We start from the raw sequence: 71,183 nt of genomic DNA, 5'->3' as shown, positions 1-71,183 counted from the left end.
TTTAAGCCCTTCCCAGAAGCAGCGGCAAGCTGTAGCTGTATTGAAGTAAAGACCTTGGGCCAGCCGAAGGAACCTGACTGGCTGAGACTGTGGCAGGGCTAAGGTTAAGCCTTAAGTGGTCTCCACAGTGGTAAGAGAAAATCCTACAGCTCCTCAAAACCTATAGGATCTGTGCTTACTTATTGTTATGCTGTTCCTCCTGTGACCCAGCAGTGTGGAATTTCCTTCTCTGGGACTTCCTGTGCTGTTTCTGCAGAGTCCTTCTGATGTGTAACTCAGTCGCCATCTTGCTGGAAGTCTGTCTGGCTTTTGTAAGATAATGATATAAGTTCTTCTCCACATTTTACTCTCATTCTACATGGGAGAAATAGTAATGGCTGAATGCTGTGTGGTTTAGTGAAGCACTACCTAATCCCCCCTGTCTCAGGGCAGGTGAACTTGAGGCTCATGGGGACCTGTTCATCCTCTTCAATTTTGATTATCTTCTTGCCTTGCACACACCTCATAGAATCTCGTCATGGTGTCTTTAGTGACTGCTCACAAACTGTTTCACCCCAGAACTTCCTCACTTCACTGGGACACAGATAGTGATGTATGTGAGTCATGCTATACCACATGTCTGAGTTCAGGATTTCCTCTTAAGAGACTTCCCTACCGCCCATCAACCTCCAAATCATGCCACCAACCATCACACATCAAGGACAAAGCAGCTCTCTCTCTTACTCTTCTTTTATAATGTTAAAGTCCTTGACTCCTGAGTGAAGGAGAAACTAATTTCCCCATTAGGAGACCTGGTGGTGCAATGGTCAAGTCCTCAATGACTCACTGGAAGGCTGTCAATTCACAGCCACCTAGTGGCTCCATGAGCGAAATGACCTTAGCCAAGACTCCATGGGGCAGTGCTACTTTGCCACATAGTCTTCCTATGAGTCTTAAATTCCCCACATCCTCAGCATCACTTTGCCCCAGATCTTGACTGATCTAAAATAAAATGCATGAGACACTTAGTAGGCAGACATTTTCCTAAACTTGGGGTTCTGAAGAACCCTGCGTAAGAGATAATTTAGGAAGTATTTGTGAATAACTTTTTGAGGAACTCCATCCTTGGTGACTGTCTTTCAGACCCTGTTTCTGAAGCTAGGACCTGAGAGTTATAACTCCAGCATTTTTAGCCTGCACTTCATATTCACCTGTTAGCTGAAGGACACCCACCATTACAACATATATAGCCTTACTAGAATGAGAGGGAAAAGGTGCGTTAGAGTTGCGGGACATGTGTTCTGGTGAGATTGAAGCATTGAATCCTGGATCTCTTAAGTTTTCTCTTGCCAGGCAAGGACCCTGGTGTATGGAATGCCATATGAGAATATCAAGGCAGTGTTTCAGAAACTGGATGTGCTAGCCTGCCAGAGGGAATCCTATGACTGAGAAGCATCAGGATTGTAGTGAGAGTTATGAGCTGAGTCAGAAGTAAGGTTGCAAGGGACATTGGAAGTGATATGGGCTCACTTTGACTAAAGCAGAATACTTCCCCCCAACTTTAGTCCTTATTGGACACTGAACCATGGCTGGATTCTCTAGAAGTGTTTCCCATAGTGGTGGTCTTGCCCAGGGGGTGCTGGAACTATTTAGAGGGATTTCAGTAGCATATATCGACACTTTATTGAGATTATGAACTATAGCACAAAATATTTTATTTCCAGAAGGGGGCTGAATATTATTATTATTGCTAGATAATAATAAACATACTTGGGCTACTTAAATTCCTAAACTCATTTAGCCCCGGAGGCAGGGGGAATTACGGGGGGATCATCTGCTTTGGGAAACTACAAGTCTTCAGGAACTATTATAATGGGTTAACGCACAGCTATGGGAAGGTGCTGTTACTGTTCAGTAGCTTACATGTATTCCCATCCATCATCCAACAATGTAATTCCTACTTTTTCTAGTTTGTGGTATGCGATGTTCTTGAGGTGACGCTCAGGTACATGAGACTGCAGAAGAACTGATACATTTAAGTTATGGTGTTGATGAAGAACCTTGAAAGTACCGTGAACTGCCATAAAAGCAAACAAGTTTGGCTTGGAAGTAAAACACAAAGGCTTCTTAGAAGCCAGAATGGCTAGATTCTGTCTCAAGTCCTTGCACATGTTATAAGGAGTGACCAGTCCATGGAAAATGACCTCATCATTGGTAAAATGCAGGGTCAGTAAAGAAGGGGAAAATTGTCAGGAGGATGGATTGACACAGTGGCTTCAACCAAAGAATCAGACTATAACAATAGTGAGGATGGAGCAGGGCAGGACTGTGGTTTCTTCTGTTGTGTATAGAGTGGCTTTGAGTGAGAAAGATTCTAAGACACTTAACCACAACACCCACGAGATCTTTGATTTTCCTATGATCTGGAACTCTGCTATAGGATTCTAGTCCTCCTGCATCCTGGATTCTCCACATTGGTGCACCATAGTTTTGATTCTAATGGGGTCCCATTTATTTCTTCTTTATTTTTGTTGCTTGACTTTTTTGGGTAACATCTAAGAATCCATTGTCTAATCTCAATTATTTATATTCGTTCTTATATTTTCTTCTAGGACTTTTGTAGCTTTTTTTCTGAAATTTGGGTCCTTGGTCCATTCAGATTTAATTGTTAAAGAGAAGGATCCAACATTTTTTAGCTGTGCAAATTCCGTGGTTGTTTTAGTACCACTTGTCAGAGAGACTAGTCTTTTCCTTGTGAATCATCTTGGGACCTGTGTCAAAATCTAATTGACTTGTGTTTTAAGCCTTTGCTGAATCCCTTCTGACATAGATCAGAGATGTGAATACCCTAGCTAGCAAGCGCACAGCAATGGAAAGTGGATTGTTGCACTGTTATGTTTAAATAGAACACCTTATCATTTGACCTCCCTTTTCACCTATTTGTGATTTGTTCTATTTTTCAATATGTCTAGCTCTTTTTCAGTTGTGGTTTATCGCCGGTTTATTTTTTATTGTTGGGGTTTATTGTTTGAATGTTTGTTTCCTGGGGTTTTTTGGGGGGGGGGGTGGGCTTCCATATTTTCCTGTATATGAGATCCAGGAAAATTACTCTATAGAGATAGTAACTGAATTAATTGTTTCTTGGGGATATAGCAGGGAAGGTTGGGGATAATGGAGAACTAATAAGAAGGAATCCAAGCAAGAAAAAAACATTATAGATTGTTTGTGGTGATGCTTGTACAACACATTTTGATTTGATTGAACTACTGAATTGGGAAGTAAATAAATAATGTTTTTTTAAAAAATTTAAAAACCCTAATTGACCAGGGCTGTATTTCTGGATTACCAATGCTGTTCTGTTGATTTCCATACTTCTATGTGTCTTTCAGGTAGTGCTGTTTTGAAAATTGTCAACTTGACCTTAATATAGACATCATACAGTATAGTCCTCCAACCATGTTTCTTATTTTAATATTGTTTGGGATGTTTGAGACTCCTTGGATTTCCATATGAATTTGAGAATTGGCTTTTCCATTTGTGCTAAAAATGCCATTTGAATCTGATAGAAATTGCATTGAATTTATAGACTTCTTTATGTAGTCCTGCTACCTTTTAATTATTATCTTCCAATACAGGAGCCTGAACATAAACCATCCATTTATGTAGGTCTTCTTTAATTTATTTCAACAATATTTTGCATTACTCTGTGTATGTAAATAAGTCTTTGGTTAATCTAGCCCTGTTACAAGGGAACAACAAGTGATCCAAAATCAGTGGCAAGGAGGGTGTAAGAGGCCTGGTTGGGCTTGATCAAGACAATGTAACCGAGAAGAATTACTGAAACACAAATGAAGGCTGATCATGATAGTGGAACAAGAGAAAAGTAAAAGGAAATATGGGAAAGAACTAGGAGGCAAAGGGCATTTATAGAAGTCGAAATACAGGCATGTACATATGTAAATATATTTTTACATGATGATGGGGAAATAAATCTATGTGCATATGTTTATATGTTTTATATATTTATATGTTTTTAAGTAGCAGACAGACATTGTGCCTACACTCAAGTATTCCCTCAATGCAAAAACACTTTGTTCTGTTAAACTGGCATTCCATGATGTTCACCTTCCCGACACAATCACCGAAGACAAAGCGGGTGCATAAGCAAATGTGGTGAAGAAAGCTGATGGTGCCCAGCTGTCAAAAGATATAGCGTCTTGGGTCTTAAAAGCTTGAAGGTAAACAAGGGGTCATCTAGCTCAGAAGCAACAAAGCTCACATGGAACAAGCACCCCAGACTGTGTGATTATGAGGTGTCAAAGGGATCAGGTATCAAGCATCAAAGAACAAAAAAATCAAATCATTGTGAATGAGGGGGAGTGTGGAGTGAGGAAACAAAACCCATCTGTAAGCAACAGGACATGCCCTTACAGAAAGGTCGCAGGGAGGAGACAAGCCAGTCAGGGGGCAGTGTAGCAATGATGAAACGTAGAACTTTCCTCTAGTTTTTAAATGCTTCCTCACCCCCACTATCATGATCCCAAAATTACCTTTCAAATCTGGCTGGACCCGAGAATGTACGCTGGTACAGATAGGAATGGGAAACACGGGGAACCCAGGACAGATGAACCCCTCAGGACCAGTGGTGAGAGTGGCAATATCGGGAGGGTGGAGGCAAGGTGGGGTAGCAAGGGGAACCAATTACAAGAATCTACATATAACCCCCTCTCTGGGGAATGGTCAACAGAAAAGTGGGTGAGGGGTGGGAGGGAGGCAGAGAGGGTGGGAAAGGGAGAGGCAAAAATGAGGAGATGATACCAGTGGCTCAAGTAGAAAGCAAATGGTTTGAGAATGATGATGGCAACAAATGTACAAATGCGCTCAACACAATGGATGGGTGTATGGACTGTGAGCAGATTTGTACGAGCCCCCAAGAAAATGATTAAAATAATAATAATAAAAGTGCCCCCCAAATATAGCCCTGTTGGTTATTTTGTTCTCTGGGTTGTTCATGTAAATGAAGTGGTTTTCTGAATTTCCTTTTCCTATTTCTCATTGCTACTCCACAGAAATACAACGCAATTTTCTGTCAGGTTTTTATTCTGAAGCATTACTAAATCCATTAGCTCTAATAGTTATATCTAAGACCCCTGGTGGCACAGGGAGCCAGGTGTTGTATAGCCACAGGTTTGTGGTTCGTACCCACCAGGTGCTCATAGGACGAAAGTGCGCTGTGTGCTCCTGTGAAGAGTTGCTGTCTTGGGAACCCTATGGAGGTCACTGCAGGCTGGAGCCGATTCCATGGCGATGGTGTGGTGTGGCCAGTTATGGATCTGAGAATATCTTTCCTCTATATGAATTTCCCTCTCAGAAATGTTTTTACTGCACTATATGCTTTGGCAAGTTGCATTTTCATTTTCACCCACCATCAAGTACTTTCTAATACCCTTTGTGATTTACTTGTTACCCACTGATCGTTGAAAAGGACATGTGCACTAGCCACATGTTTGTGAATACCCAATTCTCCTTTAGATATTGATTTTTAGTTCCACTGCTTTATGATTGGTGAGAGGGCATTCTGTGTGATTTCAGTGCTTTTTAAGTATTTGACTTATTTTGTTTGTGGTTACCTTTGGGGTTACAATGACTCTCTTAAGCACATAACAATGTCTTTTGGATGGATATTGGTTCCCATACAGCTCTTTTGCCCTTCCTTTATGTTGTTATCACAAATTGTATCTTTATACAACGTGCACCAATTAACACAAATCTGTAATTATATTCAATGCATCTATCTTTTAAATAACATAAGAATAAATAGAGCTACAATAGCACATATCACAGTATTCTGTTTTGTAATTTTTGAATGTAGTTACCTTTCCCAGTATTCTTTATTTCTTCACACAAGTATAGATGGGACCTTGAGGTACAGCCTAATGTTGTTTGATTTTTCTAAAGAAACAATTTTAAAGAAACATTTGGATTTTAACAATTTTTACATGTGTGATGTAGTGGTATTGCTTATATTCCAATGTGCACACTACTATTTCGTTTCAAAGGTGTTTAATCATCCGAAACTCAATGGCTCTCAATGAATAATTCTCCCCATTTCGCCCTTCCTTAAGCCCGTGGAAACCACTAATTTATGACAATCAAGTAAGTGAAAAGTTAAAAGAGACCTACCATATAGTAGAAAGCTAACTAAAATACATTAAGGGGGTTATTGTTATATGTAGAGTACTACATGGCTATTAAAGCTAATGAGTGAAATTTGGATAATTAGGACAGTGGTATAGCTTATAAAATATGGAAAGTTTGAAAAGGCAATAATCTATTTACATCCCTAGAAGCTCATTATATTTTTAAGAATAATAAAACAAATAGCAAGCTTACCCCAGATTAAATAAAATTTAGGAACAAATTAAGGTAAAAGCTGAAGTTAATTAAATATAAACCAGACAAGTAATCAATAAAAATAAGCAAGGTGGAAATGGAGCATTTTAGAAAATATTCATAAGTTGATAAACATGAACTATCCAGGAAAAAGAGAAAGTATAAATATCCCAGGTATGTGTGGAAACAGGGTTATCACAGTAGAAGCAACACTTCAAAAGTAGGATAATGGAGAATGTGGACAGTGTTATGATGATAAATTTGACAATTTTAATTAATTAGGCAATTCACTTGAAAAGCACGATTTATCAAGGCAAAAACCCTCTGAAATACTCAGAATTGCCTTATATGCATTAGGATGTTGAATTTATTAATTTAAGCAATAATTAGTTAAAACGGTGATGATAAATGTTCCCAGAAAGAAAATTCCTAGCCTCCATGTTCTCCCTGACAAAAAATCCCAGGTAATTCAGAAGAAAATAATACTATTATTTTTTATAAAGTCAGAAGAGCAGGCACACATGTATGTTATGATCAACAAAGTGACCTTCATTCCAGACCCTGCCGGGGACCTCAGCAGAATGAAGCACTACCAGCCAATCTCTCTGATGAGCAGACAGGCAACCACACTAAATAAAAGCTTGCAAGTAAAAATTAGGGATATGCAGATGGGATAGCTTATCTCGGAATTTCCTGCTAATCTCCCCCAGTCAGTCTCCCCAGCATCAGGGCCCCCACCCTGACCGAGGATATTCTGTCCCCATGGAGGCAGTCTGAGAAATGCAGGGATGAAGGAATCAGGGAGAGACCCAGAGGACAGCGGGCTCTGGCTCTCCACAGCGGGCACCATTGGTGATGACTAGGGCTGGGAGGAAGGCAGCCTGGTGCTGAGGGTCTCCTGACTGGGGAGATTTCAGATTGTCCCACTAGACCAAACTCTTCAGCCTCTAGAAGTTGATTTCCCTCGGGAGGGGATGGCAGAAAGTTTCTCTAGCTTTCTCTTGACTGCATCCCTTGGGTCCCTGGCAACCTGTGCACATTTGTGTCCCCAGGAATAACGCTCCTTTGGGACAAGTAGTGAAAAGAAAGGAGAGAGAGGGCCCATTGCACTCCCCTCTGCACTCCACTCCTGGACTTGCTCCTGAGCTCCTGAGTGACACCTGGGCTCTTCTTCCATGTGCATGGAGACAGTGTGGTCCCCTTCTTCCCAGCATGGTTCTGCACGAATAACGCAGCAAGCAGCCTGGGCTGAAGACAACTGCCTTCAAAGCATCCATCATCCACTCTTCTCTCCAGAGGTAAATGTCTCCGCAGGGTTTCCAAGATGGATGAGCATCAACCCGACAGGCTCTGGGATTGAACTTTCCTAACATGAGGCCCACAGGAGCCTGAGGAGAGAGTTGAGAGCTTCAGAGAGAACAACACACTTCAGAGTCCCTTTGGGTCCGCTGAAGGGAGATCAGCCCTTCTCTGTCCAACCCAGGGGCAGGCCCAGCTCCTGCCATCACCTACAACATGACTGCCCCTAGTTCCATTGTCTCCGTTCCATCAGCATGTCAGGCTGCAGGGGACCGACAGGGTGCGAAACTGTAGGTCGCCTGTGTGATACCACAGTGGTGAGGTGATGTGGCACAGCTGGTCATGCGGGCATCTCTTCGTCCACGAGTATGCTGTTGTGGTGTGGGAGCCATTGGGTCAGCGCATAGGAAAGGGTACATACCCCTCATGCCCAGCCTCTGCCTTTGGCACTGGCAGTTGGACTGTGTATGGAGAGACAGAGTCCCAGCCATCGAAATCCTGCTGCTATCTATTCCATTTGCATGCATGGAGGTCCCATAGGACGGGGGAGAACTCCAGCATAAGTTCCCATGGCAGTTAGCCTCAGACAGACGACTGACACGTCTTTCTCTTGGGCCCTAGAGGTGGTGTCCTCCATTGTGGGATTCAGAAGATGAATGAGTAGATCATAAAAGTACAACTAATTTCAGGCATTAGCGAGAGAGCCCCTTCCAGAAATTACAGCCTAGTGAAGGATCAGGGAGGACAGGCGCATGTGCTGTTTCAGGAAGACACGTGTCCAGCATCTGGGAGCAGAAAATAGTTGAGAAAAGACCTCAGTGAGCAGGGCACAGAGGCAGACATCCCACAGGTGTCAGTGTGGTCCACCTTGGTGTCTCGTAACCCGTGTCCTCGCAGCCAGGACAGTAGAGAAACAAGGCAGGCACAGGTAAGCTGATGTCAGGAACTTTCCAAGCTGCTCTTGGGATTGAGAGCGTGGCAGACGGGATGCAGAAGCACACGGCCCAGTTGGAATTCCTGGATTTTGAGACCTGGAAAGGCAGGGAATGTCAGCTCTCCAGGTGGTAAGCTCAAGTCTCTGGTACTTTCTAGAGAATTCTTCCCCTGTATATCAGGTGACAAGAAAAATCAGAACCTCAGGATAAGTGGCAACTTAGTGGGTGCTGGCCAGGCTCTGCATGCTTGTGGGAGACACGTCACTGAAGACAAAGGTAGGGGCATGGATGTTCACCAGAAGAACAGAGATGAAGGAGTGGGTAATCCAATCAAGGCAGGCAGCCCCCCAAATAAAAGAAATTCCCTTTTCTCGAAAAATAGCTCTCATTCTACTACAATGTCCCAGAAAGATCCCATTTCCCAAATAAGAATAGCTGAGGTGGAAGGCTGGCATGCATGGGATGCCAATGGAGCCACCGTCGAAGAAACGAGGAGGAAGAGTCTGGGTTAGCTCTGCCAATGGAATGTTGAGCTGAATCAGAGGTTTGCAGGCAGGCCATCCTAGGAGGTAGAGGAGAGGAGAACTTAGCACACTCACGGTGGAAGAAGGGTTGAGTGGGAATGAGCAGGTTGGAGTGGGGAGGAGACAGGCTGGCTAAACAGAATGCAGCTGGAGGCAGGGTGTCCAGTGAGCGGGAGATGCTAGGTGGCACCTTGTGTGCCTATGTTTGATTACCGAATCTTGGGTTTTTATTGTCATGTATTACACAGACTCCTCAAAAAACACCTGGCCCCACCCTTGACCAGAGAATGCTACATTATGTCTGGACCCTGGGAGCAGGAAGGGAGAATTTCCTTAACCTGGACATACCTTTAGTCCTTTCAGATCACAATCAGTGTTCTCTCTCCTCTGCTTTCCAGATTTCACAGGAAGCCAGAGTGCACGCACAATGTTGGGGAACTACTCTAGTGCCACTGAATTTTATCTCGTTGGCTTCCCTGGCTCCCGCCAGCTACGCTACAGCCTATTTGCCACCTTCTTGTTCCTCTACTCAGTGACGTTGATGGGAAACTCTGTCATCATCACTATTGTGTGTGTTGATAAGCGTCTGCAGTCTCCCATGTACTTCTTCCTCGGCCACCTCTCTGTGCTGGAGATCCTGGTCACATCCATTATTGTCCCTGTGATGCTCTGGGGGCTCCTGCTTCCTGGGATGCAGACAATATCTCTGACTGGCTGTGTGGCTCAGCTCTTCTTGACCTTAGCACTGGGGACCACAGAGTTTTCTTTACTGGGAGCGATGGCTGTGGACCGCTACGTGGCTGTCTGTAACCCTCTGAGGTACAGCATCATCATGAACAGTCAAACCTGCAACTGGGTGGTGATTGTGTCCTGGGTGTTCGGATTCCTTTACCAAATCTGGCCCGTCTATGCCACCTTTCAGTTCACCTACTGCAAATCCAATGTGGTGGACAATTTTTACTGTGACCGAGGACAATTAATGAAACTGTCCTGTGATGACACTCTGTTCACTGAGTTCATCCTCTTCCTAATGGCTATTTTTGTCCTGTTTGGTTCTCTGATTCTTACAATCGTCTCCTACACCTACATCATCTCCACCATCCTCAAGATCCCCTCAGCCTCTGGCCGCAGGAAAGCCTTCTCCACCTGCGCCTCCCACTTCACCTGTGTCGTCATTGGCTATGGAAGCTGCTTGTTCCTCTACGTGAAGCCCAAGCAAACACAGGCATCTGACTACAATAAGATGGTGTCCCTGTTGATTACTGTGGTGACCCCCTTCCTCAACCCTTTCATCTTCACCCTCCGGAATGACAAAGTCATAGAAGCCCTGCGGGATGGGATGAAACGCTGCTGCCACCTCTTCCGGAAGTAGACCTTCCCTTGAACAGTTATAAAGGAAAACAGTTGTGGATTCTAGAACATTCTGCAAAGTATTTACTCATCTTTGAGCTACATGAAAACCATGGCCATCACCTAATAGACTGTGTGTAATGGAAGACTTTTAAGTTTTACCAGCTATGGTTTTAAACATGATGGACTGTCACAGACAATCCACTTCATTAAATCCCCTATATACTCATGTGTCTGTGTATGTGTGCATAAGCAATTTATACTCTCCATATGTTGTACAGCCTCGTCTCAATTCTAAGACTTCTCACAGCCATTAATAGGTGCCATTAAGTCAATACAACCTAATTATCTTATCCACAAGATAATAAAATATTGCCTGGTCCTGCAGCATCCTCAGGTCTTTGCTGAATTTGAATTCATTGGTTTGGATGGGTACTTCTCAACCTTCCCCGTGCTGTGACCCTTTCATACAGTTCCTCGTGTTGCAGTGATCCCCCCAACCATAAAATTATTATTTTTAAAACATTTTATTAGGGACTCATACAGCTCTTATACATACATACATCAACTGTGTAAAGCATATCTGTACATTCTTTGCCCTCATCATTTTCAAAGCATTTGCTCTCCACTTAAGCCCTTTGCATCAGGTCCTCTTTTTTCCCCCTTCTCTCCCCTCTCCCCACTCCCTCATGAGCCCTTGATAATTTATAAATTATTATTTTGTCATATCTTGCCCTGTCTCCCTTCACCCCCTTTTCTTTTCTTCACCCCCAGGGAGGAGGTCACATGTAGATCCTTGTAATCGGTTCCCTATTTCCAACCCACTCACCCTCTACCCTCCCAGTATCGCGCCTCACACCCCTGGTCCTGAAGGTATCATCGCCCTGGATTCCCTGTGCCTCCAGCTCCTATCTATACCAGTGTACATCCTCTGTTCTATCCAGACTTGCAAGGTAGAATTCAGATCATGCTAGCTGGGGGGAGGGAGGGGAGGAAGCATTTAGGAACTGGAGGAAAGCTGTATTCTACATCACACCCTGACTCATCTCCTCCCCTAGGCCCCTCTGCAAAGGGATCTCCAGTGGCTGACATGGGCTTTGGGTCTCCATTCTGCACTTCCCCCTTCATTCACTTTGGTAAGATTTTTTTTTTCTGATGATGCCTTATACCTGATCCTTTTGACACCTCGTGATCACCCAGGCTGGTGTGCTTCTTCCATGTGGGCTTTGTTGCTTCTGAGCTAGATGACTGCTTGTTTACCTTCAAGCCTTTAAGACCCCAGACACTATCTCTTTTGATAGCCACGCACCATCAGCTTTCTTCACCACATTTGCTTATGCACCCGTTTGTCCTCAGCGATCGTATCATGGAGGTGTGCAGCCAATGACATGAGTTTTTGTTCTTTGATGCCTGATAACTGATCACTTCGGAACCACGTGATCACACAGGCTGGTGTGTTCTTCCATGTGGGCTTTGTTGCTTCTGAGCTAGATGGCCACTTGTTTATCTTCAAGCCTTTATATCTTTTGATAGCTGGGCACCATCAGCTTTCTTCACCACAGTTGCTTGTTCATAAAATTATTTTCATTGATACTTTATAACTGTAATTTTGGTACTGTTATGAATTGGGCGACCCCTGTAAAGGGCCATTCAACCCCCCCCCAAAGGGGTCGCGACCCACAGGTTGAGAACTGCTGGTTTGGATACTCTGTCAGTCCATCTCATTGAGGATTGCTCTTTTGTTTGTTGACCTCGACTTTACCAAAGTAGATGCAGTCTTCTCATAATAAATTCTCTAAATATTAAAGAGAAAAGCAATGTGTATGCAGTTTAGAGTTTGGGACAGGAAGAGCAAGCCTTCTCTGACTGCAAGATTCGGTGACTAGTAGATTCTAGGCCTCTGTATCATCTTCTTGTGAATTGTCCTGAAAACATTGCAGAGTGAAGGGAAAGAAGAAGGAATTGAAACAGGAAGCACAGGGATGTAGTAGAGTAAGTGATGGATCACTGAATGGGTTGCAGTGAATGAGCTGGAACAAAGTGTGTATGTATCATTGAATTAAAACGTATTATCTGCTCTGAAAACCCTCACCTCATTCATAATAAAAAGCGCTTTGATTTTTTTCAAATTATGAGCTTGGAGTAGCTTGTCCTTGCAGATACCAAAGACAGCTTTGATCTCATGAAAAGGACTTAGAAGTGTCAGAAGTGAACTGAGAACACACACACACACACACACACACTGGTCAAGGAAGGGACAAGTTGAACTTTAAAACTGGGTGGTGGTAACTTGGATGAAATAGTAGTCCATACTAGGGAGAAGAGAAATGAAGGAGTGAATGCAGGGCACACTTTTGGTGGGTTTCATAAGTAGTTTAAACTGTTGAATACAAAATTGATTATCTGAAATATAAACTGCCCACATAATTCACAATTAATAAATTGTTTAAAAATAAGTGGCATCACTTAAAAAAAACCCTGAATACATCTAAATTCATAAAGAGGTCTTTTTAAATATCAGTTACCTTCTAAAGGCAATAGGGAAAAATGTTATTTGAAATCTAATCAAGAAAAGAATCATTTTTTAACTTTAAAAAACAACAATTTATTCATTTGTTTTTATTAATTTTTATAATCATTTTGGGGGGCTCTTACAACTCTTGTTACAATCCATACATCAATTGTATCTGACATATTCATACATACACTCCATCATTCTTTTCTAGAGATTTACTTTCCATTGAGCCTTTGGGATCAACTCCCCTTTTTTTCCCTCCCTCTTCCTCCTGCCCTGCAACCCTCGTGGCCCCTTGATAGATAGTAGATTGTTAATTATTTTCAAATCTCACACCAACCACTGTCTCTCATCCCCTCTGGTTTCTGTTGTTCTTCCCCCTGGAAGGGGGTGTGTGGTTATGTGCCACTCATTGTGATCAGTACCCTTCTCCCTCCCAATCTCTGCCCCACTTCCCTCTAACCCTTTGTTATCTCTATTCCCATCCCTGTTCCTGAGTTCCATGTGTTGTGAGTTTTATCTCTTGCCTATACCTATGTACATGCTCCCATCCAGTCCCGATTGGGAAGCAGCACTGGGGTCATGATAGCAGGGGGGAGGTGTGTGTGAGGAGGCTTCAAGGGAACAGAGGTATATTGCACGACCCATTAGTGCCCTACGGCACGCTGATGGACTCATCCCCTCCCTACAACCCCTCTGTGGGGGGATGTTCCACTGTCCATTGATGGGCTTTGGGTCTCTACTCCAACCACCCTCCTTTCTCACCAATGCATTTTTGCTTGTTAGTGTATCTCCTTATAAACATATGTACATAGACCAATTCCACTATTGCTAATGTATTTACATAAATGGACACCTCTGTTAATCTCTCTATCTATGCCTTTGCTTCCTAGAGCTTGCCTCTGTTTCCTTTTGACTCCTCCTGCCCCACTATCACTTTCCCTCTTCTTCCAACTCTTAGTGCTTCTTCTCCACTAACCTGGTGTTGCTCTAATACTCACAGGATCTCTACTCTGTCCTAGATACTAGTTTGGATTTACTAGCTGTTCCCCTGTCCATGGTGACGCCAGCTCACCTCATCCTTCACCCCACCTCCTCCTTCCCCCTCTACCTTCAGGGCCATTAGCCCCATTGCCTTCTCCCTGGGCTTCCCTTCCATGGTCCAACTCATATAATTAAGCAAGCCTTCCATGTCTGAACAGTAAGAAAAGATACAGTTGAAGAAAGCAAAGGAAAGAGAAAACAACAACAACAAAAAAAACCCTACATAGGTCCAGGTCTGTTTGCTGGTCCCCATGAGGCCCTCCCCCTGGTCCTGAGAGAGATTCAGGGGCTGCCCCTCCTACCCCGAAGTCCATTCTTGGGGCTCCTCAGAGGCTCGGCTTCACTCCAATTGCTGACCTGTTATGCTCCATTCCCACACTGACTTCCTGCCGTGTGCCCCCATTATTGTCCCCTGTCTCTGTAAGCTCCAGTTAGGGACAACATGTCTTGAGCTGTTGGGAGTCCCACAGTCCTCTCTGTGCCTTTGCAGTTTCATGCAGGGACCTCATCCTCCAGGCTTGGTGTGCCTATACGGAGTCTAGGCCGACTGCCCCTTTCTCCTTTTCCTTCCTGGTTTGCTTCCCTCTGGGTATGGTAGGTCGGTTCTTTTCCACAACCAGGTCTAGTGTTTTTCTCTGTGACACACACTTCCAGGGTGGAGGTCAGGCTAGTTCTGGTTGGGGCTGACCCTGTAGTCCAGTCTTTTCATGCATTCCTCCACGTGTTATGTTGCCCTCCTGGTTTGGTGCGCCATGGTGGGGTATGTATGCATGTTCCAATTCTGTGGAGACACAACCAACACCCTCCTCCTGGGTGGATTAGTGCCCTGTTCCACCCATGTCATCATCTCAGTTTCTCCCATCCCCATTCTCCCTGCTCCTTCCCACTTTCCCCTTCTTTATGTTGGCTTCGCGTGCACCTCCCTGGTCTGACCTCCCCTCACTGCCTGTACTTCCACCGTATGTTATAAGATAAGTGTCTTTTCTTCTATTCCTGCTGGGCTGCTTGTACTTACCTCAGGGGGCTCATGTTATACTTGTCCTTGAGATTGGCTTACCTACCTTAAGATGATGCCGTCCAACTCTTCCCATGAAACGACGTGTTCCGTGTGATTGTCCGTGCTTCTTAGTGTTGCATAGTACTCCATTGTGTGTATATGCCAGGGATTACTAATCCACTCGTCTATCGATGGAAATTTAGGTTGTTTCCAACTATTTTTTTATTGTGAATTATGCCACAACAAACAATGGAGCACAAATGATGGGTCGTATTTTATTTCTTACCTCCTCTGGGTATATGCCCAATAAAGGAATGGGTGGGTCATGAGGTAGATCAATTTCCATTTTCTTTAAATATCACCAGATCGCTTTCCATAGTGGCTCTACATATCCACAAGACCACCAGCAGTGGAGTAGAGTTCCTATTTCACTATATCCCTTCCATTATTTGCTGCTCTATGATTTTCAAATTTGGGCTAACCTCAAGGGTGTTAGATGGTATCTCATGGTTGTTTAAATATGCATTTCTCTTATGGCTAATGACCAGGAACACTTTCTCATGTGTTTGTTGGCCATACGAGTCTCCTCCCTAGTGAACCTATGAATTCCCTTGGCCAATGATCTTAGATTTGCCCCAATTCCCTCCCTGATGGTCCTGGTGGTTTGGGGGTTTTACTTCTAGGTCTGTGATCCATCTTGAGTTTGTTCTTGTGGTGAGGTAAGCCTCTTGTTTCATTTTCTACATGTGGATATCCATTGTTTCCAGTACCACTTGTTAAAAAGGGCATCTGCCTCCCACTTGATGTTTTGGGGACCCATATGGAAGACCAGTTGTCTATGTGCTGATGGTTTTACTTCTGGGTGTTCTATTCTTTCCACTGCTCTGAGGATCTGTCGTTGTGCCAGTACCACTGTTTTGACCATTGTGGCTGTGTAGTAGGTGTTAAAATCAGGTAAAGCGAGTCCTCCAACTTGGTCCTTCTTCTTGAGGAGTTATCGGCTAATTCTGGGCTTCTTACTTCTCCAAATGAAATTAGTGGTCAGTTTTTCCATTTCTTTGAAGCAGGTTGTTGGTATTTGAATTAGAATAGCATTGAACTTGTAAAGTGCTTTGGGTAAGACTGACATCTTTACTATGTTGAGCCTTCCAATCCACAAGCATGGGATGTTCTTCCATTTGTGGAGGTCGCTCTTGATTTCCTGTAGTAGGGTCTTGTAATTGTCCTTGTATAGGTCTTTAGTTTTTGTTGTTAAATATATCCCTAGGTATTTATTTCAGTTTGTTCTTGGCTACTATAAAGGATAATGCCTTCTTGATCTCCTCTTCCATGGTCTTGTCCAATGTGTATAGAAAACCTACCAACTTCTGTTTGTTGATCTTGTATCCTGCCACTCTTCCATATTCCTCTATCGCTGTATGTACTCCAGTTGTGGTGCTTTTGGAGTTTTGGGGTACAGGATCATGTTGTCTCCAGAAAGCGATAGTTTCACCTCCCCCTCTCCCATTTGAATACCTTTAAAGTCCTTCCACTGTCTTAGGTTATTAGCTAGGACTTCCAGTATAATATTGAATATAAATGGGGACAAGGGGCAGCCTTGTCTTGTATCCTTTTTCAGTGGGCTTGTTTGTGTCTTTTCTCCATGGCCTATGATGTTGGCTGTTGCTTTGTCATAGATAGCTTATATTAGCTTGAGGAATTTACCTTCCATTCCTATCTTCGTGAGTGTCTTAATTAGGAATGGGTGTTGGATGTTGTCAAATGCTTTTTCTGGGTCTATAGATAATATCATGTAGTTCTTATATTTTTTCTTTTCAATGTGGTGTATAATATTGATGGATTTTTGGATGTTAAACCATCCCTGCATCCCTGGGATGAATCCTACTTGGCTGTGGTGGATGATGTGTTTTATATAATTTTGTATTCTATTGGCCAATATTTTGTTAAGGATTTTTGCACTTATGTTCATTAGAGATGTCAGTCTGTAGTTCTCTATACCTGTGGGATCCTTGCCTTGTTTGGGTATCAAAGTTATGCTGGCTTCATAGAATGAGTTTGGGAGTTTGCCATCCTTTTCTATGCTCTGGAATACTTTGTGGAGGATTGGTGTCGACTCTTCCCTGAATTCTTGATAGAATTCTGCTGGGAAGCCATCTGGCCCAGGGGCTTTATTTGTTGGTAGCTTCTTGACAACCCTCTCTATTTCTTCTTTCACTATGGATTTGTTGAGGTTCTTGACCTCTGTCTGAGATAATCTAAGGAGGGACTGTTTTTCCAAGTATTTATCCATGTCTTCCACGTTTCTGAATTCATTAGTATACAGTCCTTCCCTAGTACTTTGTTATTATCCTTTTAATCGAATTGGGGTCTGTTGTAATTACCTCTGTTTCATCCCTCATTCTGACTATTGATGTTTGCTCCTTCCTTTCCTTGGTTAGGTTCACCAGCGGTCAATTCTGGTGATCCTTTCATAGAACTAGCTTTTAGCTGCATTTATCTTTTGCACCACTCGCTAGTCTTCCAACTGGTTTAACACTTCCCTGATTTTTATTATTTCTTTTCTTTTGCTATTGGAGGGGTTGCTCTGTTGACTCTCTTATAGTTGTTGGAGGTTTTGTGATAACGTATCTGTCATAAGCCTCTGTTTTTTTTTCATATATGCATTGATATCAAGCTACCTCTGATAACTGCCTTCGCAGTATCCCATAAGTTTTGATACGTTGTATTCTTCTTCTCGTTATTTTCTAGAAACTTCCTAATATCCTTTCTGATCTGGGCCTGTACCTATTCATGTCACAGGAAATTGTTCATCCTCCAGTTGCTTGCCCTTGCTTTCCTGGTCCTCCTTTTATTAATCTCCAGCTTTATGGCATGGTGATCCAAGAAAGATATCTGAATCATCTCTATGTGTTTGAATTTATTTAGGCTTGACTTGTGTCCCAGCATGTGGTCTATTCTTGAAAATGAGCTATGTGGACTTGTGAAGAATGTGAATCTATTTGCAATTGGATGGAAACCTTTGTAAATGTCTATCAGACCCAGTTGCCTAATTGCATTGTTTAGCTCTATAACCTCTTTGCTGAACTTCTTTCCCTGTGATCTTTTTTCTGCTAGCGGAGTATTAAAGTCACCTACTATGATGGCCAAATCTGTGATTTCTTTTTTCATCTTTTTAATAGTTTGATGAAATTTTCCTCTCCATTGTTGGTCGAGTAAATATTCAATGTGCTAACTGGTCCCTGGTTTACTGATCCTTTGAGTAATTCTAGTGCCCCTCCTTGTCTCTTTTTATGGTTTGAACCTGGAGGTCCACTTTGTTAGAGATTAGAATTGCCACCCCTGCTTTTTTAAGTTGTTATTTGCCTGGTATACTTTCCGCCAGTCTTTCATTCTTAGTTTGTTTTTGTCTGTGTGCTTAAGATGTGTCTCTTGCAGGCAACAGATAGTTGGGTTATGTTTTCTGAGCCAGTCCTCAAACCTTTTTTTTAACGTATGAATTGAGGCCATTGGAATTCAGAGTTATTATTACAGTCTGTGGCTTTATTGCTGTCATATCATAACTTGTGTTTTGGGTGTTTTCCTATCTCCCTTCATATCAGTGCTGTGTTTGTGTGGGTGGGCTTCTTTCTTGTATCCTTTTCCCTCTGAGGCCCTGTTATCTTGGTAATTGTTGGAATGTTGGCTTCTGGATGGATTTGGGCTATATGGTGGTCTACTTCTCATGCTTGATAAAGGTTGATCCTCTGGCTATAGTGCATCAGCCAGTATCTTCCGCAAAGTCTGGTATCTTGCAGCATATTTTTAAGTCTTTCCTTGTCCTTGAAGACCTGTATTTCCCCATATATTTTAATGGATCATTTGGCAGGGTAAAGGATTCTTGGGAAGGCTTTATTTTCTTTCAGCTTTCGAAAGATGCTGCTCCACTATCTTGTCCTCTTGATGGGATCTGTTGATAGGTCTGAGCATATTCTTACCTGAGCTCTTTTGTATGTGACCGTCTTCCTTTCTCGTGCTGCTCTTAAAAATTTATGTTTTTCCTCAAAGTTGGATATTTTTACTATTATATGTTTTGGTGAGTTCTTCTTGGGGTCTAGTCTAGTTGATGTCCTCCCTGCTTCCTGTGTGAGCACCTGGTAATCACTCGTTAGGGTGGGAAAGTTTTCTTCCAGCAATTTTTTTGCTATCTTGACTGTCAACTTGTGTGGTGTGTCCTGCTCTGGTAGACCAGTCATTCGAATATTGTTCCTCTTCATAGCATCTTTCATCAATCTCAGGTTATCTTCTACCTTTTAAATTTTCCCACCTGATTGTCTTTCTTGCTTACTGAGGTCTGAGTGTCTGCGAGATCACTGATATGGTTCTCTGCCTCCTCAAGTCTAGTCGTAAATTCTGTAACCTTTTGTGTGGCTTCTGCTACCTCATCCACAAAACATCAATTTTCGAATAGTTTTATTTGCATACAATTCATATTTCACATAATAGTTCAATCATATTAAAGAGTCCTATGGCATCATCACAATCAAATCAGAAAGCTTCTTCTTTCTCATACTCATTGTTGTTAGCTCCGCATCCGCCCCTCCCCCCCAATCTTCCCTACTATTCCCCTAGGTGATTATTAATCAGGTAAGTATTTATCTAGATTTACCTAACTTGGATTTCCTAAGCAGAAAATCATACCCCCCAAAAATTATGAAACAGGGAAAAACATCAATCAAAAGGCAGAAAATATTAAAATCCAAACCACTTTAGAATGGGTCAGAGAGAAGACCAAATGATAAAGTGTTGTTTTTTTAAACCAACTACAGCTGCCATAACTGATTTTGCAATGATGTGACTGATATTTGGCTGATAGAAAGGTTATTCACATCCCTCCACAATGGTCAGAGGGATTCACCTGAGGCTTAATCCACATGTGGACCCTGAAAATGGATTTTGGCTTTCACTGACATCCATAGCCTTCTGAAAATTGGGTGTTGAGAATATAAGTTCTCTTACCATTTCCTTCTCTAGTTTTGGGTTTTATTACTTACAATCCTTGGATCAACTGGTTGGTGTGTGTCTTCCACATGTACTTAGTTAACACCTGACTTAGATGACCGTTGGTTTTAAGACAAATTTTTAAAACCACCGACATTAACTACAGAATCAAGTTTTTATCTTGTGCAGCCAAACAGTGGGTGAATGAAAGTGTCTTCTTATCAGATATTCTAGAGAGAAAAATGGAAAATGATAGAATTAAAATATCATCTTCCAATGTAATAACACAGCAACCCATTTTTAACTGACATTATCAGACATAAGTATGATGAGCTTCAACTTCAATGAAAATACATTAACCCAGAAAAGACATGTTTATATGAATAATAAAGATGCAATTGGCAAAATCCAGATTATAGGAAGCCCTCCCGTCAAAAGACCTGGATTCTTCAACAGGGTGATTATAAACAAAAGAGAAAAATACAGAAATGACCCATGAATAGCAGAAGACTGAGAAGACATCATTCTTTTTAAATGAGCATGGTTGTGCCTTCTGATACCAAGTGACAAAACGTCATACTACAAAGCAGCTACAGCCATTACTTTTGGAGCCATTACTTTCAGAAAAGAATTGAAAAGGGGCACCTGGTTGTTTCTATCAGCGTTCTATTACTTGGTCGGGGCAGTGGTTACAAGGTTTCTCCCACAGAGAAACTTCTTAAACTACACATAGGTTTCACATAGTGCTTCTGTTTCACTGCTGTAGATTAACATCAAATGATTAAAGACAAATCTTTTACACTTGGCTGGTTGACCACCCTAATGATGTGACCTGAATTTGTTCTGGGTGCAAATATCTCTTACTGGTACCATGATAGAAATTTCTTCCCTGTTTTGTTGTTGGGGGTCTTTTCCTTCTTATGCATTATTAGTCTTTTTGTCTTTATACCATTGTTTTTAGCCTTACAACCTTAGTGTGATTTTGTTTTGTATTGTTCTGTTGGATCTCCCAACTGTGAAGCACAGGTGTAGTGAAGGCATAATGATAATAACGGATATGGGGGGGGGGGGGTGAGGGAAAGGAGAATGTGAGGGTAACTAATGAAGATCGGAGGAGGCAGTACTAGAATGGGTTGTGATTGCATGAATCATATTAAAGATGATTTGGCCATGAGGGGAAAGCTCTAGAATTGATGTAGGGGTGATTTTACAATGCTCCAGGATATGACTGAATGCTTGAACTATTGGATGATGTGATATATAAATTACTTATAAATAAAACTGCTAGGGGAAAAATTAAAAAGAAGTCTTTTAGATATTTTTCTGGAAGTCTTACAGTAAATGGTGATTTGCTTCATGACATGGTGATTGGGAGGTGACAGCCTACACTCTCTAGAAAGGACTTGTGTTGGCTCAGTGGTTAAGCTCTTGACTGCTGCCCCAAATATCAATGAGTCAAACCCAGAAGCTGCCCCACAGGAGGAAGATGTGGCAGTCGGAAGCAGAACCTTAGGGAAAGATGAAATGTTAAACTTCATAGTGTAGCAAAAGTGAAAGGAGTGAGACAGGCTGCCTGTGCAGGGTGAGGAGTTACCCACTAGTTCCTGATGAGCTTCTGTCTTGGCCATGTTTGAAATTTCTGGCTAGGGTAGACAGAGAGCTAGGTCAGAATAGGTCATTGAAGTGAGAAGGGACCGGGAATTTATTTCTCTCATGATCAGCTCCTCTCTTTCCATTGATTTGTCATCTGAGCCTCTCCCAGAAGAGCATCCCAGGATGATGGTGTTCCTGGTGAAACACAAGTGACTGGAGCAGGACTGCCTGAGGAGATGGAATGGCATGGAAAGTAAGGCTGAGCCAGAGACTGAGGAAACAGGTGAGGTTGAGAGTCTGTAGGAGGAAGCACAATAAAAAAAACAGGAACCTAAAGGTATTTCTCTATCTGAATACCCAATAGTCCCAACACAAATTATTGAAAACCCAAGCCTTTCATGCTGCTTCAAAATGCATTCTGTTATACAAGTGCTTTTAGTCCATGGGTGTGTTCTCACTTAGCAGGGCCCATCTAACCTTTTATTATTAACTAGGCTTCTTTCAACTATCTTTAAATGCATCATGCATTTTTTATGCATAATCAGTATAACGATTTTGATTCAAATTCTCAATGATACTTCCCCAGTCATCTTGCCAGATGAACGTACTCTGCATATAAATTGTACAAAGACAGCACAAGAAACAAAATACAGACCAGTATCCCCCATGGCTATAGAGACACACACCCAAAAACTTCAACACAATATTCGTAAATCACACCCATCAACACATAGAGAAGGTAACAAACACCTCTTGAACAAGCAGTGTCTATCTCAGTAATTTTGAGAATAAATCAATATTGCTTTCATTTTGTCAGGCTATTTTTTTTAAACCACACAATCATAAAGAATATAGAAAGAAATTTTGTAATATTCAACATCTATTTATTATAAACATTCACATTATTAAAAAAGAGAGAGAACACACCAAAAAACACAGTAATAGGAAGGAACTTTATTACTTAAATGGAGTTTTTTTTAATTAGCTCAAAACATCAACCTATTGTTAATATGCTACATAGTCCTGAATAATTTAAGATACTGCCTCTCTAAGATTGAGAACAAGTCCAGGATGTTTGCTCTCACTGCTCATACTCAACAATGTACTAGAACTCCTGCATACTCCTGAATTTAGGTGTGAAAATAAATAAACGGCATATGGGTTGGAAAGGAAGAAAATAAGCTTCCTTTAATCACAGATGACATCATGCAGAAAGCCTCCAAAAATACACAGAAAATCTGAATATAACAAAGAAGCTCACAAGGACATAGAATATAACGTCAACGTACATGTCAACTGCTTTGGTATGTGTTACAATGAGTAATTAAAATTAGAAAATTATCTTTAGGAAAGCTTTAAACAGGACAATAGAGTCTGATTGCTCTTGATGGCAGATAGCCTCTGGGAGTACCAGAGAACAGTCATGTGTTTCATGGAAACATCTTTTTTTTTTTTTTTTTTTTTTTTTTTTTTTTCAGCACAACAAAGTATTAGTGTGTTTATTAAACATTTGAAAGGGAAAAGGTCATTGATTTTTCAAATTATTCACACCTGCATATTTTTTGAAATCTTGAAAAATCAAAGTATTGAAACCACTTCAGTGAAATGTTAATAGGACTTCTTTTTCCTGTCAGGAGCAGTATGTTGTAAGACCTATTTTGTTCGCTTAGAGCAATAAGAGAAATGCCAGGGGAGAGGGCAGAAAATTCATTCAGGATCACTGTCACGAAAGCGTTGGCCAAATTTTCATGGAAGAAAGTTTACTTGAAAAATCTGTAAGAAAAAGTCTCAATTGCCCAAGAACATTCTGCACAAATGCCTGCCCTTGTGTTTTGAATACTTTTTGACATTACTACAGCACCTGTGTTCATGAAGGAAAAGGAAACCTCATTCATCTTTACTGTAACACCTGCCTTTTGCACCATAGCTTTTAAATTTTATCTAATTATAAACTATATATATATATATGCTACTGTTCTTAATCTTCAATTGCCAATTTCTCTTTGTTTTTTTTTTGTTTTTTTTATTTTATTATTTTTTTTGTTTGTTTGTTTTTTTTGTTTTGTTTTGTTTTTTTAAACAATTTATTAGGGGCTCATACAACTCTTATCACAGTCCATGCATATACATACATCAATTGTATAAAGCACACCTGTACATTCTTTGCCCTAATCATTTTCTCTTCTTTTCTTTTTTTTTTTTTTTTTTTTTAATTTTTTTTTTTTTACATTTTTTTTTCTTCTTTTACATTTTATTAGGGACTCCAACAACTCTTACCACAATCCATACATATACATACATCAATTGTACAAAGCACACCCATACACTCCCTGTCCCAATCACTCTCAAGGCATTTGCTCTTCACCTAAGCCCCTTGCATCAGGTCCTCCTTTTTTTTTTTTTTTTCCCCCCTCCCTCCCTTTTCCCCCCTCCCTCATATGCCCTTGGTAATTTATACCTCGTTATTTTGTCATATCTTGCCCTATTCGGGGTCTCCCTTCCCCCCTTCTCTGCTGTCCCTCTCCCAGGGAAGAGGTCACATGTGGCTCCTTGTAATCAGTTCCCCCTTTCCAACCCACTCACCCTCCACTCTCCCAGCATCGTCCCTCACGCCCTTGGTCCTGGAGGTATCATCCACCCTGGATTCCCTGTATCTCCAACCCTCCTATGTACCAGTGTACAGCCTCTGTCCTATCCAACCCTGCAAGGTAGAATTCGGATCATGGTAGTTGGGGGGAGGAAGCATCCAGGATCTGGGGGAAAGCTGTGTTCTTCATCGATACTACCTCACACCCTAATTAACCCATCTCCTCTCCTAAGCCCCTCTATGAGGGGATCTCCATTGGCTGACACTTGGGCCTTGGGTCTCCACTCTGCACTTCCCCCTTCATTTAATATAATATATATATACACATACATATATACATATACACATAAATACACATAAATACACACACTTATATCTTTTTTTTTTTTTTTTGCATGATGCCTTATATCTGGTCCCTTGGGCACCTCGTGATCGCACTGGCCGGTGTGCTTCTTCCATGTGGGCTTATTTGTTTCTGAGCGAGATGGCCGCTTGTTCACCTTCAAGCCTTTAAGACCCCAGACACTATCTCTTTTGATAGCCGGGCACCATCAGCTTTCTTCACCACATTCGCTTATGCACCCATTTGTCTTCAGCGATCCTATCATGGAGGTGTGCAGTCAATGATATGATTTTTTGTTCTTTGATGCCTGGTAACTGATCCCTTTGGGACCACTCGATCACACAGGCTGGTGTGTTCTTCCATGTGGACTTTGTTGCTTCTGAGCTAGATGGCCGCTTGTTTATCTTCAAGCCTTTAAGACCCCAGTCACTATCTCTTTTGATAGCCGGGCACCATCAGCTTTCTTCACCACATTTACTTGTTCACCCATGTTGGCTCCAGCTGTTGTGTCGGGAGAGTGAGCATCATAGAGTTCCAATTTAATAAAAGAAGGTATTCATGCATAGAGGGAGTGTTTGAGTAGAGGCCCAAGGTCCTTCTGCCACCTTAATACTTGACCTATAAATATAGACACAAAGATCTATTTCCCCAACCTCCTATATATATTTGCATGTACATGTCGTTGTCTAGACCTCCATGAATGCCCTTTGACTTCTAGCTCTTTCCTCCATCTCCCTTGACCTTCCTCCTGCCCTACTACCATGCTTCATTGCCACCTGGGCTAGAGTATACCTCTTCTCTAAGCAACCTTACCCTTGATCATTTCCCACCAGGCCTGCCACTCCCCCTTCTCTACCCTTTGGGGTCCCATGTTTTTCCCTTGTCCCTGGGTTTGTTAACACCACTTCCTTACCCCCCCCTACCCCCCACCCCAAGTCCCCCCGGAACTGTCGGTCCCGTTGTTTTTCCTCCAGATAGTTCATCCAGCCTGTCCTATTCAGACCGACCTGTGGTGTCACTAACATGCACGAAAACTAGACAGAGGAACACAAAGCAACAGTATATAACCAGACAACAAAACAACCAAAACAAACCACTGAAAAAGAACAGAACAAAACAGTTCGCAAGAGAAAAGCTTGTAGTTAGTTCAGGGATCTTTGCTGGCCCTTAGGAGCGTTTTCCAGTCCAGTCTGTTGGGGCACCACGCCCTGACCCCAAAGTTCATGGAAACATCTTTAAGTAGCACAATGTGGGGATGATTTTTGGTCAGGAGAATGTGACTGGGATTCATCTCCAACTCACAAATATGAAGACCTTTCTCCACCAGAGTCTGCCTCCCAAACTCTTAATTATGAGCATAGAGAATTTGTCTGCCTACATTCTTTTCTTGGTTCACTGTTTCTCACACCCATTGTTGCAGTCATTTTGTCAGTCAGTCTCCTCAAGGATTTTCCTTTTTCACTGACCCTTTACTTTACCAAGCATGATGTTTTTCTCCTGGACTAGTCTCTCCTGAAAATGTGATCAAACTGCAAAAGACTGAAGCTCTCCATCCAAGGATCATCCTATCTGTACTCTTCCAACACAGATTTGTCCTGGCAGTCAATTCTACTTTCAAAATTCTTCACCAAGAGCATAATTAAGTCCATCCAATGTTCTTCATTGTTCTTTATTTGTTGTATAACTTTCATAAGCCTATGTAGCGATTAAGAATGCCATGGCTTGGGTCAAGCTCACCTTCATCCTCAAAGTAACATCCTTGCTTTTCAACACTTTAAAGGGATCTCGTGCAGCAGACTTAGCCAATGCCTGACCCGAGTCATGATATTTTCAATCCCTTCATGTGCATGTGAAAATTACACAATTAATAAGGAAGACCGAAGAAGAACCGGGGTGCTGGGAAAGAATGTTGAAAATACCATAGACTGCCAAAAGGACAAACCTAACTGTCTTGGATGCAGTATGGCCACAGTGCTCCTTAGAGACAAGGGTGACAAGGCTTTGTCTTAGGTACTTTGCACATATTTTCCGGGGAGACCATTCCCTGGAGAAGGACATCCTGGCTGTACTTCTTCCGAGACAGTATTGTATGTTTCTTTGGCAGTCCATGATTCTTTCAAGAGTCTTCACCAGCACCAGCACTCAAATACGATGACTGTTCTTTGATCTTTCTTGTTCAATATCCATTCACCTAGAGAAGGGTGATTTGGTTGTTTCCAATTGTTGGACATGTGAACAAAGTATAAGAATTCATGTGCAGCCTTCTTAGAGGGCATCGTTTTAAGTTAACTTGCATAAACACAGAGGGCGCACAATGGCTTGGCTGTGTGCTAAGTCAGTGAAACTGCATACTTTCTTCCAACATCACTGTGACAGGCAATAAGGAATGAGGATTTCTAAGACTCCATAAACTTCCCAAATGTTGAGACTGTCAGATTTTCTTCTTTTTCTTCTCACTAATCCAAACCATCAAGTATCCCAAAATCTGTCTTCTCTTTCAAGCATACTCTCTTCTCTTAAATCTGGTTCCAGTATTTTTCCCTGCAGAAGAGCATTCTTGTGTAAACTCAACCAGCCCTTGTTCCTGCTTTACTCTCATTTTCCCCATATTCCTCTAAAATGTTTGTTTCACCATAGACCATAGCTATTTGTTGGCAAAAGTAAGGGTAGGGGATTTCCCATATGATCTGAGCTCTCGTTAGGGCAAAGATGGCGTCTCTGCAGTCTACTGACTCAGGCTAGTTCCGAGAGTCAATGAACTCTTTTATCTGATCTGTGAGCTCTCTTTCCTTGGTGAAAGTGTCTTCCTGCAGGAGGTCAGAACTCATCAGATCCTGGGGTGAGCTGGGCAGTGTCCTCCCTCTTGGGACTCTGACTTCCTCATCACCAGGCTAATGGATAAGTGTCTCCTGGAGAGAACAGGAACCCCCCCCCCATCCTTGACCTTCATCTGTCCCATACCAGCCTCAGCTTGGGCCAGCAGACAAGGGACTTCAAATCCAATATCAACACTCCTTGCATTCAGGGAAGCTTGTATCATCTTCTCACCAGGTAGACTAGAGAAACAAATGCATAGACACTCATATGTGTATAAGAAAGAGCTTTATATAATTGTATAGTAAGAAACATCCCATCCCAGTCCAGATCAAGTCCCCAAGTCCGATATTAGCCCAATTGTCTGATACCAGTCTATAAATGCCTCTTCAGACTTAAGCAACACAGGCAATGATACCAAATTCAGGAAGATCACGGGCCAGTGGGTGGAAAGTCTGTGGATCCAGTGGTGGTGAAAGCATCTCAGCGCTAATGGGTCTCCATGTGGCTCTTCCAACTCCAGGGCTCTGGCTGTCATTAGCATGGCTCCATGTGTCTTGTCAACAGGAAGGTGAAACAGAGAGAGAATGTGGGCCTCTTCCCAGGAAAAAAAGAGGAAATTCCCAGAATCCTTCTGACAGGTGTTACCTTGTGATCTTATTGACAGTCTAAAATCCACCCCTTCACTCTTAATATCCACAAATTAACACAAGATTATGTAACTACCACAGGTATCAAAGCCACCAAACATGGGCTCTGGGACCAGCCTAGACCCTACAACTGGCTTGCCATGGCTCAGTCCAATAGAAAACTTGGGACCTTCCCCCAGATTCAATGCTTCTTTTCCCTCAGATTCAATCTGTGTTTTCCTCCAAAATTACATGAGAAATTCAAAATAATCTGTCACTAGCATGGAATAGTCCATTAGCCCTAAGACCTTAGACTTGGGGGGTTTGCTCTCATTTCCTTCAAGTCTTGACTCAGAGTGTAAGCTCAAAGATCCTTAGTGGCCCATCCTCACTAAAGGAGACTCTGCCACTACCTTCTACCCTTCACGATCTGTTGGTCTTCCTCATGTTCTTCCTCTGAGATTATATGTTTATGCTCCGATTGCTCTCTTTCTCCAGTTAAGAAACCAGACCCCATGAAAGCAGGCATGTTGTCCACTGTGTCTGATACACTCAAGTTAGCACTCAATGAAATTTGGAAAATGAATCAGTGAACCCATCAAATAAGAACAAAGATCATCCAACTCTAAAGCAAGCTCTTTCTCCCTGTCCTCGCTGAAACTGCGCTGTCAACAAGGAGCCCTCTCCCCATAGCTCCTTACAGAATGGCATCTGGCCCAATAGAGGGCCATTTCAGGTGAAATGGACTAGCTATGCCTGTGTCTGGGTTAGGCACAGCTCCTGTGGTCACCAAGTTCTAGCCCTAGCTAGACGAATGATGGGAAACAGACTACCAAGTCTCCCCACAAATCTGTCTTAGTCCAGGTACCATTCTGTAAGGAGTTTCATGGAGAGGGTTTAGGCTGAAATGTCCTGACCAGCGTTCTGCTAAGCCGGAGAGAGAGGGGCTGTTCTCTCTGCAACTTCAGGATCCACTCCTCAGCTCCCTCAGGCTCTCGTTGCCTTGGTGCTAGAAGTGCCCAAGCTCAGATCCTCCGAGGTGAAGCTTATCTCGCACTGAACCCCTGAAAAGACACACCTCCAAAAAGAGGAGGCAGAATAGGGATTTCTCTGATGCTCTGGTTCAGCCTAAGCTACCTCTTTTCTACCCAACAAATGTTGACCATCTCCTGTGAGCCAGCAACTGATGCTTCCCCTTCAAGGACACTGGGTATTGCCTTGCACCAGCCCTTCTGGAAAGGTCTAGAAATCACAGGAGAGCCGACTGTCTCCCTCCTGCCTTCCATCTTTCTTCATTTCTCTTCCCTGCCTGTCTCCAAGGAGACCCCATTCCTAAAGAGTTAATTCACAAGAACCCTGGGGATGCAATCAAGACAAAACAAGAAAAACTTTCTGCCCTACCGTCCCAAGGGTAATTAAGATCCAGAAGCTGAAAAGTTTGGTCTAGTGGGACAATTTTTAAATCTCAGTGAGGAAGCTCTCCACACCGGGCTGTCTTACTCCCACCTGGTGATCATCAATAGCCCAGCTGCAAAGAAGCAAGCCCTGCTCTCCTGTGCATCTTTCCATGGCTGCTTTAGCTCTATGGGGCTCTGGAGGTTAGGCATTGGACCGTTAGTCACAATGTTGATGGTTCAAACCTACTAGTCACTCCACAGGAGAAATATGAGGTTGTCAGTTCCCCTAAAGATTGACAGTCTTAGAACCCCCGTGAAGCAATTCTAGCCTGTCTGATATGGTCACTGGGAGTTGCAATCAACTTGATGGCACTGGTTTGGGGGTTCTTTTTAGGAGGGTCCCTGGTGGCACTGTGGGTTAAGCATGGGCCTCGGTCAGCAGTTCAAATCCACCAGTCACTGTGTAGGGGAAAGATGGCGAGGCTGTGGGCTCCGGTCAAGGTCACAGCCTTGGGAACCTTACAGAGCAGTTCTACTGTGCCTGGCGGGATCGCCATGAGTCGGACCTGACTGGACAGCAATAGACGGGCATCCTGACAGCCATTCTTCTCGGCCCTACAGCTGCCCAGGCCAGCAGGGGCCCAGGAAGTGGTGATGACAAGATGATGCCATAGTCAACCAGGACAGGGGACCGCTGTAACAAAGACAGGAGGGGCTGAGGGGCGGGGCGATGGGGAGGGTCAGAGAAGACCTCAGGGACAGTGTCCCCTTGATCTGGACCGTCTCTCCTTAGCTGAGGTGAGGCTCCTGTCCCCTCACTCCTGACACAGCTCAGCCTCAAGCCCCTTTCCTATGGGCTGTGGATCCATCTACCTTTAGGCCAATGGAATTTGGGAACAGCAGGTGGAGCTGGCCTTCCCACTCCAGCTGCCCACCAGAACAGGACAGGATAGAGGCACATCCCCCAGCCTCCCACAGACAGAAAGGCTTCCATGCATCCATCTGTCCTGGAGGCCTCCCCCTGCCCCCTCCACCCAAGGTGCCCCACACCATGCCTGCGGCTGACTGCACGGGACTCCTGAAAGGCCTGGGCTGGGGTCCCGCTCACTTGAACCTCTCTGTGTCTCGCAGGGCCAGACCTGATGGTCATGGAGCTTATCTTCTTGGTGGGCCTCCTGGCTGGTATGTACCCAAGGCTTCCCACTAGGAACTCTCAGGGAGAGGGGGTAGGGGTGGGGGGAGAAAGGCTGAGCCTGGAGTCCCTTTTGATGATATGGGGACAGGAGTGGACCAATGGGGGAGAGTCCAGCAACTGTCAGGAGCAACCCACTGCCTAACCACTACACCACCGGGCTCCTCAGAACAACCCAAGGGGGCTGCCCAACAAACACCTGGACGATGGGCTGTGGTCCTAAAGTGACCAGACAGGTGCTGGGGAATTTGGGGGGAGGGGTTTTAAAGAGGGGGCAGTAAGCCAAATCATGATCTTCCTTGTTCTATGTCATCTTCTGAATCCAGCTCCCAGACAATGTAGTGTTGTAACCATTATTGGATGATCTTCAGCAAAATTTTACTGGCATGTAATAGGAATGATGGTATTCTATAATTTGCACATTCTGTTGAGTCACCTTTCTTTGGAATGGGTCCAAATATGGATCTCTTCTAGATAGTTGGCCAAGTCGCTGTCTTCCAATGGCAGAGGCAGAGTTATTCCTAAATTACAGAGTCCTGGAAGTGCAGGGGTCTGTTAGGTCTTGGGCTGCTAACCGAAAGGTCAACAGTTCAAATCCACCAGCTGTTCTGTGGGGCGTGGGGGTGGGGGGAATGAATGAAGTTACTTGCTCCTGTAAAGATTTAGGTCTCAGAGAACCTACGTAGGGTCACAATGAGTCAGAATCAACTTGATGGCAAGGGGTCGTTTGTTTGTTTGCTTTTGAGGGGATGCAAGCAAAGTAATTGTTTTTAAATTCCTAAATTGCTTTTCAAGAAGGACCAATAGGTTCAATACCATTCCTACAGTCAGCAAATGAGTCTGTCTGGAGCACTTGCTTGGCTTGAACAGTCTCTGGTTCCCAACAATGAGCATTCTAAGCATCAGAGAAAGCCGCATGCTGCCTTAATTTGCATGTTTAGCCTTAATTTGCATGTTTCGCGAAACAAACCTCAGAGGGGTTTGTGTCGGAGTGTGCAGTCAGCTGGTTACTTCTTCCTCTGCCGCTAGGAATCTGCCTCGCTTGTCCTCAGAGGTTTCTCTCGGGGTGGACATGTGGGCTCTGTTCTCAGGGTCATTCTTCACTGCTGACTCGGCGGCGCAGAAGGATGACCCCTCCCCCTACTTGGTGTATCTCAAGTCTCACTTCAACCCCTGCGTGGGAGTTCTCATCAAGAGCAACTGGGTGCTGGCCCCAGCCCACTGCTACTTACCGTGAGTGGGGCCCCTGACCCACGGGCAGCTGCTTCGGTGGTCGTCAGATGGGCCATTTCTCCCAGGGGACACGCGGCAGTTGGGGAAACTCACAGTTCTGTTGTCACACGTGCTGGGAGGAGGGGACAGGGGAGCGATGAAACCGTCCGCTGAGATGAGACGCAGCTGCGTCCTCACTGACGGCCGGGATGCTCCTCAATACATTGTCGTCGGCAAGCTTGCTCCTCCTGGCCCTGTGAGGACCTTACACCAGGTAGGGCTCCACAGGGAGCTGAGGGACGTGTGCACAAGGGCATGGTGAGGTGCCAAGGGGACAACCAAGAGCAGAGCTGTCCCCCAAGTCGGGGCTGGGAGGATGGAGTTTCCAGCCTGGACCAGAGGGGCAGGAGGGCCTCATGCTCAGGGGACCCCATCTGTGCCCCAGCCCCACCCCCACGAGAGCAAAGACTGTGACATACCTCCCTCTCCCCCCCAAAGCTCCCTTCTGCTGTTTCCCCTTGCCCAACTCAGGTGCTCTCAGGTGGTCTGGGAGGACTCAAAGAGGAGCTACCCACCAGCCATTGGGAGGGGGGTGGTGGAGGGGGTGGAGTGGAAGTGAGACTGTCTGCCCCTATAAAGATTTGAAGTCTCAGTAAGTCTGGACAGGGTCGCTATGGACTGGAAATTGACTCCACTTCCCAGGGTTTGGTTTTTAGTGGGGCCTCAGAGGATGAGCGAGCCCATGAAAAGGGTCCCCCTGTGACTCCTGGGGAGGTGTTTAACAGGTGGAGTCAAGTGTGAGTGGCTCTGTGAGGGAATGGAGTCCCAACCCTGGGCACTTGTCCTGTCCCGGGGACAACCGGGAGATCTGCTGCCTTCTCTCACCTGCCCGGAGCTCCAGCTAAGGGTCCCACCTCGCTGGACGGATGCCGTCAGTAATGGGGACAAAAGCAGTGTCCACCCCTAGACTCACTGTGGCTATTGGAGAGAGAGAGGGCCAAGCAAGGGCATGGCAGGACACCTCAGCTACAGTACGGATCATGGCAGCGGTCACACACACACGCACATCACCTCTTCTCCTTCCAGAAACCTGAAGGTGATCATGGGCAACTTCCGGATCCGCGTGAGGGACGGGACGGAGCAGTCGGTCAACCCTGTGCAGATCGTGCGCTACTGGAATTATAATCAGAGCAACCCCCAGGACGACCTCATGCTGATCCGGCTGGCCAAGCCGGCGGTGTTCAATCAGAAGGTACAGCCCCTGGCCCTGGCCACCAGCAACGTGAAGCCCGGCACCATGTGTCTGCTCTCAGGGCTGGACTGGAGCCAGGACAACAATGGTGAGTGGCTGCCACACGCAGGCTCTCGGCCTGCCACCACCCCCTTGGGTCCTAAGTGGCAGGTGCCACCCTGCATGGAGCTGCCCCCCACATGCAGTTCCTGAGAGCGGAACCAGCCCCTCAACCACAGCCACTTCCCGTGGCCCTCTTCCTTGTCTTCGCACACAGAGAAGACCCACAAGGCCCAGGTGGCGATGGGAAGGGGGTGGTGGCAAGGCCGAGCAATGGTGGGCATGGGGTGGCCGAGCAGTGTGGGGCAGGGCTCCGGGACTGCCTGAGCAAGCTGGATTCCTGGCCCTGGCCCCCGCAGGCAGGCACCCGGACCTGCGACAGAACCTGGAGGCCCCGGTGATGACGGACACGGAGTGCCAGAACACGGAGCAAGGGCGCAGCCATCGGAACTCGCTGTGCGTCAAGTTCGTGAAAGTCTTCGCCCGCGTTTTCGGGGTAACCCTTGCTCTGTACTTTGTACTCAGGCCAGGGGGAGACCAGACTGGAGCACACAGGAAGCCCTGACCCTCCGCCACCTGAGGTCCCCTGGTGACAGCTCACTCGCTGCTGGTGGGGCAGGCACCCCCTAGTCTGTTCCCACGCAGGGTGACCCGTGGGCCGGGACCCTCCGCCTCCTCGCTGTGGTCTGCGATGTTGGTCAGTCACACTTTGTATGGCCTGTCGCAGACCGTGCCAGCTGGGAGCAGAGGGGTGTGGTTTCTGGGGTCGCTAGCTCTGACGCATGTTCCTAGTGGTTACGTGCTGGGCCTAAACACATAGTTGGCAGTTCAAATCCACCAGCCGCTCTGAGGAGAAAGAGGAAGCTCTCTAGTCCTGTAAAGAGCTACAGTCTCCATGGATGTACAGAATGGTGTAAGAACTGTAAGAGCCCCAATAAAATGAATTTTTTTAAGAAAAGAACATGACAGTGGATTAAAACCTAACCAGATTGTAACTCAAAAATTAATTAATAATTTTTTTAAAAGAGGTACAGTCTCAGAAACCCACAGGGCAGTTCTACCCTGTCCCCTCAAGTCCGGTGGCAGAGAATCTGAGTCTGAGTTAGCTCTGACCTGAAGGAGCAGCCAGCCAGACCTCTCTCTGAGCATCTGCCTGCCCTTTGTGGCTTCTGTCACAAAATAGGGCCAGTTTGCACCGGTTTGGCAAGAGGGAACAGAGAGGCCCACTTCTCTTAGGAAGTGGTCTCAGTGACACTTGATGCTCCGTGAATATATTCTTCCGTCCCCTGCCCCACAGCCCTGCCTCAGTCCTCATTCTCTCTCCTGTCCCCGGCTGCTGCATGTCCCATCCTGTGGTAGGAGGGGGACAGAGTGCTGATGATGGGAGTGGCTGGTGGGTCATGTTGACCCCATCAGAAGGGTGGGTGTGGCAGTGCACGTAGGCTAAGTTCCACTGTCCCAGGTGAGCTCTAGAGATACTTCTCTGACTTCCTTGAGGTCACCTCAAGGCCAGGCTCCATGCTCCCCTACACTCACAGCCCTCATCATGGGGGGACCCTGACCACAGCTCTGACCCCGCCCCTGTTCTCTGTAGGAGGTGGCCGTGGCCACCCTCATCTGCAAAAACAAGCTGCAGGGCATCGAGGTCGGAACTTTCATGGGGGGTGACGTGGGCATCTACACCAACATCTACAAGTACGTGTCCTGGATTGAGGCCGTCACCAAAGACAAGTGAGACTGGCACTCCCTCTGCGCCCTGGCCCAGCCACTGCCCACACCGCTGTTCCCATCCCCATGCCCAAAATAAACCCCCTGTACCTCAACAGCCTGTGTCCCAATCTGTGTCTCTGCCCAGCACAACTGAGGGGGTGTGGAGTGCTGGCTGCATTCTGCTGGATCACAGTCACACTCAGAGGAGGGGTATGTGTGTGACAGGGCCAGTGGCAGTGAGGTTGACAGAGCCGAATGATAACCCACAATGGAGCCAGCCAGTACCAGAACCCACTGCCAGCTGGCGTCAGGGTGGCATCTGTCCCCACCATTCAAAGCCACCTCATCTAAGGGACACCATGTGCTCAACAAAAGCTGGTGCTCCACTGAACTAGATGGACCAAGTGGTCCCCGCAGGAGAACTGCAGAAAAACCACTGTGGGTCCACTTGAGTAGCAGCTAAAGGCTTAGATCCCTGGGGTGGAACAGTGAGCAATCTTCGGAAGAGAATGTTGATAGTCCGGCTTCATCAGGTGTATGCACCTGACCTTGTCTAAGGCAGTAAAAGAATTCCCAGTTAGATAAATCTGTGTTCAGTGACCAATTAGGCTGAATGAAGAAGTACAAGAGAAGGTCAAATAGCACAGTGGTTAGAAGTTGGTCTTTTAACCACAAGATCAGCAGTTTGAAACCAGGGAGCGCTGGTCGACCCTACGCACCCTAACGCGCATGCGCACGTCCCCGCGTGTTGCCCAAACGGGACTCTCCGGTTGACCCCTCTAACGGCAGCGGAAAGGAGAACGGCAAGATCCCTTCTCAGCGGCTGCTGGTCTACCCACCTCTCGCGGCTGGGGGTGGCCTAGGATTCCTGGGTGAGGCTGGCGGGGGTGGAGTGCACAGGGGCAGCTCTACTCTGTTCTATAAGGTCGCAAGGAGTCAGAATCAACTCGATGGCAGTGAGTTTGGTCAGAAGAAGTTCTAAGAGGGTTTCTTTGAAGAAAATTAAAGAAAGCCAGTACAGATGAAGAGTTACCTCCAACCAACTCACCGCCATCAAGTTGATGTCGACTCATAGTGACCCTATAGGACAAGGTAGAACCGCCCCTGTGGGTTTCGGAGACTGTAACTCTTTGCAGGAGTAGAAAGTCTCTCTCTCCCTGGAAACTGGCTGGTGGTTTTGAACTGCTAACATTGTGGATTGCAGCCCGACGCATAACCCCTATGCCAGCAGAGCTCCTAAAGAGGAAACTAGGGAGTGAGGAAAATCTCTGAGTCCAGAAAACAGACACCAAGCCTCTCTCACTTCCCCAGCGCCAGGTACCTGGAGCTTCAAAAAGTTCACGGGAGAATTCCATTCTCTTTTAGTTCCACTTTGACACCAGCTTTTTTTTGGGGGGGGGGGCAGGGGAGGGCGGGGGGAATGAGGGTGTTGTTTTGGTTTTTCTCTTTTTTGTTTTTAATCATTTTATTGGGGGCTCTTACAACTCTTGTTACAAACCATACATCAATTGTATCTGACATATTTATACATATATTCCATCGTTCTTTTCTAGACATCTACTTTCCACTAAGCCCTTGGGATCAGCTCCTCTTTTTTCCCTCCCTCCTCCCCCACACAGACTGCTGTCTCCCCTCCTCTCTGGTTCCTGTTGTTCTTCCCCTGGCTGGGAGAGGGGGGTGGTTATGTGCCATTCATTGAGATCGGATAGGTGCTCCCCTTCCTCCCCACCTCTCCCCTCTTTCCCCCTACCCTTTTGGTATCTCAATTCTGATTCCTGTTTTATCTCTTGTCTATATCTATATACATGCTCCCCTCTAGTCTAGATTAGGAGAGGACACTGAGGTCGTGATAGCAGGGGGTGAGGGGGCCTCCAGGAAACAGGTATATTGCTTGACCCCCCTCCCTGCGACCCCTCTGTGGGGGGATATTCCATTGTCCATAGATGGGCTTTGAGTCTCCACTCCAAACCCCCTCCATTCTCACCAATGCATTTTTGTTTGTTGGTTTACTGTTTGTTGTGAATCTTCTGATGCCCGTTGCCCAGTCAGAATGACACCTCACATTGCACTGGCTGGTGTGCTTCTTGCATGTGGGCTTGTTTCTTCACTGTTGGATGGCCACTTATTTAACTTCAAGCCTTTAAGACCCCGTACACGATATATTTTAATAGCCGGGCACCATCCTCTGTCTTCACCATATCTGCTTATGCACCCATTTTGTCTTCAGAGATTGGGTGGGGCCGGGTGGGGGAGAGATCGGGTGAGCATCACAAAATGCCAGTTTGTTAGAACAAAGTGTTCTTGTATTCAGGGAAAGTATGAGCCGAGACCCAAGGCCCATCTGCAGCCTCAGTGTATTGCCTTATAAATATATACATAGACCAATACCACTGTTGTTATGGATTAATGTATTTGCATAAGTGCATACCGCTGTTAATCTCCCTATCCTGCCTTTGCTTCCTATAGCTTGCCTGTTTCTAGGAGGCCTCCTCCTGCCCTGCCATCACTACCCCCCTTCTTCCACCTTTTAATTCTTCCTCTGCACTAACTTGGTGTTGCTCTAATGCTCACAGGACCTCTGCCCTCACCTAGATGTTGACTGTGATTCCCTAGTTGTTCCCCTGTCCATGATGACATCAGCTCACCACACCCTTCTCCCCACCTCCTTCTTCTTCCCCCTCTACCTTCAGGGGCATTGACCCCGTTGCCTTCTCCCCAGGCTTCCCTTCCATGGTCCAGCCCATATAATTAGGCAAACCATTCATGTCCTACTCCCAACAATTAGAAAACATAGGATTGAAGAAAGAAAAGGAAAGAGATAAAGATGAGAGAAAAGAAAAGGGAAAAAAAACCCTACATAGGTCCAGGTCCGTTTGCTGGTCCCGAATTTCCAAGACTGTAACTCTTTACAGGAGTAGAAAGCCCCAGTGTTCTCTCTCAGAGTCGCTGGTGGGTTTGAACTGCTGACCTTGTGGTTAGCAGTCCAATGCGTAACCACTATGACATCGGGGCTCATCCTATATATGTACAGAGGCCTCTAAAAGAAATGCCAAGAATGGCAATCTGAAAGGATGCATTATAGTAGCACTAGCTGACAAAATACATAGTCCAATAGGGTTTCATAGGCTGTACTCTTTCCAGAACATATCACAAGATCTTCATCCACAGAGCACCTGAGTGAATGTCAACATCATCTTTCAGTTAACAGGTCATTTGACTACTGCACATCTACGGTCCCTTGTGGAACTCTCTAGCAAAGGTTGAAGAAAAATCCATACCGATCATGGATTCATGGATCTCACAGAACAGGTTTCCGTTCATCCTTTTTAACACCTCCCTGTCTTGGTACCAATCCTTCAGGCCTCCCAATCCTCTTCTGGGAGTTTCTTGTCCTCAGGAAGTCTCTCAAGAGGAAACTTCCCAAGTGGTCTTAGAGACTAATGCGCATGAAATTGTTTCCATGCATGTGAAATCTGAACTCATTACTTCCAGGATTCTGTTAGGCCAGTACTGCTTGATTGGGGTTTTTTTATTCATCTGTGTGTGAAAAACATCCTTTTTTTTTTTTTAATGAGACAAATAATGAAGACTGGATGCTCCAGGGATCTGAAAGGCCAGGCCTTCTCAAGAGCAAGTGGCCCGGCCATGACCAACTGGTAAACACCCTGTGAAGGTGATTCACTGCCAACAGAGGGTAAAGCTCCTCACCACATCCCACCTGAGAGAAAAGGCAGGGCAGCTTCTGCAGTAGCTGGGAGTCCTGGTGCTGTTGTGCTTATTCATTGGGCTGCGATATATATGGTGGGTTATTCAGAACCAGCAGCAGCCCTGCAGGAGGAAGACAGGGCTTTCTGCTCCCGTAAACAGTGACAGTCTCAGAACCCCATGGGGGTCACTAGGAGTTGGTGGCAGTAGATTTGTGTTTGTTTGTTTGTTGTTGGAAAGTTTTCCAATATTTTCAGGAGTTTTCCAATATTTTCAGGACTAGACATTAGACAGGAGGTGTGTGATACAGATGTCCCCTTTTTTACAAATCCTACTGTAAAAGCTTACCACTAAAGCTCACCGGTCAGTCTGTCCCACTGCAGGGGCTTGTATGTTGCTGTCATGTGTGTCACTGGTATTTCACATACCAGGAGATCACTCACGGTGGACAGGTGTCAGTAGAGCTTCTAGAACAATACAAACTAGGAAGGAGGACCTGCTTGGTGAGGTTTTGTCTGACTCATTTTGGACATGTTGTCAGGAGAGGGACAACATGCTGGGTAAGGTGGGGAAGACCCTCTACAAGTGGCTGCCACAATGGACTCAGGGTATAGGGACAACTGTGGGTACGGGGCAGGACTGGGCAGCATGCAGTTGGAAGGGGTGCCAGCCCCCCACCACTAATCATGGGGGCTCCGTAAGCACAATTGTACAGTTATTATATATGAAGATTATAGTAAAGTCATAGAGAGCATGAATGATAGAAGAGAGTCAAGTAATGGAGTCGGACACATTTCATAGTAGCATGCTCGCCTCCTGGATGGCCATGATCTTACTGGCCAGGTCCACGCACAGTGTGGACCGAGGCGAGGTGGTGTGGAGACCAAGCAGGAGTCTCGAGGACCGGGCAAGAGACTGGCTGACCGCGTTTATTGCTAACCAAGGGTTATATCTACTTGGGGGGGGGGGCATGATTGCAGGTACCCACACATCACAGGAAGGGGGCAGTATAATAGGCATACACATTATAGGAAGGGGATGTACAATGGACAAAGGTGTAACGGGAAGGGGATGAGCTAGGAGTGTGCACATAGGAATGAGGGGACTAGAGGTATACATGTGACAAGAAGGGAAGACCCTAGATTCATGATGGCGGCCTAACCTTGGCCACCCTTGGGTGGGCTTGACCTCTCTGGGGTCTCCTACAAGGAAACAGTCAACTGCTATCCTTATCAGAAGGGAGGGAGGGTCCTACTTGTGGGGTAAACAGTGGTGACTACTTGCTCTAGATGGCTGATAGCTCTTAGGGAGAATAACCCCTGATCTACTCCTGATGACCTCCCAGTGTATAGTCATTCACAGCAGCTAAGTTTGGCATATATTTGAGGGAGACAACTTGGGAGAAATCCTTCTGTTTCCCACAGGCAGTGCTTCTGCTGTTGTGTGTAGGGTCGAAATGAGTCAGAACCGACTGGGTGGCTCCTCACAACAGTGGAACTGATGTGGTGTCCCATCGTGGTTTTGATTTGATTACTAATGATGTTGACCATCTTTTCATGTGCATATTGGCCAGTTTGCGTTTCTCCTGTTCTATCCGAGTCCTCTGCCTGGTTTTTCATTGTTCACCTTCTTGATGAAATCCTTGGATGCCCACAAGTTTAACTGCCATGCAGACCAATTCGTTTGTTTTGTTGCAGGTCATATTGGTGTATCTAAGACACCATTGTCTAACTAAACCCACAAAGATTTGTACCACTAGGTTCTCTTCCAGAGTTTTCTAGTTTGGGGGATTACTCGTACATGTGTGATCCATTTTCAGCCAACTTTGCATGTGATATGAGGTGGGAGTCCAACTGCATTCTTTCATAGGTAAATAACCAGTTGCGCTAACACCATTTAGTAAAATGATGATTTTTTTTTTTTACTGTTGAATTGCCTTGGCCTCTGGACTCGCGACTCTATCCTACTGATCTATACGTCTGTTCTTATGTTAATGCTGCAGGGTCCTACTTACCATAGTCTTATAATAAGTTTTGAAATTGCAAAGTATGAGCTCTCCAAATTTATTCTTCTCCCAAATTACTTTGGCTATTGTTTGATTGGGGAATGGAATGCGAGCTCACCTTGGGCACACGGAAGAATTACGACCAGTTGAGATGCAAAAATGGCAAAAGGAGTTTATTTTTCTAGCTCGAGCTAGGGCTTCCTCCCCCCACTGCCCAGCGCAGCGGGGACCCAGCGTCCAAAGGGAATCAGCCAGCCCAGAGTTCTTTGATCTCCAGGCTTTTATAGGGTTAGGGGGCAAGGGGCAGCCCAGGGTTATTTTTCTTTAAATTTATTGGAGAATATTTCTGGTGTCAGTCTTGTCCAGCAGTGACTAGCCAGTAGGGTCGCATGTGTCCTCCCGATCGGTCTGCAGATGGTGGGTGGTCGCCTGTTGGACACTGTGTCCCATTGGTCAGCGTGGGTCAGGCTACATCAGGCGGTGGTTTACGTTTGTTCCCGGAACCTGAAACTGAACCTTAGGCCCTTTCCGAGAAACCGAAACTTAGGCCCACCTCAGACTTTGGTTTTCCACAGCCTGTTCTAGCCCTGACCCAGCTGAACTGTACCTGTGCCTCACACTCTCCTGGGAACCTTGCATTTCCATTACATATTCGAGCACCAATTTATCAATTTCTGCACACCAAAAAGGAGAGAGAAAAAGCCAGTGGGATTTAGATAGGGATTGCATTGAATCTGTAGATCAGCTTGAAGTACTGACATCAATTTGAGTACTGCCATCTTATTATTAAACAACCCAGTCCGGGAACATGAGCTGGCTTTCCATATACTTAGATACTCTTTTACTTCTTTGAGAAAGCTTTTGTAGTTTTGGGCTTGTAAGTCTTGTACTCTTTTTGCTAAATGCATGCCTAAATGTTGTATTCTTTCTGATGCTGTTGGGAATGGAAGTGGTTTCTTATTTTTTATTTCTTCAGTGCTAATGTCCGTCGATCTTTGTACATTGATCTTGTGTTCTGCAACCTTGCTGAATGCATATATTAGCTCTAATTGTTTTGTTGTGAATTCCTTCTTGGTGTTGTGTTGTTAGGGGCCACCAGTCAGTTCCGACTCATAGCCACCTGTCCGCAAGCGACGTCAACGCTGCCCGGTCCTTTCGGCAGTCCCTGGGCCTGCAGCAGCAAAGTTCAAGTGCAGCAACCTTCTGCGGCCGTCCCTATTCGGTGTTCATTTTTCACATGCACACGACATGATCGAAAATGCCCTGGCCTGCCTACGTCCTCAAAGGAACTTCCTTTGTTTTTTCCGCTCTCAAAAGAGATCTTGGGCAGCAGATTTACCCAGTTCCTGAGGATTTCAATAGACAAGATGTACCCAGTTCTTTAGGATTTCAATAGACAAGGTTATGTCTCTGAAGCTAGAGTGTTACTTCCTCCTTTCCAGCTTCCTTTTTTTTCGTTTTTTGTGCCTAACTTTAGAGGAGGAACGGATTCAGTCTTTCACCACTGTGTATGTCGGGGGGGGGGGGGGAGAGTATGGGTTTGGGTGGAGGTGGGATAGGGGTGGGGGTGGGGGTTTCAAGATACCTTTTGTCAGGTTTAGGAAGTATGCTTCTAGTCCTACTTTGTTGGGTGTTTTTATCATGAATGATTGTTGGATTTTGTCAAATGCATTTTTGTGGTTGTTGTTTGTCTATTGGGATGGTCTTCTGCGTTTTTGTCCTTAATCCTCTTAAATATGGCATATTACATTGGTTGACTTGGTGATGTTAAGACAACCTTTCATTGCTGGAGGAAAAAACTACCCCTATTTTGTAGTAGCTCTAAACAGCCTTGACAAGAGTGAAGCCATTTTGAGCTGACAGAAGCCATTATGAACTATAAATGAACTAGGTGACATTAGGGAGGTGGGCTGTGCTGACAAGTACAATGGACTGCACCAAAGGACATGTATGTTCAAAAGACTTGGAAGAACAACTAAAGCGATTATTGTTCAACTAACTAAGAATGGCTAACTGCAATGTCCTGCTTCTGTACTCTGCTTGCTTGCATACCTGCACATTGCAAAAGTGTAAAAACCTATGGGAAATTAGGCCACTGCTCAGTCTCCTCTCAAGAGGGCTGACAGTCCCTGCGCAGGTAATAAAACTTCTTTTGAACTTGGCGGTCTGGTTTGTTTCCTTTCTGGGAACGGACAGTAGGCTACAACACTGGTGGTGTTCACTTTTTTCATATGTTACTGGGTTCTGTTTGCTAGGCTTGTTTTATTGAGTGCTTATATCTGTATTCAAAGGAAACGTTCGTCTGTTAGTTTTTCTTGCCGTGTCTTTGGTTTCAGCAGCAGGGTGATGCTGATGCTGATACTCAGTGGACAGGTTGAGAAGTCTGCCCTCCCCATCTGCTGTTGTGGGTGAGTTTGTGAAGGATTGACATTGATTTTGTAGAATTTGGCAGAATTCACCAGTGATCGTCTTTAATTTCCAGTCATCTGGTTCTGAGCTTTTCTTCATGGTCACCTGGTCCTAGTCATCTGATCCTGGACTTTGCTTCACGGTGAGTTTGATTTATCATTGTTTAAGAGTCCATCTCTTTGCTTGGTACAGATATACTCTGGTCGTCTGCTGATGGTTAGTTTGGTAGTGGACCAGATAATGTCTGTCTTTCCTGTGTGTGTGGTGTTTATAAAATCTCCAATGTCTCCCTCCTGACAGCCTTGGGAGTGGTCCATTGTCTTCTTTTATTATTGATTATGGTATTGTTTTCCAATAATTTGATCATTAGAGTTTAGACATTCACTTACACGGGCCGGTGCTTTCCTTCTTGCTTGTTTCTGTCTCCTGTTGATGTCAAGGTCACATTGACCTCAGCACTACTGGAGGAGTAGACCCTCCTTCTTTTCTGTTCTCTGGAATAGTTTGCTTCAGAGTAAATGGTGCTTTTGGTAAAATTCACCCGCACAACTTCCTAGGCTGATTTTTTTCATAGCTATTTAACTACTACTGCTTCGAAGTCAAACTCCAGGAACAGTTGGGTTTCCTATTTCTTCCTAGATGCATTTTAATATGTTGTCTTTTTCTAGGAATTCGCGATTCCATCTTAGGTTTCTAATTTACGGACATAAAACTGAATATGGTATTTTTGCTGTCTTTCCATGGTTTTATTATTCTTGTGTGGATCATCAAGGACCTTGTTGCATTCATTTTATTTAACTCCTCCCTTTTCGTCTTCATCTGTCTCCCCAGGGGATTTTCTACCATGTTAGTTCTCTCAAAGAACAAAATTTTGAATATATATCTGTCAGAAGAAGCAACACTCTCAAAGAGATGACTAAAAATAATTCAATGCCTGGGCTATAAAATGTGGGCAGCTTAGAGGAACTTACAAGGGTAGTGAAACACAGGCTCTTAGCAGCCAGTAGAGGTCAAAAGGAGTGTGGGATCCCAAGGGTTCAGTGAGAGGCCGCCAACAGGGAGGGGCCCTTGGCAGGAGCAGCGGCCTCAAGCAAGGGAGTGTGAGCATTGCCCAGCCCTAGGCAGGGAACACAGGGCCCCCTCCCCCTCTCCTGGGGTCTGCTTCGACACCCTGCTCCTCTAAGAGCATCTGACGGAAAGCCGATGACACCGGAGTCTATGTCAGGCCATCTCTCGATACAGTCCCAAAACAGGGATCAGAAACCAGGGACCCAAAACTGGATCCTGAGGGGAAATTAAAGACCACGTCTTGGTTTCCTAGTACCGCTGCCACGGAAATGCCACAGGTGGGTGGCTTTGGCAAACAGATGTATATTTTCTCGCAGGAAGTGAGAAGTCCATATTTGAGATGCAGCTCTAGCAGACGGCAGCTCTGTGCCTGCTCTGGGGAAGGCCCTTGTCTCCTCAGAGTCCACTCCTTGGCTCCTTGGAGATAGGAGGCAGGGGATCTCTCTGACCACCGTCTCTGCTTTCTCCCTTGCTTGTATTATCTCTCTCCTATCTGCAGAGATTGACTTCAGACACTCCCTATGTTAATACCGTCTCATTCACCTAACAAAGAAAACCCACTCCTGGGTTTAGGTCTTACAACGCAAACCCAATTCAATCCATAACAACTACCCAACATTTTCATTTCTTATTTCATTGATTTCTTCCAAGTCTCTGCGGTCTCTGAACCACCATTCCCCAAAGACCACTGGGAATTCCGTTTTCACCTGATTGACAATCCAGGTTCTGCCCTGGACCAGAATCTATGTGGTGGGTCCTCTTCCATCAGACTTTTGGAATCCCTACAGATCCCCACCTTAATCAACATCTTTGTGTGGACATTTTTGTACAAATGACTTTATACATATCTTTAATTATTAGAAATGTTTACCAAAAAAGGTGTAATAACATATATGCTACCAAATTGTCCCTCAGAATAATATAACAATTAATAAGCCTATCTTCGGTGTATGAGAGTATCTTTGTCCCTATGTTAAGCATCTTAACCTTGGCTAATTAAATAAACACAAAATGGCTCCTGGTTTCAACATCAAGTCATTTATTGTAATGACTCTCTCTCCCTGCCACGTAGTCAATGCTGACTCCCAGCGACTCCCTGTGGGTTCCTAGGTCGGTCACTGTTGATGGGAGTAGAAAGCCCAGTCTTTCCCCTGCCTGCCATGCAGCTCACAGCCCCACCCCTAACAAGGACACCACCAGGGCTCCACGTTTAATGACTAGTGAGACAGAGAAACACGTTCATAAACCATTTATGTTGTTTTGGTTTTATTTTGCAATTTCCCTCAAGGATTTTCTCTCCATTTTCTTTAGGGTCTTCTGGGTTTTCTTAATTTTTTGCACTGGTGAAGAATAATAACTAATTTTCCTGGTTTCGTCCGCTGTAATTTGAATTCCCCCTCCCCCCAAGTTTATACATTGCCATTTAAACCTAAGCACAAGTTAGATGTTTTAATGCAATCAAGCATGTGGAGGAATTTTGCATAACTGCATGAAGTAAGGAGATGTAACTCTTGGTTTTCTGCCTTTCTACCCTGTTTGAATCTCTTTCTAACCCTTTTCATAGATCACAGGTTTTTGTTTGTTTTTATGTATAAGAGAACTTTATATCAAGAAGTAATTATACATGGAGAAAATATCCCAGCCCAGTCCAACTCAAGTCCATAAGTCCAAGACTAGTCCGTAAGTCCCTCTTCAGACTCACGCAGCCACATGCAATCATGCAGAATGCAGGGAGATCACAGGCCGGTGGGTGCAGAGTTGTGTGGATCCAAGGGCAGTGGGCACATCCATTGCCTTGGAAGGAACCAGGATGAGCCAGCAGGAAGGTGAAGGCCTGCGGGGTGGTGGTGGTAGAGGTTCCAAGGAACCTCCTTATGAGAAGGCCACAGCCTCAAGGAGTCACCATCGGGCTGTGACCTGACTGACAGGCTTAACTCCAACCCTACACTGCTATGTAGCTCCAAGTTGACATGCAATTATGTAACTGCCACAATACTAGTAGAAGAACTTTATAAAAACAAACATCTGAAGAACTTACTGTAAAGTTCTAGACCCAACTCCCAAGATTCTGATTCAGCAGTAGTGCCTGATATTGTTATTACTTTTATTTTTAAATCATTTTACTGGGGCTCATACAGCTCTTATCACAATCCATACATACATCCATTCCATTGTGTCGAACACCTTTGTACATATGTTGCCATCATCATTTTCAAAACATTTTCTTTCTACTTGAGCCCTTGGTATCAACTCATTTTCCCCCACCCCCACCCTCCCTCCCTCATAGATCACAGTTTTAACACCTCAAATTGCCCCTCATCCTAAAGCATGCCACACCATCGACAGCAAGGTTCTGAGGATCTCTGTGCACAAGCATGTGCACACTCAGGCCCACTGATGGGCGGGCTGAGCCCAGCTGCAGCTCCAGGAATGCAAACTAACAAAGTTTCCTTATCTGGGAATCAGTTCAAGTGCACATATTTGCCTCCAGATTTGTTTTCTTGGCTAAAACACAAAGTAGCCTCACACCCATCATGAGCTATATTACATTCAGAAATGAAGGAAACCCAGCCCAGAATGCAAGCTGACAGTGAAAGGGTTTTGTCCCTAAGGATGGAGGAGGGATAGAACATCAGTCTCTCCTAGGTTTGTAGCTACCACCAAGCCCATATTTGACTTGATTGCTAGACTCAAGCCCTTGAACATCTCCCAGACTAACCCTCGAATGAAACCTCACCCACAGAAGCATGATCCTTGAGGTTTACTGGCAAGTTCACAAGACGTGGAGTCCCCCAGCTGGGACTGCGCCCCCAGAATCATTCACCGTCATTTATCTCCAACGACCGGCATTGCGTCACTTATAAAATGGAGAGTTACTAATAACAGTGCTGTTAACACGGTCAAATGAGCCCAGGAAGATGAGAAGCCCAGGACAGATGTCAAATTGCCACTACTACAACCAAATAAAATAGAGGTGGAGGAACAGAAATAAACCTACAGGGAGAAGCACCTTCTATTTGAAGAAAAGGCCACAGTCAGTGGTGCCTGATCTCACCTGGTGATGCTATCCAGGAGGTGCCTGATCTCACCTGGTGGTGCTATCCAGGAGGTGCCTGATCTCACCTGGTGATGCTATCCAGGAGGTGCCTGATCTCACCTGGTGATGCTATCCAGCCAGTGCCCTAGATGGTGACCAGGTGTACACTTCCACCCCACCCCATGCACCTTCACAGGAATCAGGAGACACGGGGAGAGAGAAAGGCAGAGAGACGCAGATCCACACAGTGTCCCTTGAAAAAGCACATCCAGTGCTTTTGATTTTTGATTCTGATCCCTTGGAGCTGGGCCAACAGGGATGTGTTCATAGAAATCAGAAAAGAAGGATGAGGAAACGAGTGCAAAGGAGGGGAGACTTCACGAAGGGAGGAAGGGCCCAGGGCACACAGTGTTCAGGACAAGGCACCGAGCCAGAAACAGGATGCCTGGTCCGGTCCCAGCATGGTCACCAGCTCTCGGTGATGTGCAGGCCAGCCTGGTCCTCTCAAGCTCAGTTATTTTGTCTGTCATAGAAAGACAAGTCTTTTCAGCTGGCCAGTTGTTGTTGTTAGGTGCCATCGAGTCAGCTCCTACCCATAGTGACCCTGTGCCCAACAGAGCAAACCACTGCATGGTCCTGCCCAGCCTCAAACTCACACGTGTCCCTGTGCCTGAGCCCTTGGGTGCAGCCGCTATGTCCATCCATCGCATCGAGCGAGGGCCTTCCTCTTTTCCGCCGCACCTCCACTTGACCAAACATGATGTCCTTCCCAGGGACTGGTCTCTCCTGACAATACGCCCAGAGTATATAAGATGAAGTCTTGCGATCCTTGCCTCTAAGGAGCACTCTGGCCTCACTTCTTCCAACAGAGATCGGTTTGTCCGTTTAGCATGCCTTAGCACTTTCCAGATTCTTCGCCAGCACCGCAAATTCAAATGCATCCTTCTTCTACGGCCCTCTTTATTCAATGTCCAACTCTCACAGGAACAGGACGCGATGGAGAAGACCACAGCATTGGACAGGCGCAGCTCAGTCCTCCAAGTCGTGCCCTCGCTCTTCAGTGCTCAGGAGGTCTTGTGCAGCAGATTTACCCGATGCAACAGGTCTTTTCATCTCTTGACTGCTGCTTCCAGGAGCACAGATTGTGGATCCAAGTAGAACAAATCCTCGACAACGTCCACCTTTTCTCCATTTATCATGCTGTGACCTCTTGGTCCAGGTGAGCATTTTGGTCTCCCTCCGTTGAGTCGTAATCCAGACTGAAGACTGCGATCCTGGAGCTTCACTTGTTTATTATGTTCCAGGCAGTCTTCTGAGTCTCAGGGACAAAGGCGAAAACAAAAACAGCCGGTCCCTGCATCTGCGAGTTGACTGTGTCCCTCCAGCTCAGGCTTGGAGAGGTCAGAGGGGAAGGGCATGTGGATAACTGACCACAGCAGATAGGGCTTGACCACATCAAGGAACAGTATTCTCCTAGCTACTGTCTGAGAGCCAACGGCAGCACCATCAGTCCTATCCTGCCTTGTCCCAGGTCCTGGGCATTCGAGCTTCGTGCAGATTGTGGCAGCTGTGTTGGAATGAATTGAATGCCACCAAATGACAGGGAGCTTTAAAAAGTTTGTGGGGAAGTGGAATACAAATATAATGGCATTTTCCACCAATTTTTTAAAACTCACTGCCATCAAGCGATTTTTACACTCATTAGACTATATTTCTACTCTTTTTTTAAATCATTTTATTGGGTGCTCATACAACTCTTATTACAATCCATACATACATCAATTGTGTCAAGCACATTTGTACATTTGTTGCCATCATCATTCTCAAAATATTTGTTTTCTACTTGAGCCCTTGATATCAGCTCCTCATTTTTGACCTCCCTCCCTGCCCCCCTCCCTCATGAAGCCTTGTTAATTTATAAATTATTATTATATTGTCATATCTTACACTGTCCGACATCTTCCTTCACCCACTTTTCTGTTGTCCATACCCCAGGGAAGGGGTCATACGTAGATCCTTGTAATCAGTTCCCCCTTCCTACCGCTCCTTCCCTCCACCCTCCCAGTATCTCCACTCTGGTCCTGAAGGGGTCATCTGTCCTGGATACCCTATATTTCCAGTTCCTATCTGTACCAGTGTACATCTCTGGTCTAGCCAGATTTGTACGGTAGAATAGGGATTATGATAGTGGGGAGAGGAAAGATTTCAGAATTAGAGGAAAGTTACCTCATCTTTCTCTCACGTGAGCTCTTTGAAGCCCCCACTTCAGTGTCTTCTTGGCTTGGCATGAGTCTCAGTATTTGCAATTTTCCTCCACTTTGTGATGGAGGGTGTGATGTAATTATCCAACGGGTTCTAAATCCTAACCTCTAGGATGTCCATGAGGCAGTTAGTTATTTTGTGATGGAGGGTGTGATGTAATTATCCAACGGGTTCTAAATCCTAACCTCTAGGATGTCCATGAGGCAGTTAGTTATTTTGTGATGGAGGGTGTGATGTAATTATCCAACGGGTTCTAAATCCTAACCTCTAGGATGTCCATGAGGCAGTTAGTTAATGAAGCAGTCCAGGGGAATACGTGGGGTCTTGACTCACTCTCTTTTGAGATATAAAAGAATTGAAACAAGTGCACAAAGATCAGGGGGACCACAGTGCCACCAAGAAAGAAGAGCCAGTGGGGAAAGTGTCCTTTGGACCCAAGGTCTCGCACTGAGACCCTCCTAGTCCCAGGGGATGGTGGTGACAATAGAGAAAGAAAGCCGTTCCCTAGAGCAAATGTCCTGGGCCCTGGGAGCCTACTGGGTTAAGCTGGCCTGCCCACAGCACGGTTGGCATTTGAAAACCCAGCAGCCAATTTGAGGCAGAAAGATGAGATTTTCTGCTCCTACAAACCCCCCACCCCCCGCCCCCTGCCCTGACGGCCTCAGAAACCCCACAGGGACAGTGCTACTCTGTCCTGTGGGGTCACCGTGAGTCAGAATCAACCGGTGGTCCTGAGTGGTGTGCATGAGTCGCCTAAACTGTGAGAGTAGAAATGTCTTTCTTCAAGGCACCCCCTTCAATGCGTGCATTTGCAGCAGCACCGGACCGAGGCCAGCCACCACCTGGCAGGGGGTCTGGACTCAGAGGGACGGCCAGAAAGAGAGAGCTGTTTCTTCAGTTCTGCCTCACTGTTGGCTCTCTAGACCACACAGACAGCAGTGGGGAGAGAGGCAAAACCATTGCGTTCCTGGCTGTTTCCTAAGAACGTTTGCCTCCAATGATCAGCCTGAACGAGTACAGGGAACTACGCCACACACATCGACAGTCACTGTCATTGCTGCTCCTGGTCTGTGGAGACGCAAGGTGCCTTCTCTGTTACACATGAAAAGAGCAGATGCCTCTTTTACCAAACAGAGATCAGCGCTGCTGATTTGGCTTCCAGTGGCCTGGCGCCCGTGCGGGGCCTGCTGTCAGGGCAGGAATGTTTGACAGGATGAAAAAGCCGGCTTCCTTTCAGGGCACCATCAGTAGCACCTCACAGGTGCCTTATACTTCCCTCTCCCCCAGCTTCCTGGGGCATGGGCCCCCACCTCTGCACGTGCCCACCACCTTCTGCAGGATCCTGTACCAAAGCTCCTTGGCCTTTGGGTTGCCCAGGACGAGCAGGGCGGAATGAAGAGAGGGGGAGGCGGCCATGAGGATCTCGAAGAAGACGACAGAGGTGAGATTTGGAGACGGGTGCTTGGAAGTGATAGAGAAGGGGCTGACCAGGATATATACAATGTGGAGAACCAGGAAGCAGCCCAGGGACTTCAGGGCCATGATATGAGCCTGAGCCTGGGCATCTCTCCTGCCCGCCTTGAAGACCTGCATCTTCCGGTGGTGCTTGTACAGGGAAACCATCAGCATCCCAGAGTACAGCAGAAACAGCAGGAAGGGGAGCCAGCTCCCCGAGTTGAGCAGGGTTAGGTAGCCGTAATGCTGCCCCCCGGGGGAATACAGGATGCTGCTATTGCTCTTGGAGAGCACGTAGGCTTGTCGGATGATGTGGTCCACCAAGATCAAAGCGACGATGCAGTAACCAAGGAGGCACCAGAGGCTCAGGCGGTAGGCCTGCCGCTTCAGCCACACATAAGCAGGGTACTCAAAGGTGGCGATCTTCAGGCAGTAGAAGACACTGAGGAAGGTAGTAAACCACACGCTGACCTGACTCACCGTGACCCAGACGAGACTGAGGACGTAGAGCTGCCAGCTAACCTGGAAGGAAGGAAACAAGGCAAGGTCTGCCATGATCAGCCACTGCAGAAGAAAGCGGGAGGCCGCCAGGCCCAGGATGATTCTGCAGTAGGGGGTCAGGTTGGCTCTCCTGGCCCATTCTTGGAGACTCCACACCACAAGAACTCCATTCCCAAGCAGGCCGACCAAGAACTCGGCCACGGCCACCAATATCATCAGGCCTTGGGAAAAGGTCAGCGAGGTGAGAGCTGTCTCCATGGGGCTGAAGGGCCTTCACGGCTCTGGTGGCGGCACCTCAGTCACCATGAATCTTGGTCCCGGCCTTGTCCTCTGTCGCCTGTCCCCAGGCGGAGACGGAAAGCTATGACCAGTAGCGGAGTGGAGAGCAGTCACTGTCACTCTGTATTTGCATCTACACAAGCAAGCTCAGTGTCCAGTCTGGGAACAGCCCCGTCACCCCCAGACAGCGTCCTCGGGGGCCATGACCACAGTCTACAAGAAAACAAGAGGGAACACAGACTCGCCTTTCAGGGGCCATGGCCACTGTCTACACGGAGAGTGAGTCAGCAAGAAAGACTGCAGCCATCACACTCCTCAGGAGAAAGCAGAGTCTATCTGCTCCTGTCAGTATTTACCATCTCACCAATCACAAGACCCAGAGACGACTCGACAGCTGCTGTCATCAGTTTTGTCGTAGCTGGAACCTGTTACGCACAAGAGGACAAACACTCTCCGGCCCTGTGCTGTCTCACAGTCGCGCCTTATGTTTGGGCCCTGTGTCCGTCCAGCTCCTCGCAACCTTTCCTTTTTCAATGGTACGATGTCCTTCTCTGGGGACTGGTCTCTCCTGATAACATGTTCAAGGCACATGAGATGAAGTCTCGCCGTCCTGAGGAGCACCCTGGCTGTGCCTCTCCCAAGACAGATCTGTTTAGTCTAATGGAAACCCATGGTCCTCTCAATATTCTCCACCAGCACCATAACCCGCACGCATGCATTCTGCTTCAGCCCTTGTTCACTGTCCAACTTTCACCCGTGTCTGAGGCGACTGAAAATACCCGAGCTTGAATCAGGCACGCCTTAGTCTTCAAAGTGACACTCGTGCTCTTCAAAACTGTAACGAGGTCCTTATGCAACAGATGGGCACGGTGGAACATGTTCGTCGAGTGCTTGATTGCCGCTTCCATGAGCATGAATTGTGGATCCAACCACAATTGCGCTCTTTTCGCTACTTATCACGGTGTTACTTATGAGTCCAGTTGGGAAGCTTTCTGTTTTCTGTACATTGAGTTGTAATCCACAGTGAGGCTGCGATCCTTGATCTTCATCAGCAAGGGCTTCAAATCCTCCTGACTTTCAGTTATCAAAGTGGCGTCATCTGCATATCACAGGTTGTTAATAAGCCTTCCTCCAATCCTGATGCCTACTGAGTTGTTCTGATGATCCGGCTTCTCTGATAATTTGCTCAACATAGAAATTGCATAAGTATGAAGAGAGGGTACAACCCTGATGCATACCTTTCCTGATTTTAAACCTGTAATATTCCCGTGTTTTGTTGCACACCTGACTCTTGGCCCATGGTACCACAGGGGCAAATTGAAGTGTTCTGGAATTCCCATTCTTCTCAATACTATCCATAGTTCGTTACGGCCCACACAGTCAAATATCTTTGCAGAGTCAATAAAATGCAAGTAAACATCTTTCTGGTATCCCCTGCCTTCAGCCAAGATACATTTGACGTCAGTAATGATATACTGGTGCCATGTCCTCCCCTGAATCTGGATTGAATGTCTGGCACTTCCAATCTTTGTACTGCTGCAACCATGGTTGAATTCTCTTCAGTAAAACTTCATTTGCAAGTGTTATTGTTCTAAAATCATGAGCTCACTTTTCTTTGGAATGGGACCAAATATGGGTCTCTTCCAGTCGGTTGGCCAAGTAGCTGTCTTCCAGATTTCCTGGCCTAGTCGAGTAAGTGCTTCCAGTGCTTCAACAGCATGTGGGAACATTTCTATTGGCATTCCTTCAATTCCGGAAGCCTGCTTTTTCTCGCATGCCTTCAGCGTGACCTGCACCTTTCCCTCAGTAACACTGGCTCTTCATCATATGCCAACCATTTGAAATTGTTCTCTGTCAACCAGCTCTTTGGGGCACAGGGCCTCTGTGTGTTCCTCTCGTTTTCTTTTCCTGACTCCTACACCATTCAGCATTCTGCCCATAGAATCTTCCGTGTTGCAACTCGAGGCCTGAATTTTTTTTCCCTTTGGTTCTTTCAGCTAGAGATGTACATTCGCTGGTCTGTGACCAAGAACAAGTTTCAGAGTACCTTCTGACGTCCACTTTGATCTTTGCTTTCTCTCCTGCCTTTTTAGCGGTATTTTGCTGCCTTCATGGATGATGGTCTGAGTCTGGAAGCTCTGCTGAACCCTGTTTCCCTTGGGAGACACTGCTCATATTTGAAAGACGAGTGATGTAACTTCCTTTGTCTCAGCACCACACAGCTATCTTATATTCCATTATGCAAGTGAGAAGTTGGGGGTGAGGTGAGATATTTGGAGATGAGGACAGGGGACCAAAACATATTCTACTTGAGTGTCAAAGGTCCAGTGGGGAGTCACCTCTGCCTGCAGTGCCTTCAAGATTGCTGCCCTTTCCGGTCATGCTCGCCTGGACCTGGACCGCCCACCAACGCCTTGTAGGATGGAGACATGCCCCAAGGTGAGATAAGGGTCGGCAGAACTATCTGGAACCACAGACAAAGTACTTCAATTCTCAGCTCCAGACTACACAGCCCCTCGGGACAGTCTGGTATGCAGGTGTGTGGGGGTGGGCAGAGATGGCTGCTGGAATCTCACCCCCAGTCAACACACCATAAGGCGGGCTCTCCTCAAGCGTGGCAGGGTGGCATGCCTGTGACAAGGAGGCAAAGGGGCTTCTGCAGAGATAGCTAATCCACCGGGAGGTTGTCCTTGGGTGGGCCGGCCCAAGACTGGGTGTGTCTCGGACGAAGCCTGACATCCTGAAGGGTGAGGATCTCCTACTGGACTCGGAAAATTCAGCTGCACGTAGTACGAGGCCTGAGGGAGCTACGTGGCCAGAATGAGGGGAGGCTTCCAGGGACTGAGAGGCCCTCAGCCCTACAGCCAGGAGGACCTGACCTCTGGCCACACCTGGGGACTGGGAAGAGGTGCCCATCTTCAGCAAGGAGTTCTGCACCTACTCCAGCCTAACCACCCAGCACCAGGCCCGCTGCGTCACCGCCCCACACTGCAGGGCCCGCTACCCTGAGCCGGACCATGAGAGCTGTTAGTAGCTAGCTTAGGGTCAGGGGGTTGTCCCTCCCATGCCTGTAAAGGCCCCCACAGAGGAGGTGGGAAAGAAATCAGGCAACCCTTAGACACCTATGAAGACCCCAAACTGAGCATGCTTGTACTTAACCCCCCAAGTCTGGTGGGAAGTACACCTGGGCTCAAACTAGGCCCTGGTTCATGACATCATCCAGGTGGGCCTATCTCAGCCAAGGGGGTCACCCAATACTATCAACCATGCCTTCCCCGATCCAGGGGGTGGGCTAGAATAAAGGTAGGGAGCACGCTCTGGGCCTACTCGGGGCCCAGAGCGCCTCTTGGCCCACATATTCTCAGCTTCTAGGGTTCTTGGGCTTCTGGCGTTCCAGGCTTCCCCCGCCTGCCCTCCAAGATCCTTACATGTGCTCTTTTCCACGAGGTTGTTCGAGCCCAGTTGTGAACCCCTTTGAGACTGTAGCACCTGCAACGTGTCCTGTCCTTCATAAAAACCCACTTGGATTACAAAACGGGCTTCAGCGTGCATTCTTTCATCATGTGAAGCCAAGAACCGGGGTCTTTCCCACTCCAGAAACTAACAGGGCCACCCAGCAAACACACAGAGCATTCTGACCAGGCTGGGGATGCCCAGGAGGAAGTGAGCAGGAAAGATGCCGTGGGAATGACTCAAAGATAAGAGGATGGCCAGGATGCGGAGGAAGGAGTGGGGGCCAGAGCGGTTTGGGGTGGCCCTCAGACTCGCAGTGAGAGGACGTGGACAGTCCACTCTTTGTTCACAGGGGAACTACAACCATCTGTGATAGGCCAGGCTAGAGAACCAGAAGAGAACTATGCACAGTGTCCGATTCCCCATGTGAACTCTGCCCACATCCTATGTCCCTGTCACAGACTGAGAGGGGTCCGGGAGGAGTCCTTTTATCCACTGGCCCGACCTGGGTGGGTGAAGCACCACCCATGAACCCGCCCCCACCCCCTGGAAGCTCACCCAGATCACATATCCAAACCCAAATGCAGCCCACGTCCATCAAGTTCATTCCCACTCAGCGTGACCCTGGACAGGATCAGTCTCACATTTCTCAAGGGGAGTGGCTGGTGGGTTTGAACCACTGACCTTGTGGTTAACAGCCCAATGTCTGGCCCACAGTGCCACACATCTTTGAGGATGTGTATCCAGAAAGCCTCGAAAACAAATTCTTTTTCCAGATGGTTTTAGACAGGCTCCCTTACTACTGGGGTTTGGAAAAATCTGAACCCCAGGAGAATTGAGATAACAGTGTGGCTTGTTCCAAAGAGGAGGAGGGCTGGTCTACACAGTTACCCAACATCCACCGGCCAGGGTCGTCCCTTTGCAGACACACACCGGTTTAAAAGGAGAGGTGTTTCCTACTTCCCTGATCAGGGGAGAGCCCTGGAGCACTGCCGGGTAAGCTTCAGACTGCTAACCACGGGTCAGAGCTCAAGCCAGCATCTCCCAGGGAGAGAGAGGAGGGAGACTGTCTGTTCCCATCGAGACTGACAGCCCTGGAAACAATGAGCAGGCTGGGGGGCTGTGAGTCAGAATCCACTTGATGGCAGTGGGTTGATTTTCCCTTTTTAATCACTTTATTGGGAGCCCATACAACTCTCATCACAATCCATACATCCATCCATTAAGCATATTTGCACATTTGTTGCCATCATCATTTTCAAAACATTTTCTTTCTACTTGAGCCCTTGGTATAAGCTTCTCTTTTTTATCCCTCCCTGCCCCACCCTCCCTCCCTCATGAATCCTTGATAATTTTTTTTCATGTCTTACACGGATCTATGTCTTCCTTTATCCACTTTTCTGTTGTCTGTTCCCCTGGGAGGGGGTTATAGATAGATCATTGTGATTGGTTCCCCCTTCCCTCCCCCCACCCACCTACCCCTGACCCTCCTGGTATGGCTACTCTCAATATTGGTCCTGAGGGCTTTATCTGTCCTGGATTCCTTGTACTTCCAGTTCTTATCTGTACCTGTGTACATGCTCTGGTCTAGCCAGATTTGAAAGGCAGAATTGGGGTCATGATAGTGGGGGGAAAGAAACATTAAAGAACTAGAGGAAAGTTGTGTGTCTCATAGGTGCTATAATGACCCTGATTGGTTCGTTGCCTCCCCGTGACCCTTCTGTAAGGGGGTCTCCAATTGCCTACAGATGGGCTTTGGGTCTCCACTCCACACTCCCCCCCATTCACAATGATATGATTTTTCATTCTGGGTCTTAGATGCCTGATACCTGTTCTTATCGATACCTTGTGATCACACAGGCTAGTGTGCTTCTACCATGTGGATTTTGTTGCTTCTCAACTAGATGGCCACTTGTTTATCTTCCAGCCTTTAAGACCCCAAGATGCTATATCTTTTGATAGCCGGGCACCATCAGCTTTCTTCACCACATTTGCTTATGCATCCAGTTTGTCTTCAGTGATCATGTTGGGAAGGTGAACATCATGGAATGCCAGGTGATTAGAACAAAGTGTTCTTGAAGTACTTGAGTAGAGAGGCCCAATGTCCATCTGCCACCTTAATACTAAACCTATAAATATATGGCATAGGTCTATTTCCCAGGCAAAGGGAATTTATAGAGGTGTAAATACCAGCATGTACCTATGTAAATGTATTTATATAGTGGATTGATCTTGTCAGGTGACAGTGTGTGGGCAACAAGGGGGATTCTCTGCAGTGGGAGTGCAATGGGACTGCCATGCAAATAGAGGCCCTGCCCACCTTTGCCTGGGGGGCTATGGAAATGAGGAGGTGCTTTGCATGGCCCAGAGGACAGCAGCTCGGATTTCGGCCCTGCTTTCCATGAACCACCTTCATTTCCTTTTTAAATCATAGGGAAAAAGCCTTGCTGGGTTTTACTGAATTTCACAGGATCAGATGTCGCCATTAGCCATTCTCCAGGGTCCCTCATGTTGACAGCTCAGGACCAAGGAGCAGTCAGAAACCACCCCTCTCCCCTCAGCGGACACCATGGGGGCTCCTCCTGGCACCAACAGAGCAGACCATCTGGAGAAGTCTGAACTCTGGAAGAGCAGGCCCTGGGCTCAGCACCCCTGAGCGAGCGTCTCCAGGCTGCCTGGGTCACACTCAGGCATGTGCCAGCCCTGCCACTAGATGGCACCCAGTCTGAGCAGGTGCCCTCTCCCTGGTGCCCGTGCAGCCCACTCTCTCCCCAGTAAGAAAGTAGCTGGCCTTTGGGAATCCTGTGTGAGAGGAGCAAGCACTGGGGAGGCACCGGTTTTGTCTTGCTGGGCGGATGCTGCGTTGTCTGCCAAGAGGAGGTCCGGTGAGCCTCGCAAGCAGTGCCATTTTGCCAACAGCACCCTCATTATTGGTCAATTCTCACTGTGTTTCAAACTTACTCGTCAGGAGATTGCACGCTTCACAGACTGCCAAACTCAAAGCGACAGACACCTCCCTTGAGTTGGTTCTGGCACACAGCGACCCTGAAGGACTTTGTGGAAGGCTCCCTTAGGTTTCTGAGACTGTCCCTCACAGAGGCACACAGCCTCATCTTTCCCTGGTGGAAGCGTTTGAGAGGCTTAAATAGCCCACCTTGAGGCTAGTAGCTCAGTCCCTAACCCACAGCCCCCTCTAGAAGGCTACCCAAAACAACCAAATGTTAGATTGGGAAAGAGAACGCGAGCTCACCTTGGGCGCACAGAAGAATTACGACCAGTTGAGATGCAAACACCACAAAAGGAGTTTTAATTGCTAGCTCGAGCTAGGGCTTTTTTCCCTACACTGCCCAGCGCAGCGGGATGTACTGTCCCAAAGGGAATCAGCCCCGAGTTCTTTGTTCCCTGGGTTTTTATGGGGCCAGGGACGGGGGGGGGGGGGGGGCAGTCCAGTGTTGCTGTTCTTTAAACTTATTGGAGAAAACTTCTGGCATCAGCGTTGTCCAGTGGTGGTGGGCGAGTAGTTCCGCGCATATTCTCTGGACTGGTCAATTGGGGGTGGTGGTCGCTGCTCCCTACTGGTCAGTCTGGGGCAGGTGATGACTTCTCTGACAGAATTACCTCAGTGTCCAGGAATCTGAAATTAGAGCTTAAGCCTTCCCCAGACGTTGGTTTTATACGGCATGTCATGGTGCTGGTGCTGGCAGTTGTAAACCAGGGCCCCACACAAACCCACTGCCAACAGGTGGATTCCGACTCAAGCAAGGCTATGGGACAGAGTAGAACTGCCCCTGTGGGTTTCAGAGACTGCCACTCTTTCCAGGAGCAGACAGCCTCATCTTTCTCTCCAGGAGCGGCTGGTGGTTTCAAACAACTGACCTTGCAGTTAGCAGGCTAATGTGTAACCACTACACCACCAGGGCTCCCTAGAAGGCTGCAGTGTAAATATCACTTTTATGGGAATGGGGAAAACAGAAACTTAATGAGATCCATGTTATTGTCACCACGTTCGCTTGATTGTGGAAGTAGGCACTGAGCCCACACCAGTGTCTCCACGTCTGCCTGCCTGCACACACCCTCAGGACCTTCCCAGCCCCCTCCCCATCACCTGTGAAGAAGGGCTCTTCCCATGGGGTCAGCCATTAGGACAGCCCCTCTCTAAGGCACTGGGGTTCAAGTTCTAGAGGGCTCAGCTTAATCCCTGCCTCTGGGAAGGAGGGGGAGGGGAGAAACCATGCTCTCCTGTCTGAGGGTGGAGCAGAGTAAATGCCAGGCAGTAGGAGCCTGGGGGAGGGACTGAGGGGAACAGCATCTGGAGACCCTCCATCAGGGGAATCTGTGCACCACCATCACATGTGGGGCACCCTGGGTGACTCAGGGACCAACTTCCAAAGAGCAGACCAGACGGGAGCCTCTTCGCTGGTCTTCCTTCCAAGGGAGGTGGGTTAGGCTGGCTGTGCAGCGCCCTGAGAGGAGTCAGCTGGTCCACTGAGCCGCTCTCCTCCAGGACTGACAGCAAGGCTGCTGGCCTCCCAGGCTCTGCTGTCACACTCTCACCACAGGTGGGTGTCTCTAGCAAACAGAGGCATACACTGCCACCCGGGAGGAGGCTAGACATCCGAATTCGCAGCACAGTTCTGGGGAAGGCATCCTCTTTCTGTGCATGGCAGCAGGGAAAGAACTCTTTTGAGTTACATCCCATGTAAAAATTGTATGGCCTCATTGGACAGAGATGGTAAATCAGGAAAAAAAATTTTAGTTTATTTTTTTAAGTGTGTTTTTTAGTCTGAGTGAGATATGAGTCAGGCAAAGAGCAAAGATACAGAGTACAGTATTATACTTTGCCACATCTTGAAGAAAGAAAATGTAGTGGCAACGAATAAGAGAATTAGAGAGTTTCTTCAAGTGGTAAAGAAATTTAATCCTTTTCCAGAGTCAGGAACCTTTGATGTGGAGATCTGGAATAAGGTAGCCATTAACTTAAGAAAAACCCACAGGGAAGGACAGAGCATACCCATGGATACCTGGGAGCTGTGGGGCAGATTAAAACAGTGTTGGAGCCTCTGCAGGGTGAGAGAGCAAAGGAACAAGACCAGCGAGAAGCCTCTAAGTCATGCAGACTTAAATCAGGTGAGAAACAAGCAGAACGAGTATCAGGCAGATGAGAAGATTTCAGACATAGCTGAGAGAAGGAAGTCTGAGAAGGAGATCGCAGAGTAGGAGCATCTGCCCCGCCAGAGTATAGGGCAGGGAATCACAATACTATCATGCAAGCCAGTGCTGGGGGGAGAGAGGGTAGATCCAAAGAAATGCAAATGCAGAGATTTAACATAGAAGGTGAGGCTCAGGAAGTGAGGCGCAAAGAGACAAGGAGTAAGAAGGCACCTTTGCTCTCGCTGTGGAGAAGAGCACAGCTCAAGAAGCAGATTTAGAATTCAGAATGGCTTATCCTGTTAGAATTATAGACAGGGAGCCTGATTAACAGCACTCCGAAGGGAATCAAGAACAGCGATATACTGCCTTCCCCTTTAAGCTACTGAAAGATCTCAAACAAGCAGAATCTAGTTATGGTCCAGATTCACCACTTGTAATTGGTATGGTCAAATCATTGGTGGAAATGGAATATTGGATTCAGGCCAACTGGAAATCTCTGACAAAAGCATGTCCTTCCCCTTAAGAATTTTTGCAATGCAGATACTGTGGAATGAAGCAGCCCTTGTACACGCACGCAAAAATGCAGAAGAGGGCATAGATATAGGGGTTCATCAGCTGCAAGGAGATGAGAATTACACCACAATTGAGGCACAATTGAACTTTGATGAGCAGACTTTCACACAAGTATGAGAAGTCTGTCTAAAGGCCTGGGAGAAAACAATACCATCAGGAAGCAGGCGGTCAAGTTACACGACAGTAAAGCAAAGGAACGATGAGCCTTATATAGATTTTATACCCAGGTTACAGGATGCTGTCCACAAGAATGTGTCAGACAAAGGGGCAGCAGTTAATCTTATTCTTACATTAGCATTTGAGAACTCAAACACATCATGTCAGGCTGCCAAACACCCTTTCAAGGAACAGAGCACGCTGTTAGATTCTATCAGGCTATGCAGGAATGTAGGGTCAGATGAGCACAGAGCCAACCTCATGGCTGCCGCTTTGGCAAGTTACACCAGACCTAAAGAGAGAAGCCTTGCATGTGGAGAAGAGGGACAGTACCGGAGAGCCTGCAGGCAGATATTGCAAAAGAACAGGACAATTCACAGCGGAAAATACCCAGGGAAAGAGCCCTAGGGAACTGGAATTTGCCCCTGCTTCGATAGAGGTTGTCACTGGGCAGAGCACTGTCTTTCAAAGTTTAGCAACAGGGGACATTTACCAGAAAGTAACGCCCAGCCAAAAAAAATGTGTATGGGGCGGGCTCCGAGCCCCTTTGAATGGAGCACAGGTAATAGAGGAAGGCGCTTGGTCCAAGCCACGCCCAGAAGAGCTCCGGAGCCAAAGCCTCTGCCTAACCCAGCAAAAGAATCTTTGAATGGCAGCAATCACAGGCAACTCCACAGCAGGAGACCTGACCTAACCAAACTTGCAAAAACCCAGCCTCTGTCCTCGCTGCAGTAAGTTTAATGAACCAAGTAAAGGCTCAGAGACCCTCACAACCATCTGTTGATTTTTAAAAGCCGGAGCAGCTTATTAAAAGAATAATCCAGTTTTTATCAGAAAGATCTAACCTAAGTATCAATTCAAACTGATACTGTAGTTGATCAGAGTTGTGAAGGAAAGTTAAAGCTGTAATTAAATCAGAAATTATTACGAGCAGTAATTGGGGCCTGCTAAAATAACTATAGGACGTTTACTAGGAAAGTCCAAGCTAAATTCTCAAGGTGTTGCTGGAATTATTGAGCATGGTTATGAAGAAGTTAAGGCAGTGATGAAATCTGATATACCATGGTTTATAAAGAAGGAAGATCGCTTAAGCCAATTTTTTCTTCCTTGCATTTCTAGAGTTAAGATTTACACCCATCAAGAAAGGCTACTTGAGAGGTCTGGTACCCTTTAAATCAAGAGGTCTTTTGGGGTGCTGTTGTGGGGAAACAACAGCACCCCCAAGTGGAATTAGAAATTGGAGGAAAAAATATTTTAAGCTCTGAATACGGAGTCATTTCCTTAGGGCATTCACAAGGGCCTAAGACCTGCCCATTAACGTCCTCTAAATCCAGTCTGGAAGGAATGAGAGAAGTTAATCAGGTCAGAATATTGCAAGACTGTGAAATCCTTCCGTGCAAGAAGCCTGATGGGCAATACTGCTTAATTGAGAAAAAATGTCTGTTTGGTAAGTTATTTCAAGAGCAACTGAACATATTTACTAAGAATTTTTTTTCAGTCGTTCAAATCATCCTGAGTTTGGTAAGAAGTTCTCACAAATAGTTAGATCTTACAATTCTCTGAGAGCAAAGAGCCAATATTTGCATGACAATGAATTCTATCTAAGCAGTTATACTGGTTTAAAAGCTAACAAGTTAACTGAGATTGCCAGCAGTGCTTTAACATTTGCATTGTTAAAAAAAAGAGGGGGGGAGGGGAATCCTACGTATGACAAATTTCATTTGCTCATTTTAACTAAAAAAAAAAAAATTTCTCCTTACTAAAAGCTTGTAACAAAATTAGAGCAGATAAACGCATTTTCACTTCTACAGAGAAAGCTGATCCTAAGAATCCCAGGAAGATGGAAATCACATTTGGGATCCAGGTCCATTTGTCACCTGGAGAAAGGGCTGTGCATTTATGTTTATGCAGAATAAAGCTGATGGACTGCCCTAAGAAGGACACAACCACGTTTGGAGAAAGAAGAATGACAAAAAAGGAATGAAAAAGCCATCTAAGCTTAACTATGATTCTTTTTCCAGGTTGCTGACACTCCGAAGGGAAGGACTATTTCACAGGCAAAGGAGATAGGTGGATTTCTTTCCAGCCTGCAAACCCCAGAAGAAAGGAGGAAAGCTCATGCTGTGCCCCAAAAGTTGAGGGAACAGCCAGACATCCTGATGAGGAAGGCAAAAATTTTAATTTCACTCTGGGTTTTGAAACTCTGCCTTTGTATGTGGGCACCAGCCCCAGCTGTTTAGCCGTTAACTCTCAGGCCTGGACTAACTGGCTGCTCTTTAACGAAACTCGGCCAAGACTTCTCCATGAGAATGGGCGAGACATTTGCAGGATATGGAGGCTCCACTCCTGTGGAGGGGAGGGGAGATATGGAAACCTGTAAAGTTATGAGTTACCAGCAGGTCGTAGCCGACAGATTCAAATGGCTCAAATGTCAGGGGCCACATGGAAAGGTGTTAAGAAATGACACTGTAGCTATTATTGATTGGGGCCCCCACAGAAAATTTCTAACTAATTGCTCAGAGGAACCCAGGGTCACCTCATGTGATTATGTCAGTAATTGTGAGCGGCACAAGACCCCTGATGGCATTGCCACTACCAGGTCAGAGTTGATGGCCTGGCATGAGGAGCCCTTGTGCCTCCCCGCCCCAGGTTACTGAAGCCTGAGACAGGACCTGAACAGCGGGACCTGTGGAACTCACCGGTTGCCACTAAGCCTTTAACAGGCTACACCGGGAGCTTTCCTGGTGCCTGTCACTCTGGCTACACTTATGCTTTTCACACATGGTCTCGTGTGTACAGCGGCCTTATGTGCTTGCTTATGTGCTTCGTAAAGGAAACTGCTGGCAGTGCCACTGGCCATAATTGTAAACTGTTCACTTGCATTGACCATGCTCTGCTTATCAACCTTTCTAAAGACAGCATCCTCAGCCTAAAGAGCAGGATGGGGCTGTGGATGCCGGTGGAGACGAAGCGCAGATGGGAGAGCTGTCTAGAATCGTCCTTCTTGATGCAAGTCGTGGCGGAGATGCGGAGAAGACCTCGCTGATTCGTGGGCATGCTGGTCGCAGCTATAATTGGACTCATGGCCATTGCCACCACTGCTGCCGTCGCGGGGGGAGCTCTACGAGAGTCCATCGAGACTGAACATTTTGTGCAGAAGTGGCCAGTGGACTCGCATCAGCTCTGGGCCACTCAGGCAAAGGCGGACGATGAACTGGGGGTGGGGGAGGGATAGCAGAGCTGCAGCAAACTGTCCAGTGGTCGGGAGATAGAATCCTGGACTTGCAACACCAATTACTGTTAAAATGTGATTGGAATGTAGCTGACTTTTGGATAACCCCTTACCCATATAATAAGACACTGCATGATCAGGATTTGATGAGGAAACGTTTGCAAGGGTTTAAGGGAACATTTCGTTAGATGGCGATCACCTTAAGAAGGATGTTTTCTACACATTCACAGACAGACACGAGGCATCTCCTGGCTCTGATATGTTTAAGCAGTTGGTGAATGGCATGGAAGGATTGGATCCTTGAACTTGGGTTCAAAGTATTTCTCATAGCCTGGGTTCAAGCCTAACAGTGCTGCTCATAATCATAATCTTTGTCCTGGCTATCACGTACTGCATCTATAGAAAGCTAAGGCGTGCGAAGAGAATCACGTGGCCTCTATGGCACCTTTGAGGTTCATGCATAAAGCAAACACTGGGGAGCAGAGAACTGGAAGAGGGTGTTTAAGGGTGAATCATTTATTCTCTCACAAAGGAGCCTGGCAGGCTAGGTTTCTAGAGGTGCAGGGGGACCTTCACCCTTGTCAGTTGCAGGTAAGTCCTAATCACATTCTCATGATATTGTCCCCCACTTTACCCTCACATAGGGTGCTGCTCTGAGGCTGTCTCTTACTAACACAGCTGGTTGCTGGGTAGCCGACAGCTTTAACTATAGAAGCAGATGCTCCTATTCGGCTCTATTTCTTCCCGCCGCAGCATCCAGCCCCTCTCATACCTTCCTGCAATAACAGATTGGCATAGGGGGACTTTCTCCACCATTCCTAAATTCAAAACGTTTACCATAAACCTGGATTTTTAGTTGTATTAACTTGATCATGAAGTTTTGCCTTGATGGTTTTCAATGTATAAAAAATAACCATGTCATCCATGTGGCTCTTTTGAATTTTATATATAAAACAAAAGGGAGAATTGTGGGAAACAGAAACATTTCTCCCACGTTGTCTCCCCCAAACATATGTTAGACTTAGGACACTGCTTGCAGCTAATGATAAATGATTGTCAAGTTACTTCCCTGAAAGCAGTCAGCTGCCAGACTAAGTAGGGCCCACTCCCTGCTGTTAAGGACAACGGGCTACTTCTCCCTACATGCTTGCAGCCATCAGTCTGGTCCCTGTAGATGAGGTTTACACCCTACTGATAATGGTCTATAGTGAGCCAGAGAACAGGTCAAACCTGCTCAGTGACATCCAAAGTTAGGCCGCCATCATGAATCTAGGGTCCACTCATCTTGTCACATGTATACCCTTATTCCTCCTCTTCCAATAGCATATGAACCCCTAGATCACCCCCTCATTACTGTATTACCTATAGCCCAACCCCTTCTTGTGATGTATGTCTTCACCTGTAATTAGGGGACTTGCACGTCCCCAAAGAATATAAAAGTCTTGCTTAGCAATAAATCTCTCTCTCCACGTGAACCACCAAGTGAGGCTGAGGTGAGCATGCCACCACGAAATGTGCCTGACTCCACTATTTCAATCTCTCTTCTATCTCTCATGCTCCCTATGACTTTCCTATAATCTTTACTGATTGTCGCTGTCCAATTGTGCCTACCGGACCCATGAGGATGTGTTAGGGGCTGGTCTACCCTGGCACCCACAAGACTTGCTCTGCTTCCAGCTCTTTGGTAGCAGTCATCTTTTCTAATCCCTGCTAACTCCTCTCTCTTTTCATCTCTCGTCAGACAAGAGGTGCTGCCGGTCACACCCAGGGACACCCCCGTCTATGGACTCAGAGCTGTGCCTGGATAAGCATGCAGTATCCCACCCCAATCCTCTCGCAATGATCAGCTGATCGAATCGGATCAGACCACAGGGACAGCCACGTCCCTGCTATATGACATCATTCCATAACCGCTGACTACTGGGGACCTTTGGCATTGGAACTTGGGGGACAGTTAAGGATGTCATTGTCCTCCGTCTCTTGGTAACTGCTTTCCCCACATGAGGCGGTTGTTTTCCAGCAATGTAACTCCGGGGTGGACGGATTGGTTGCTGCCAGAGAAAGCCCAGGAGCTCTGAGCCAGTCCAGCGTCTCTGCATGCCAGGACAGGGATGGCACCCACCCACCAAGTGTATAGACACAGACAAGTCAGGAGGGCAGGCGGGGCTAGGAGCAGGCCTACTCCGAGTGACAGTGACAGACTTCACCCGCCCCGCCCTAGAGGTAGCGTAACAGATCTCAGACCACCACGCCAATAGCCACTGTGCCCACGGCGGCCAGGACAGAAGTGGGCACAAACGATCTTCCTGTCTCAGAACTCAGTCATGAACGCTGACAAGCAAATCTGAAGTGCCCAAGTCTAGCTCCCTTCCCCTAAACACACACACACACACACCTCCTTAGCCTCCCGGAGCTTTTCCCAGCCAGCACTTGCCCGTGAGAGCCCAGTTCTTCCCGAAGCTGCATTCCAGGAAACTTGTAATGACTTCTTCTTTAAAATTTCTGCTTTGGGGTTTACATGTTTGTCTCACGTAAGGTTCAGGACCTAAGCGCCCTGTTTCTGCATGAACACCTGTCAGCTAAGCAACCACCTGGACTCTCAGTGTCTGACCGACCCTGCCTGTCTCATTGTCTCTACCATCCCTCTTTGTGTGTGTGTGTGTGTGTGTGTGTGTGTGTGTGTGTGGAGGCCATGAGGAGTCCAGTCCCTCACAGAGCTCTTCACTCCTGGGCACACAGCTCCCTCTCAATGACCCTCCATTTCCTGACCTTAAGACCTTCAAAGGTCAAACACCTCTGGTTTTATCACATGCAGTGTCTACTTTGGTGACTGTCTTGTTAACACTAGTTGAATCGCCTCAAGATCCTGGTGTCCGAGACAATGAAGGCCAAGTGGTTCGGAGAATTCCGGTTCCTACCCTCCACCCTCATCCTTTTTCAATAAAGAGAATGTTGTTTTGACAAGGAATTTATTTCGAGGTGTGTAATTATGGCATAGGTATTTGTAAACACTACATACAACCCCACATAAACGTAGATCATTATTCCAAATTCCCGTGTCAAAATCCATCCACAACCTATCTTCAAATTCCTGTCCCTGTGCTGCCCAAACCCCATAAACAGCCTGCCTCTGGGGCCTGAGCAAACCTGGATCCCCTTAAAGCCAGCTCTCCCACCAGCAGCCCAGTGGCTCCTCCTGGTTCCCCACTGCACCCCAGGTCACATGGCGAGTGACGTCATGATGTGAATTTGCACTCAGAAGGTCATCATGCACGTTGCTTTGGTCTCAGGCTGGCTGCCTGCGTTGGTGGAGTTGTCCTTACACGTTGGGCTGCTAACCGCCAGATGAACAGTTCAAAACCACCAGCTGCTCAGGGGGAGAATAACGAGGCAACCTACTCCAGTACAGAGTTCCAGTCTGGCAAACTCACAAGGGCAGTTCTACCCTGTCCTATGGGGTCGCTATGAGTCAGAATTGAATCAATAGCAGTGAGTTTTAAAGCCATCCTAAGGAGCTCTGGTGGCTCAATGGTTGAAGCGCTGGGCTGCTAAGGACAGGTGAGCAGTTGGACACCCCCTCCCCCAGCTCCATCTCCCGGTGGGAGAACGACGAGACAGTCTGCTGCTGCAATGACTGGCAGCTGCAAACACCCTGTGGGACAGTTTTACTGTTCTTTCTGCAGGGTCCCTGCGCATCAGCATCAACATGATGGCAGAGGAGTTTGAAGTCATCGCAGGCGGGATTCTGAGTACCCAAGGGTTCCCTCACCTCTCAGCACTGCCCTTCCTCCTTGCCAGAACAAGCCTGGGGCCTCAGGCATTGTGGGTCTTGCTGTAACTGTCAGCTGGCCAGCAAGCGCGAGAGACTTTGACTTTACGCCTCTCACCCGATTCTTGGCCTCTTTTCCCTCCCCTCCCTTTCCCTCAGAACCCTTCTGTGTCTCTCCGCATCCCCTTGCCCATGCCTAAAGCCAGTCCCAAACGCGATTATGGCTCCATGGGAGACTCCTGCCTCTCCTGAGGGGGACCTGGGTTTGATTCCCAGCCAAGGCGCCTCGTACACAGCCTCCGCCTGCCTGTGACTGGAGGCTTGTGTGCTGCTAGGATGCTGAATGGGCTTCAGTGGAACTTCCCGACTAAGACAGACTAGGAAGAGAGGGCTTGGAAATGTACTTGCAAACATCTGCCAGCGAAAACTCTATAGTGTCTGACATTCAAACATCCACGGGGATAGCTGAGGGCCAGGCCTCACCTGTATTCTTTTGTGCACAAGACCATAACCGGGGGCTGGATCAATAGCAGCTAACACGGAGCTCCCAACAACCACTTAACTATGGCTGATCCCCACAGAGGATGCCTCACCAAATTGGACTAGCAGCACAGTGATTGCTGGATTGGGGGGAACTCCCCACTCGGCTTCCGCAGCCAATGGAACAGCATGGCAATTTCCTTTATCCCAAAGCATAATGCATATGTAAAGTACATGTCGAGTCATGCCCCCTGTAAGAGGAGCCTCAGTGGCGTCATCGTGAGCTGCACATCGGGCTGCCAAGCATAATACTCTAGTCAGTCCAAACCCCGCAGGGAGAAAGATGAGGCGCTCTACTCTCATAAAGAGTTACCCTCTCAAATCCACAGGGGTAGGTCCCCCCGTCAGAGGGTCACTCTGAGTCAGAATCAACTCAATGGCAGTGAGTTTCGTTTGCAATGCCTTAAATGCAGACCATAGAAAAGTACTTGCTTTTGTATCATGAGAAGTGGAGGGCGGCCAGTGGGGGCACACGGGGGGTGGTACCGAACCAACTGAAAGGTGAGCAGTGCAAGGCCTGGGATGTCAAGTCAGCCAACAGAGGCACTTGGCCTTGAAGCCCCCGTGGGAGACTCCCACCCCTGTTTGCTACTGAAATCCCTCTATCTGCCGCAAGAGAGAGCATGCTTTGCTTTCGTCTTCAGCCTGGGGTGTGCGAGAATCAGGAGGAAAGAGTGTCCCGGGGAATAGACGGTGGAAACGATTATGCACACCCCTTTGGTGACCAAGCCCATCCCTACAGAGTGCGGGAGGTAGGAGAGGATGGTAGCAAAGGAGTAGGGCACATAGAGGATGAGGAAGTAGATCATCAGCTTCATGGCCCCCACGGTAGCTTCCGTCTGGGGGTTCCAGAAGCCAGTGGCATTCCTCCGCATCTTGTGGACGTGCCTCTGCAAGGAATTGATTAACAAGGAAGCGGAAGTCACGTTGAGGATGAACTGGGGGAAGGAACTCAGGAAGGAAGACATCACCAACACAACGGCGCTCTGACTGATGCCAAGGGCGGACTGGTTCCTCCTGTGCCCCAGCTCCGAGATGGATGATGTCCGGTTGATCATGAAGAACAGGAGCGTGGTGAGGGTGGGGGTCAGCACGCAGGCCAGAAGCAGCTGGGGGGTCTTTGTGGCCAGGTGGCGCTTCAGCAGAAGAAACACTGCATGTTGGAGGTTAGTAATCTTCACGCAGTACAAGGTGTTGAGTAAGGTCACAAACCACAGGCTACTCGCGTCCAAGAACATCCAAGACAACAGGAAAAAAGTGGACAAAGAGACTGACCTTTCTTTGTCCGAGTTGATGAAGATGAAGCCCGTGTTCAGCAGCAGCAGTCCCAGCGTGAGAAGTCGGGAGATGGCCAAGCTGAACAGGATCCTGTCAGAAGGGGAGCGGCTGTGCTTTGTGGTCCATGTCTTGAAACTGACCATGGCAATGAACAGACTCATGAGGAACCCGACAAAATTCAAAACTACCGAGACCATGAGGGCACAGAAGAGGAAGACCGGCTGCATTGTCTCTGGGCGTTTCCACGGTAGGAGCAGGAGGCACGTCGAAAGCGGGAGTCGACACCCGTGTCTGGCAGGGAAGGACTCTCCGTTTTTAATTTTCCTCAGTGCTGCAAGCGAGCCATTAGCGGGGCCAGCTGCTCTCGCTGGGATGCAAATATCCCTAGGATCGCATGACCACGTCTTCACTCCTATCCTGTTTCCTTGGAATGGCCCAACTAAGGCAAGGCCCCGTGAGCCACCAGGAACAGGAGGCTCCCAGGGTGTCAGGGAAGATTCTGCAGGCTTCGAGTCCACACTGGGGAGCTGTCTCTGAGCAGACAGACCATGGTGAGAAGTTCATGCCCTACTCCGAATGCCCACCTCCTGACATGGGCCAGTATAACCCAGCTACTCCCTCCCTCCCTCCCCTGCCTGTCCCTGGTGCAGCCACCTCCTTCCATGGTCATTCAGGCTGTGCCAGTAGGACTCCCTCATCCCTTACCACCTCCATGGTTTCCAATCATCTGATCAATGGAGTCCCATGTGGGGGAAAGGGCCCCCAACAAATCATCGTGGGTCCGGTAGGCTCAATTGTACAGCGATAATAAGTAAAGATTATAGTAAAGTCATAGGGAGCATGAGCGATAAAAGAGAGATTGAAAGAATGGAGTCAGACACATTTCATGGTAGCATGCTCACCTCAGCCTCACTTGGTGGTCCACATGGAGAGAGAGAGAGAGAGAGAGAGAGAGAGAGAGAGAGAGAGAGAGAGAGAGAGATTTATTGCTAGCCAAGCCTTTTATATTATTTGGGGGTGGGCAAGCCCCCTAATTACAGGTAAGGACATACATCATAGGAAGGGGTTGCACTATAGGTTATACAGCAATGAGAGGGGGACAATCTAGGGATACACACGCAATAGGAAGGGGAGGGATTGGGGTATACATGTGACAGGGGTGGATCCTAGATTCAGGGAGGTAGCTTAATTTTGGATATCATTGAGCCAGTTTGACCTGGCTCCCTGTAGAAACCATTATCAGTAGGGTGCAAACCCCAATTTCAGGAACCAAACCTGATGACTGCAAACATTTAGGGAGAAGTAGCCCATTGTCCTTAACTGCAGGGAGTGGGCCCCACTTGTGGTGGGACCAGACAGTAGTCTGGCAACTGACCGCTTTCAGGGAGGTAACTTGACAATCATTTACCATTAGCTTCAAGCAGTGTCCTAAGTCTAACATATATTTTTGGGGGGATGACTTGGGAGAAATGTTTCTGTTTCCCACAGTCCCAGGGCCCCACATGCCCTCCAGAGAGCTCTTTCCAGCT

General features: G+C 46.7%; 4 protein-coding genes across 4 annotated transcripts; 2 read left to right on the top strand and 2 right to left on the bottom strand.

Moving 5' to 3' along the window:
• Positions 1-9,557: 9,557 nt before the first annotated feature.
• LOC142456219 (olfactory receptor 9A4-like) lies at positions 9,558-10,502 on the top strand. The gene has a single exon (XM_075557412.1). The coding sequence runs from the start codon at positions 9,558-9,560 to the stop codon at positions 10,500-10,502; it is 945 nt and encodes a 314-aa protein (XP_075413527.1).
• A 20,022-nt stretch (positions 10,503-30,524) lies between these two features.
• On the top strand, positions 30,525-34,806 carry PRSS37 (serine protease 37). Its single transcript, XM_075557758.1, has 5 exons — positions 30,525-30,558; positions 31,660-31,801; positions 32,867-33,120; positions 33,431-33,567; positions 34,666-34,806. Exons 1-5 carry the CDS (start codon positions 30,525-30,527, stop codon positions 34,804-34,806), a joined length of 708 nt encoding a protein of 235 aa, XP_075413873.1.
• A 15,727-nt stretch (positions 34,807-50,533) lies between these two features.
• On the bottom strand, positions 50,534-51,481 carry TAS2R5 (taste 2 receptor member 5). Its single transcript, XM_075557411.1, has one exon. It carries the CDS (start codon positions 51,479-51,481, stop codon positions 50,534-50,536), a length of 948 nt encoding a protein of 315 aa, XP_075413526.1.
• Positions 51,482-68,978: 17,497 nt separating this feature from the next.
• Positions 68,979-69,881, bottom strand: TAS2R4 (taste 2 receptor member 4). Its single transcript, XM_075557410.1, has one exon. The coding sequence runs from the start codon at positions 69,879-69,881 to the stop codon at positions 68,979-68,981; it is 903 nt and encodes a 300-aa protein (XP_075413525.1).
• Between the last annotated feature and the right edge of the window lie 1,302 nt (positions 69,882-71,183).

The sequence above is a fragment of the Tenrec ecaudatus genome, chromosome 9 (genome assembly GCF_050624435.1).
Source record: "Tenrec ecaudatus isolate mTenEca1 chromosome 9, mTenEca1.hap1, whole genome shotgun sequence".
Lineage (NCBI taxonomy): Eukaryota > Metazoa > Chordata > Mammalia > Afrosoricida > Tenrecidae > Tenrec > Tenrec ecaudatus.
This window is presented reverse-complemented; position numbering and strand designations above follow the sequence as displayed.

Coding starts and splice junctions, on each gene's coding strand:
- LOC142456219 (XM_075557412.1), top strand. CDS start 9,558: ATGTTGGGGAACTACTCTAGTGCCACTGAATTTTATCTCGTTGGCTTC.
- PRSS37 (XM_075557758.1), top strand. CDS start 30,525: ATGGAGCTTATCTTCTTGGTGGGCCTCCTGGCTG. Junction 33,121..33,430: donor CTGGAGCCAGGACAACAATG/GTGAGTGGCTGC, acceptor TGGCCCCCGCAG/GCAGGCACCCGGACCTGCGA. Junction 33,568..34,665: donor TCTTCGCCCGCGTTTTCGGG/GTAACCCTTGCT, acceptor TGTTCTCTGTAG/GAGGTGGCCGTGGCCACCCT.
- TAS2R5 (XM_075557411.1), bottom strand. CDS start 51,481: ATGGAGACAGCTCTCACCTCGCTGACCTTTTCCCAAGGCCTGATGATA.
- TAS2R4 (XM_075557410.1), bottom strand. CDS start 69,881: ATGCAGCCGGTCTTCCTCTTCTGTGCCCTCATGGTCTCGGTAGTTTTG.